Source organism: Neovison vison, chromosome 2, assembly GCF_020171115.1.
Source record: "Neovison vison isolate M4711 chromosome 2, ASM_NN_V1, whole genome shotgun sequence".
NCBI classification, from domain to species: domain Eukaryota; kingdom Metazoa; phylum Chordata; class Mammalia; order Carnivora; family Mustelidae; genus Neogale; species Neogale vison.
Window position 1 is genome coordinate 17,122,865 of NC_058092.1, and position 60,948 is coordinate 17,183,812.

The 60,948-nt window shown below is 38.0% G+C and overlaps 1 protein-coding gene across 5 annotated transcripts; it reads right to left on the minus strand.

The window, feature by feature from the left end:
• Positions 1 to 25,739: 25,739 nt before the first annotated feature.
• Positions 25,740 to 59,651, minus strand: HNRNPR (heterogeneous nuclear ribonucleoprotein R). 5 transcript variants are annotated; one of them, XM_044237409.1, is made up of 11 exons: positions 59,509 to 59,651; positions 56,130 to 56,295; positions 53,738 to 53,856; positions 52,983 to 53,090; positions 50,266 to 50,379; positions 38,830 to 39,006; positions 37,097 to 37,232; positions 34,212 to 34,426; positions 29,343 to 29,492; positions 27,160 to 27,281; positions 25,740 to 27,021 (listed from the first exon to the last, which is right to left on the minus strand). In XM_044237409.1, the coding sequence occupies exons 2-11, from the start codon at positions 56,284 to 56,286 to the stop codon at positions 26,409 to 26,411; spliced, it is 1,911 nt and encodes a 636-aa protein (XP_044093344.1). In that variant the 5' UTR covers positions 56,287 to 56,295; positions 59,509 to 59,651; the 3' UTR covers positions 25,740 to 26,408. The 5 variants fall into 5 exon arrangements, with proteins under 5 accessions (XP_044093344.1, XP_044093343.1, XP_044093345.1 ...); XM_044237408.1 differs by having other exon boundaries at positions 56,130 to 56,298; XM_044237410.1 differs by having other exon boundaries at positions 34,212 to 34,417; positions 56,130 to 56,298; positions 59,509 to 59,650.
• Positions 59,652 to 60,948: the final 1,297 nt, after the last annotated feature.

Here is a 60,948-nt window from a genome sequence, read left to right on the forward strand (position 1 = left end):
AAATGAAGAGAGTTAGGAGCGCCCGGGTGGTTCAGTGGGTTGAGCCTCCGCCCTTGGCTCATGTCATGATCCCAGGGTCCTGGGATGGAGCTCTGCATTGGGCTCTCTGCTCGGCGGGGAGTCTGCTTCCTCCTCTCTCTCTCTGCCTGCCTCTCTGCCTACTTGTGATCTCTCTGTCAAATAAATAAATAAATAAAATCTTAAAAAAAAAAAAATGAGCTGGAACACCTGGCTGGCTGGGTCAGTAAAGTATGCGACTCTTGATCTCAGGGTTGTGAGTTCAAGCCCCACACTGGGTGTAGAGATTACTTAAAAAAAAAAAAAAGGTCAAAAAAATTCCAGAGAGTGAATCTCATAAATGTCCTTACCACAATACTTTTTTAAGTTATATGACCCAACAATTCCACTCCTAAAGGTCTAGTCCTTAGAGAAACAAAAACACATGTCCACACAAAATCTTGTACACAAATGTTCACAGCAGCAGGGTTCATGGGAGCCAAAAGGAACAACCCAAATGTCCATCCACTGACAAATACACAAAAATGTGGTAGGCTATGTCCATGCAATGGAAAATTATTCGGCCGTAAAAAGAACAAAGGACCTGATACACCTTTCCGGGAGGGACCCTGAACACATACTCAATGAAAGAAGCCAGTTACAGAAGTCCATGTAACATATGATTCCATTTATGTGACACGTAAACAGAGACAGAAAGTAGATCAGTGGTTGCCAGAAATTTGGCAGATGTGGTGGTAAATGGGGACAGCAGCTAAAGGGTACAGGATCTCTATTCTGGCAGGAAGAAATGTCCTGAAATTAAGACAGTGGTGATGGTTCGCATAACTACATGCTTAAAAAAAAAACACACAAAAAACAAAAAACCCTCCAAATTGTACATTTTTAAGGAGCGAATTTTATATCAATTTTATTTCAATAAAACTTACTTTTGTTGAGAAAAGAAATCTAGATTCTCAGGCTGACCCCAGACCTAGCGAATCAAAATCTGTATTTTAACAACCTACAGGTGATTCACACACAAGCTGGTTTGAGAAACACTGATCTAGAATAAGATCAAATTCGTTTCTCCAGTTAATCAATCATGGAATAGTTAACTTGATTTCACCAGGCCAGATGTTTCTTGATGAAATTGCTTCAGATACTCAACCACTGTTCACATTCATTTTATAACATCTGGTTTCTCTATAAATCTGTCCGTTTTAGTACTGGGTGGCACTTGCACTGAGCTAAGAGCAAAACCTTGGCATACAGATTTCTTAACTCTCGACAGTCCTGGGTATACAGCAGCTCTGCCTAATGAAACCACCGATTTTGAAACGGGTGGCAGTAACATACAGCAGGTGACCAAAGGAGATACAAAGCCAAATGGGAAATGAGACCAAAAAAGCACTCACTTCAGAAAACACTTTATTAAAGGTCAAATCAGATTTACAGGAGTATAAAAACAACAGGGGGTAGAGGTGCAGAAGCTTCAGATAAACTGTGCAAACAACAGGACGTAAATGACCTACCTGGGGTTCTCACAGCAGTTTTCTACTTTCGCACTGGAGCCTAATCTACTTTTTAAAGAAACCTAGGAAAAGTCTTGGCAGTTGTATTTTCTCATGATTTAGCAGCTAGAGATAACGTCCACATTCCAAAAAGAAAGGAGTAAACTCGAGGGACAACAGGTATCGGACATAAAATAAAACTGAGGCAAGCTCTGCTTCTCGGTTTCAGGTCTTTCAATTTTGCGTGTGCACATACCGTTGGGGGTGGGAGAATTGCTATTAGAACTTTCCTTTTCAAAAATTTCATGAAGAATTTGGAATGTTTTGGGGGTACCAGGCTGGCTCAGTTGATACAGCATTGACTTCTCATCTCAGGGTCATTAGCCTGAGCCCCATGTTGGGTGTAGAGATTAAATAAAAAACAAAAACAAAAACAAAAAAACTGGAATGTTCCATGGGTACTCACCCAGGTATGGCAATCTACAGAGCACGAGTTCTGCAATCTGCCTGTTTGGGTTCAAATACCGGATCCTAGATCACAGTTGTGCCAACTTAGGCAAGTTAATTAACTTCTCTGCCTTAATGATTTAGAAAATGGGCTTTAGTAGCATTTATCTCATAGGAGAGTTGTGAGAATTTAAAAAAATATATGTGAAGAGCTTAGAGGAGTATTTAACACATATGAAGTGCTTTTGCAAATCTCTCTCTCTCACACACACACACACACTCTCTCTCTCTCTCAAGTGCACACATACACGGGATCTTTCAAATATAATCTGTCATATCCAGACTCACAAGCTAGAGTGGACTGTTTGATGGAGGAATGTTAACTAGCCTCAGTTTGTTAGATTTTTATTTCCTAAACTAGAATTCCATCTCTATCATTATCAGTAAAAAATGAGCTTCTCAAGACAGGAACTGTGTGCTAGTCCGTTTTGTTTTCCAGGGTCTGGCACAATGCCAGAAACATAGAGGAGTGTAATGAATGTGAAATACTAGCAATTTAAAAAATCATTTACAAAACTAACAGAGGTGGAGGTGAATGGAGACCTACAAAAACCCGTAATTTCACTCTTACTTCACTGCATACAACGCAAATGTAGTTCTCATAGTAACTTCTGAAGCACTTAAAAAGTTTTCTATTAAAAAAAAAAAATAGTTTTCCCATAAGTGATTCTTAATCTCACAAAACAAACTGAGGGTTGCTGGGGGGAGGGGGGTTGGGAGAAGGGGGGTGGGGTTATGGACCTTGGGGAGGGTATGTGCTATGGTGAGTGCTGTGAAGTGTGTAAGCCTGACAATTCACAGACCTGTACCCCTGGGGATAAAAATATATTATATGTTTATAAAAAATTAAAAATTAAAAAAAACAGTTTTCTGTAGATACAGTGAGGGATAAAATTAAAACTACGATACAGTTCAAGAAAGAATGTGAGCACAAAATAACAAAAATCAGCACTCTGTACATTTCAATGCAAGTTTCAGCTTCACTGCTGAGAAGCAGAGGAAAAGCTCCATGTTGGCCGAACCTCTCCTTCTCCACAATACTGGGAACCAGACCAAACGGGAGCAAGACTTTCTGAAGCTGGGAATTAAGCAGCTGTCTGTCTTTACTAATATGAAACAATTAGTTTAAAAATACCTAATAGAGTCTTTCTTCAAAACAGATATTTCACTTACCTTTGCAGAATATTTCCTAAAAACATTAAAGAAGATGTAAGGCTTAGCTGGTAATTTCCATGAACTCAGTTCTTTTCCTCTGACTGCAGTGGCGTTGACATGACAAAGCAGGTTTGGGAATGCTAGAAATGAATTCCTACTTCCCTTTGCATTCTTCAGGTTCATTTTCCCCCAAATGTCTGCACTGGTTGGCTTCCATTTCAGCAGCAGCCACGAAATCTTGAAGGTCAGACACAGTAAACAGGGAAGGACATAAAATTAAATGATTCGGGCGTAGTTTTGAGTCTCACAACTTCAATAGGGATGAGTCATACCTTAAAGTATGTGGAAATGAAATACATGTTCTACCCTTTGATGAAAATCAGCTTAGTCAAGCTAAAGGGAATTAGTTCACAACAGCCTAAAATTTTGTTTGCTCCTTTAATAAATGCTGAGTGAAAAAAGACGACTTCCAAGAAGGGGCACCTGGATGGCTCAGTCAATAGACCATGCAAGTCTTATCTGGGGGTCATGGGTCCAAGCTCCACACTGGGCACAGAGCTTACTTGAAAAACAAACAAAAAAGACCTAATTCCTACGAACACCAAATACAAGTTGATCATTTTAGCATGAGTCCATGTCCTTGATTTATTTTGCAGTATAAATGTAAAGGAGAAACAGTTCTAACAATCGGAATAAAAAATGCCAAATTGTTCTAAGTGATTTTCTAATTTGCCAGTCAAATGTGAAATTGATATTTACATACCACTTAAATCAGAAAAAAGGTGAACTTTCTCCATCATTAGTACAAGCTTTAAATTAAAAGGTTGTTCAACTGCTTTCTTAGTTATAGGGAATTAGCATTAAAATTAACTAGGTAAGAGGAGAAAAGTATTGAATAATTCATGTAGAATTAACAACCAAGAAATGTCTTTATTTGCAAAATCATGAACTGAAAATTAAAACTTTCTACGCTTAGTAGTTCCCAATTTTTTTCTGCTTTCTATAAATCATTAAATATGTTTGCTTTACTCACACAATGACACTTCAACCTCAAAATGACAGAACTAGGTCACTACTCCGGAAATGGAAATGAGGATAGCTAGATTACGGGAACTCAGGCCAAGAAAACTTGCTTTTAGGGGAATGGAAGAGAAAGCCATTGATACGCCATAAGAGTTTGAGCATTCTGACCATGTATCAGGCAGTTACTCTTGCTGAATGGTCCTGGATTCCAAATGACACATTCTTCCTCAATGTACTCATTCCATCACTGGCTCAGCAGTCGACACTGGAGACCATTTAAAAACGTGCACTTTGCAATAACCATTATCTATCTTAGCAGCTAGAAAGGCAAAACAGAAGTTAGCATAAAAAACTACCTTTAGGGACAAGGGCAGAATACTAATTCACAAATGATAAATAAACATAATAAGCAATTTTAAAAAACCTATAATGAACACATCTGGTCCTGAAGAGTTAGATTTTTAAAGAAAACCAACCAACCAACCTAAAAATGTCTGTTTATCGGACATGATCAAAGTGCCCTCCTTTCCTGCCCACAACGTCCACCTTTGGACTGGCATTCCAGAAGTGTAGGGAATATAACATGGTTAGGTGTTCGCTAGCAGCAAGGAAAGCCAGTGAATTTGTTCAAGCTGTCCTATTAAACACTGGATTTGATAGGCTTCCCATCCCAGAAAAACCCATGCATGAAAATCAGACATGGCAACAGCTGCTCCTGATGTCAGATTCTGGTGGCAAAGCACAGAAGGGACTCATGTTTTCACTTATAAAGAGAGACAAAAAAGCAAAATTCAGTTTCGATGGGGGGCGGGGGGAGAAAAAGAAAAAAAGGAATCCTCATTTCAAATGACCTGAGAAATTAAGTAAAAACCGTTTGAGAACAAGTTACATGAGTGCTGGGCCATTTTTAATGTTTCTTAGTCTGCAGTTAAAAAAACATTCAAAGGGAAGACAAATCCACAGGTTAATCGTTCTGAAGCAAGACACTGTTCAAAGCTGTTTAACAGTGGCAAAAGCACCAGGTTAAACTCCTATCTGGAAATAAGGGAAAAATAAAACACTGCTGTCTGCTATAGGGCTAAAGCAGCATCCGGATTAGATCTGCTCAAGTTACCAACAGACGGGAGTCAGCAATAGACCTCTGCTCTTAGATACCCTGGTCTCTAATATTTTATTACTATTGTAACAGCCAACAATTCTTAAATTTCAAGGTCTGTATTTTGAAACTGATCATTTGTCCATCTTTCATTATGAATCTTCATGGTAAATCTTACCTTAAAGGTCAGTCGTAAACCTTGTCCTCCTAAATACTTCCGTATTCAAAATCCTCGACTATAACCCAATACACTTATTCAGAGCCTGACCGACCTCTCAACTATCCCTGTAGACTCAAAAGGTGGTTGGGGGGTAAGGAGGGAAGACTCTAAGAAATGTTAATTAGGGGCGCCGGGGTGGCTCAGTGGATTAAAGCCTCTGCCTTTGGCCCCTCATCAGGCTCTCTGCTCAGCGGGGAGCCTGCTTCCTCCTCTCTCTCTACCTGCCTCTCTGCCTACTTGTGCTGTCAAATAAATAAATAAATAAATGAATAAATAAATAAAAGAAATTTTAATTATACCTGTTCCATTCTACTGGTTTTACAGAATAAACCTCGTGATCTGCAAAATTATTTTTTGTTTCTCTTCATGCCTGCTTTATAGAAGTGGACACTGGAGATGAGAAAAAACGTAAGTCCTCGTGCCAAGTTTTCACAGATACTACCATTCATTCGAAGTAAAGTCCAAAAGTATCAGCTAGCCCACATAAAAAAGGGCCCTTCAAATTACCTTGAGCTGTATTTGTATTTGTGTTGTCCTCTATGATGTAAGTAATCAAGAATCACATGATAATAGCCTTATTTCTCTGGCCTGCAACAAATCTAGCGACATTTTTAAGTGTTTGCTTACTTCTTTGAAATACTACTTTCAAAATGTAAAATGAGTAACATTATTTATTTAAACCCAAAATTCAGTGTCCCTAACTGAGGTGGGCTCAATAACCTATCTCTAAAAACAAACAAACAAAACAACAACAAAAAAAAACCCACAACACTTGACTTAAACGTATCTTAAGTATAGCTGCTGGCTTTGTGCCAATACTTCCACTCATTTCTCTTGACTTGGTTCTAAATTCAGGTTCATGGCCAAAGAGAAAAATCGAACGCTGTGCAGGCTAGGTTTTGTTGACACTGAGGCAAAACAGTCATCAAGTCTAAAAGAGCCGTCGTCTCCAAGGTTGGGGATGCTCTGTCCTAAGAGTAAACAAGTGTCACGTGTAGATTGTGCCCACATCAGCTCATGAAAATGCATTTTAAGAGATTATGCTCAAGTGTTAAGATTATTTTAGTTGTGAAATGCTAACTATTATCAGAATAGGGAGCCAGAAAAAAAACAAGTCTTCTGTATATACTTTCCTGACAATCTAAAAACCATCAGAATATCCTTCATGAAGCCTTATCTGATCTGTTAGCAGATGATGGTGAAGGTGATCAGACTTGTGATTACTTATAGATTTTTTCCTTTAGAGAGGCTGTTGCTCTTGGACTGAATGCCACGAGAAGCATTTCTGCCACGTGGATACAGATTATCTGCTGCCAATGTGTGCCTCCAGGCTGGCTTCCCATTCTTCCCCAACTGCACACTTAGGGAAGGAAACACTCATTTCATGTTAGCTATAAGTAAACCATACAGAAAGCAAATTACTTAATACTGATTTTTATTACCTCCCTAATACTGATCTCACTCCATTCCCTGCAACCTCTTTATTATTTTTTTGAGAAAAACATTTTTCCTGCATAATTCTCCTCTAACATTTGTGGGCCTTCCCCCTCCACTTTCTTTAAGACACTATGCTCCTGGAAATTTCAGGGGGTAAAAAAAAAATCAGTGCTGAAACTAGAGGCAGATCTATAGTCAAAGCAAATGGTTTTAATATATATTATATCACCCAAAGGGTTAAACTAGAGGCTGCAAACAGTTTATAGGATTAACACTCTCTTCTTGCCTTTGGTTCTGAGAACCTTAGAAATCAAGGTCACAGCAGATTGTAAGGGACAAGGTGAATGGAGGCTACTTTCGGGACTGACTCTTCCCCCTTAGGTGAAGATACAGGAGCAGGGACAGAAGCTGCTGCAGTTTCATGAGCCAAAGGCTACTAACTTCTAGCCCAAACTTCCAAGGAAAAGAAATCCTAAATGTAGGACTATCTTTTAACTGCTGGCAAGTCAGTTACTGCAGTCTTTTTCATGAAAACACGAAAATACTAAACACACAGCTCCATTTCTCAAGCCCTCGCTTTCCAACTAAACTGAATCTTCAGGTAACTTTACAGAACGGTGCTAAAGCAAAGAAGCAAAGTTGGAATATCTGAATTTAAATGAATTTTACCAGCAACTGTTACACAAACTGGAATGTCACCTTCAGAAATAAATGGACATAGTATTTCCGAGTGTCAGCAATCACACTTGCATTATTAACAGTTTCTCCTTGCTTTATGAAATAGGTTAATTCCTAAAAATCCACTGAACATAAAATTTTTACAGACCAGGTGGATTTCCTACTGATGACAAACTACTTTCAATCAAAGATGCCTTAATAATCTCTGATTGCTCTCCACTAGTTTTTGTTTTGAAGTAAATTCTTCAGTGGACTCGTGATTCTACCACATACTCGGATATCTAGCTAAATTAGATTACTATAAATGAGATGTAGAATGTGGCTTGTTCTCAATTTTTTCTAGAGTGCCATCAGCCTTGTTCCTAAAAGATTTGATTATCAAGACAAAGTAGGAAAAGAGAGAATATATATTACAAAAATGTGGAAACTCATGTTCTGATTTTGCAGAACTTAGTCCTTTTCAGTCATTCACTACAAAGTTCTTCTTCTACAAATAAATGACTTTAAGTCAACTTCAGGTAATTCCAAGTGAAAAACAAAAACAAAAACAAAAACCACCATAGGCATCTAGTTTTCAAGGAACACTTGACGGAAAAATTAATGTGTTAAAATTTTTGGTGTCACTAACTTTATAATTTTTAAATGTGTGGTGTATCTTGATTTTAAAACAAAGGATGTTTTAAACAACTTTATGAACCCATTCCCAAGTTTTTTGGTCTTCTACAACCTCTAGTCTTAGGGAAGAACTTAAAGGGATATGAAGGGTTCGTCTTGGCATAGCTGGCTCAGAACTGAGACACTGATAGGGGATTTATAACCCAATGAGGGTTCTGGGGATCTAAGAAAGCATTTGGGACAAAGCAGCAGTAAGGCGTGATTCTGATAAATCTAAAATGTGTTTTAATGTTTGCTCTTCATTTTGTTAAGTACCTGAAGTCCTGCATAAAATTTCACACAAAGGGGAAATACTTCAAAGTGGTAACCATTTCCTAATGTAACATGAAACCACCTTTTTTGATCTTAAGGATTAAGAAAACTGATGTTACATTTATAAAATAAAAGAGAATCAAAATACCCACAATCATTTTGGAAAAATCTATACCATTTAAATTGTTTTATAAATATTTTCACAATGAATATGGCATGTACGCAACTAAAGGAGATTTCATAACCCTAATTTGTAGAAAATGTTCCGTATGATACTTTTTACCTATGTCCTTCTTCAAGTGTGAGTGCTCCAATACATGCTAGTGAAAAAAAAGATCAAAATTAGCATCAGCACAAGGATTTTCAGTTAATACTGCAAATAGAGTCACCAGGGAAAAGAAGGCCAGAATAAAGGAAATTCAAATATGTGACTAAATGAGAAACCCTTGAGACATACAAAATCAAACTGTGTTACTTACCAAACCTCTACACCATCTCCTGATAAATATCCAGGGAAAAATGTGGGAGATCTAAAATGTATCATACACGGGCAAAGAGAACACTTTAATAGCCCTCCTCCTAAATAACAATTCAAAATGAAAAATTTTTAGATACAAGTCAATGAAAGTATAATTATTCTGAAGTCTTTTATAAAATCTCTAAACTTGTGAATAAATTCCCAGTTTTCTACTTCTGAGGATGCTAAAATCCTTTGAAAAAGAATAAAAGCAAAACAAAACAAAACAAACATCACTGAAATAAAGGTGGGGGGGACCCAACACAGAACATGGGGACGAGGGAGATGGAGGTGAAGAGAGAGAAACACTAAACTTAAAACAGAAACAAAACAGCAACGCTCTACAACACTCTGGCATTCTAGTTTTGAACAAACCAGTTACTGGGTGTCTGAATCATGGCTCTACTACAAAATGTTCCGGCATGTCAGTGTCCCCATCTGTGAAGCTGTGAAAATTAAAACAGACCGCCCAAAAACACTTGGCACAAATACTTGACATGCACTAGGCACTTAACAAATGGTAGTGCTACGCACAACACACGTAATTCACCGAAGAAGTTTTTTTTAGTTGGCTGTTATTTTTAATTTTGCAAGAGCAAAAGCAGGGATCTCCCTGACTGGCTGCAACTGAGTCCAGATTTTAAGAATGTATCTAATGATACCTAACTTTCACAACTGCTTTAGATAGATTCTTTAAGCTGTTGTCTGGACACAGAAGTCGCGGGCCTACAGAGAAGGTAGCTCTCTTCTCCTTGCCTGGGACCAATTACTGCTGTTGGTGGCAGGAGATGGTAGGCAGCATGCCCTTGTACATACAGTGTGTCCGTGTGCTAAATGCAGGGTGAACTTCAACGTTCGAGATTGCTCTAGGGATAATCAAAGCGACCAGATTACACTTGCAAGTACAAAATCAACTTCTTTCCCTGAAGCTTCTGTAAATATACAGAAGTAAACATGAATCAATCACAAAATACAGAAAAGGAAGTAGTCTGTGATGCTGAGGGCAGGGCAAGAGAAGCACACAAGAGCAAATTTCTCCAAACTTAAACCTTATATTCTAGAATAAACCTTTGGCTCTTTTAAGCTTGTCATTCAAACACTTCCCACAATATATCTAACATAAGAAAAGATGTCTCTTACTCTATAAAGCTACATACTTGCAGAGAAAGATAAAAATGAGAGAAGTCTTAATTCTCCTACTTGCTTTGTCACACACTAGCTGCTAAGTAGTGTGTGACACTACTTAGTGGCTAAGCCTGTTTTCCCACTGGTAAAACTGGGATACACTAACACTACTACCTAACTCAGGAGTTACTGCGAATACTCAAGAAATGGAAAGCACCGAGGTTTGTGTGTCTGGTACACAGGAACTCCATGAATGGAGCTATTCCTTGACTAGTGTGAGGGGTGTTGGATTAGGTATCAAGTCAAAGGTCAGAATATCAAGAAGCCTTTCTTCTGCACTTTCCCCAGGAAGAGACAGCTGGAGCGCAGATGTCATAAGGAGGCAAGTCTAATGGACTTCATCTAAAGTAGTTTATCACCATGACTAGTGAAAAAAAAACTCTCTAAAACAATCTCACGTGTAGTAGAGATGACTACTGCACTAACACCACCGTACATTTGCTTTTAGAAAACACAGAAGCATGTGAAAATCTATGTAGTCACCTGTGCAATTTTTAGGCCAGGACTGGCCAACTAGGCTGTTTGCTACTGTTTGGTCTACATTCTCTGCCAGAGCAGGAAACCCCTCTGAGTCACGAGGTTCACCTCAAAACCTGACAGCAAACTCTCATAACCGATAATTAATTCCGACCCTTCAGCATTTTCTTACATATCGTTACCCACGGCACCTAGATAACATGGTACAATACAATCTTGTCGAACTGCTGTTTAATGAATTCTAAGTACTTCTGGGAGTTCTGGCTGGAGTCTAAAGTCATTCAGTACACGGCGTTTATGATAGTTCTGCCATGTATTCTGGTTACTTCAAGAACGAACCCACCACAATCCAAGTCTCTTAAGAAAATAGAATGATCTCCAAAATAATTGCTAGGGAGGAATCGAGTAACCTGGACAAGGGCATGTAACTTTCCTCAAGCTAACCGTAAAGGTTTAAGTAGAATCACAGTCAGATTAGGAAAGGAATAAAAGGTCTGAAAGGAGAGACAAGTAGTATATAAAAGTCCTCAAATTTTAAGAACTTAGACTTGTGACCATGATGTAACAGGAAAGCTGGCATTTGTCAGAATTCCGGCAGCTGTACAGGACCAAGAGGGCAGTAGAAGCGATTGAGTAGGACAATTAGGAAGAGGTGAAACAATCTAGGAACAGACTTGTAAATCACAGAGCAATGCCTTTCTCACCTTTAAGGCTTGGCCTTGGGGGTCAAGAAGACTAAATGTGAATTTTTCCCCCCTTAATAGATCACCAGCTCCAAAAGGGGAAAAAACTGTCTTACTCCCACTGCTGTATTTTTAGTACCCAGAATATTATCTAAAGGTGGCGTTCCCAAATTACTATCTAGATCTGAATGTAAACGCTGCTGTAATGAGTAAAATGTAATTCACCTAGGAGATATTGCTGAATTCCTAGAATGTTTTAATGTATGTTTAAATGTTTTACATTTAATTTTTTTCATTTATGTTTAAATCTAAACATTAAAATGTTTTAACCCAAGTTTTCCAATGAACTCCAGTATTCCAGTGTAACTGTAACTGGTCTGATACCTTTTCCTAACATTGGTTCCAAGTCATTCTCTTAGAAGATAAAGAACTGCCACCGTAGGATAGTAGATTAATGACTAAAGAAATTAAGGGAAAAATCCATAGATGAATAAGCATAGCTTGATTAACAGAAAATAATAGAAGGAAACTGTAAGATCAAGAGGGGCTGCCCAAACACATGAATTCTTCTACGGCTGGTCTACAAAGCTTTGTTCCTCATGCCAGATGCTCCGCCTTGTATCCCCAGTTGCCAGTACAGGGCAGGAACATATGTATTCATTAAGCGTCTATTAAATGAACAGAAACTGCTAACTATTTTTCAACCTTATCAAGTTTCATGTGATCTGGAGGTACATATGAGAGTGAAAGATTGGGGTGAGAGATAGAAAATCCAGTAGTCCTAACAGTGCTTGAAGTTCCTAAAGAGAGACAAAAGACACAGGGAGGGGACATTATAGGGGACAAGGAAATCCACAGAAGTGTGGATCAGACCAAGGCAGCAAAAGCCAAAGAAGTTTTGAGGTCTGCCTCAAAAATAACAAGATCAAGGACAGTGATGGCAAGAAAAAAGGTAATTGAAATGATAGGAAGGTCACTGATGCCATTAGCACCCTGGTTTGCCTGAAAAGCAATGAAAATATCTGTGATTACAAATCTTGTAGGCAGAACATAGAGGGATGGAGCCCCAGAGCAACCAAAAGTGCTTTAGTTTATCAGATGTCTATCTGGAACAGAAGCTGGTCTTGGTGCTAAGTTTAACTAGAGCCAGTCTGACTTTGATGACTACCTTCCAGGTCGTTAAATAAATCCCAGTTCTGATATTGCTGAATTATTTATCCACCAGCTGTGTGCATGTATGTGTGTATATACATACACATACATACAAACATACACACAGAGGCTATTACTATTACAGAACAGATTTTTCCAAAGTTAACAGGCAATCAGTCAGAATGCCACTCAACTCTGCTTGGGTCAACTCACAGGCTTCTTGCTCCAGGAATCAAAGTGAGAGGAAAACTACCGGGACCTAAGTTCTGGTTCTGCTCTAGCTTTATTCTGTAACCCTAGTGTAGGCAAATCCTGTGAGTTATGTAGTGAAATGGAAACAATTATACCCCACTTCTAAAATGCACACACACAAATGGAAAGAGAACTGCCAAGTAATCAGAAAAGTGTTAAAAAAAAAAAAAAAAGGATAATCAGCACTACACGAAGCCATGGTTATGTATGCGCCCAGCATACTTCATGACCTTCAGGTAGCCACTTCAAAGACATAAAAGAAAGCCAGGGAAGGTACAAAACAGGGCAACTAAGAAGTGTTTACAAAAATAAAGTGGCTTTTACCTTCAAAGAGTAAGAACTCCAATCTGGAAAGAAAGACAATAAAATTGAATTCCATGTAAAATCATAATGATTGCAGATAAAATACCAACAAGCCTGGCTCCATTTTATTACAAGTAATTTAAAACAAATCCTGAACACTCTAACTAGGAGAGGTTTTAAGACTCATAAAAGGAAATTGCGAATCAAAGATGTTTGTGGCTTTTTTGTTACAAGTACAAAAAAAAGAGCAGTTTGAAAAATCATACACAGGTTTAAGAAGCATCGTTCGATTACTGGAGGCTGCTTGTTAGCGTTTCTTTCCAAACGGAAGTTGCACAGCTATTCAGAGGCCACCAGTAGTTTTACTATCATAATACAACATAGTTCTTAAGCTCTTACTCCTAGAACTAGTTTTTGGCCCCATCTTTAGTTCTGAGCTGGGAAGACCACCAGTCTAACATAGTAGATAGCAGGATCCAATTTATTCTATTATTTCAAAGAAGCGCAATGACATTTACCTGGTAAGACAGCAAAGAGCAAGTAAAATCCAGAAGGCAGTACAGGATGGTGATTAAAATGTAAACTGGGCTATCAGCCCCCTGCTAGGTCCAATACCAGATTGGCTACTTGTGCTCTGGAGGTCTCAGACCACACTATCTCTGGACCTCCGTTTCCACACTTAAATACTTAAGTTCAAGTAACTTTAAAACAATGACAACCCATTGGAGATATTCAGTATTAGCCCTTCTGTCAATGTATTTTTGACTGAAACTGTCAACATGTTAACTTCAGTTTTTTCTTGCTGACAGCCACAGGTCTTAGAGAACTTTGGAAAAAGGAGAAGGTTCATGAGTGAAAAGTAAGAAGCTGCAAGCTGTGAAGGAGGGTAAGTTGGTGGGTTAAACCATAGTCTTGTGACAACGTAGTCCGGAGTCTTTTTGGAAAAGGGGCCATCGTATCTTTTCTTTCTCAAGCACCTCAGCAGTGGCTCCTGTCACGTGTATTAAAATCCTGTAATACCGTGACAAGAAATGTATTATCAGACACTAGACTCATCAGCTTCGAAAAGACAATAGTGAAGTACGAAAACAGCATGATCACATAAGGAACTTTACGAGTTAAGGAAATGGAGGAGAGAGTTGTTTTTAGTAAATCTATCCCCTTCGCACGAAGCAGCATCTGTATGTCTGTTTATCCTCAGGGAGGGAAGAAATGTTTCAGAGAACTGTTTATTAGTTCAAAGACAACCAGAGATTTTGCACTGAAAGGTTTCAAGTTTTCAGTAATAGAAAAATAAAAATGTAAGGAAACCTACCTTCACACTTGTTCTTTCAGATTCAATCACCTCTTTATATTATTTATAAAATTGAACTGTTCTTAAAAATTGAACTGTATAGGTTAAAATTCTTAGGATCAACTTACTTTGATCATATCCAGTGGGCACTATATTTTTAGTTAGCTAAACAAAAAAAAAAATCATGACACAATTTACAAACTTTTCTGCTCACCAGGATAACTGAAATCATACACATTATTCATGTGTTCCAGTTATGAGCTGAAACAGGAGCACAAAATAGCTTTTAAGTTTCCAGTGGTATTTCTGGAGGATTTGGTTTGATGACTGTCACTACGATTTATAAATCTATTACTGCCTCCCAGAATCTAATCTGAATTCTTTGAAGATAATGGTCACAGATTACTACGGATTACTAATATAGTCCTAACTCTGAACACACAGAACACTCAATGGTTGTGAAATGAATGGATCACGAATCAACCATCAATGTTAGGTATAAACTACACTTTTTAATAAATAGCTGACTTTTAGCCAATTATCTAGATCTGGTCGATGATGTACTAAGATTGATCCACTTAATATCCCTTCTTAAGCATTAATGCCTTGATGGAGATGTTTACTGCACTTTCTGAAAAGAAAAACAAGTTAATTACTTTCATAATACCTTTCAAAGGTAAAATCCAGAATGGGAATTTTTGGTAGTTTCTACTACTATTGAGAGCTCACACTATAGAGAAATAAACTAGCAGCTACTACCCATATTTTTGCCATCTTCCTTTTAAGGTGAAAAACATGTTGCATTAATAAAATAAGATTAAGAATTTTCAACACCAGAAGACATGAAGATGTCTTAATTTGAGTTTATTATCTCATTAGAATTATTTAAATGTTTTTTCATATGTTTATGGATTAAACAAGATGACAAATTATATACTGAGACTTTGAGTGTTCAGCTGGTAGACTACAGTTACTCAACCTTCTTTCTTCAAGGCTACTACATCCATCTACAGACACTTAAATATATCCTGCCCTAGACAAAAATCTCTGGGTAAATTTCAAGAGCACTTATCATTGCTTTGACCTATTGTTCAGATTAAGATAAAAGCAACACTAAAATTAATGCATAAATGTTATTTTTTAAAAAGAAATTAACACTGACTTTTCAGGTGACATTGGCCAGATTATTAATGTAACATTTCACATTATTAATAACCTTCCTCTGGCAGACATTTCGTCTACACCAAAACAAAACTAACCTTGTGAAAATTTTGTTAAAAACTAGTTTTCTTAGAACCAGGCCAACTGATCAGTTACAAACTCAAAGAAATGACTTGAGAACTTAGGCACAGTAAATGAGCTTTTAGGCTCCTCCCCAATATGGTGTCACATTACTATCATGGTGACCTTAAATTCAGGACTGATGAATAAAGAATCCCTGATTCTATTCTGAAATACCCATTACTTTGAGCAATGGCTCAAATTACACAGAATTCTACAAGCAAGATATTAACAGTTCTTAAGAATTAACAGGCTTTTAACAAAACTACCAATTGCTACTGAGACCTGTATATTTTCTTTATGGCTCAGATTTTCATGAAATGGAACAGTAGTAAAGAAAATACCTGGAATAATCTAAAGCCATTATTAATTTATCTAGAAAAGTATTATAAGGCCTTTTCTCCTCCTGTATCGGGGAGAGCATCTTTGTTAAGAGTGTGTAAGCAGGTCTTACACACCACCATCCTGGCTACTTTTATGCATAATTTTGTGTTCTTGTGCATGTGCACACACACGCACACACTCAGGTCAGATATAAGTGAAGTTGTTTAACAACCTCTTTCACTAAGTCCTTGAGAAATGGAGAAGGGGGGCACCTGGGTGGCTCAGGTGGTTAAGCGACTGCCTTCGGCTCAGGTCATGATCCTGGAGTCCTGCATCAGGGTTCCCTGCTCAGCAGGGAGTCTGCTTCTCCCTCTGACCCTCCCCCTTCTCATGCTCTCTCTGTCATACATACATAAATAAATCTTTAAAAAATTTTTAAAACAGAAGAACGGAGAAGGGCTGAAATTAAATATTAGATGATGGAAATGGCTTAATATACCAATAGTTTAAAAATGCTTAAATGCTACTTCAGATGGGGGGGGTGCCTGGTAATAGAGCATGTGACTCTTGATCTCAGGGTCCTGAGTTCAAGCCCCACATTGGGCGTGGCGTGTATGAAAGAAAGGAGAAAAAGGAAAAAGAAAAAGGAAAGGAAGGAAGGAGGAAAGAAATAGTACAGACAGAACTCAAGAATAAAAGTAAGTTTGGATTTTGTGAGTAAAATATGCTAAAGTGAAATTTTAAAAATAAAAGTCATTTGAAAAGTGGCACCCCTTTCTGAATCAAATATATACTCTTGCCTAGGTGAAAACTAGCTTTCTCAGATATTTTGGCCTAAATTTTTATAGATGAATGATGGATGAGAAAACAAATGACTGAACTATTAATGTAACATATACATAAAAGGACACTTTAGCAATCCACTTTAATCTAAGAGAAAATTGTTTTAAATTCAAACTAGGTTGGCTTTACTTTAGGCTCACAGGGCTTTAAGGTAAACAAATTTTCTTCTAAAAGTAAAAATTTTAAAGTAAACATAAAATTTAACATTTAGTTCTAACCTCACATTATTAGGCCTATTTCTAACCCGGCAGTTAAGAGTGTACACTTGGAGTCAGGAAGAAAAGGGTTTGGATCCTGGCTTTGCCACTTCACAGACAGGTGAACCACCAGCTGTATGTAACAAATTACATAACCTCGATCTCTGAATTCCTCACATGTAAAGTAAGGACAATACCACCTACCTGAAAGGGTTGTTGATTACATAATATACAATGTGAGGCCATTCTTCAGCACAGTGGCTGGTACATAATACACCACAGTATGACTAACCTACCATTAAAAAAGCTTGGCTAAAGAAAGGAAACAGCAGAGTATTTGTTTTCCATACTTCATCTGTTTTTATTTTTCAAAATAAAGTTTTAGAGTTGAAAATCAGATATTTTGCCACATTTATCAGGGACTACCTATCTTCTAGTCCCTCTATATAAAAATGGATACAAACACCTGCCATTTCTACTCTTCATGGAGGATTTCCCATCTGTTGCTCTTAATCCATATGAACTGTTTCTAAAGTCACCTTTAGTGATTTTCTTCCTTAATCTGCTTTGGCCACCACCCACTCAAGGTTTACTTTGCTCTAATTAGTGAACGTCAACCATGGTTTTTCTTTCAGAGTTCCAACATTTCAAGAAAAAGAAAACCACACAGGTATTCTGTAGTACCTATCAACTTTCCCCTTTCTGAGGTTTCAGTACTTATTTTATCTTCCATGACTCTTATAACCTGCTTTCTGGTCTAATTCCTAAATAAATATCTCAGAACATTTCCTCAGTGACCTGGTCTTTTTTGCTTTTCCCTTCCTGTTGCTGTTTTCCACCAATTCCCTCAAACTTTAATATTAAAGCCTGTTTTTCTAAACTCATTTCATTTTCTTGAAGATGGTCTCCTAACATCTCCTTTCAATCCTGAACACTCTTAATATTTGTGGTGGCCTTTGCCAAAGTTTTTAATCTCCAACTAGATCCAACTAGACCAACCAGATCCTGCAAACCACTGCACACATCTACTGCTGATACCTTTTCTACTAAGGTCTACTCTGAATCCCCAGGGAGTGTGAGATAATCTATTGCTCAAAGTGTCCTCAGCGACACCCGGTATCACCTAGAAGGCATGTTAGAAATGCAAATTCTTGCCCCATCTCAAACCCACTGAATTATAATCTGTATTTTTTTTTAAATCCCCCGGGGATATCCACCCACACTGAAGTTTCGAATGATGAATTGTGACCTAAACAGTTTTTAACTAGAAAATTAAAATCCTCATCATAAGTTCTTTCAAAATTATTTTGACAGATGCAACAAATGGTCTCATTTACCTTTTTTCTCACATTTTGGAAAGTCAAACAGAAATGACATTACAACTAACACATTACTCTTCATTATTTAAAAAAAAATTGTGATAACAATATTATTGGTTGTATTTAGACAGATCAAATTTCTCCACACCAACTCTACATAAATATGGATTAATCTGGTAAGGTTCTGCTTCTTAACAGGAAGCATGAAAAGTTTCAGTATGACCAGTCAATGCTAAACACAGATCATCTAACCACAAATTCTGTTACAGCATAACCTGCCAGAAGTATACACAAGTTGCTCTGACCACATCAATTAAGCAAAAAATATAAACCCCTTTATAATTAAAAGGTTCAAATGAAAACAGTTTGTTTTAAAAATATCTTGATCAATATAAAAATACAAAAATTGCAAAATAGTGATTTCGCTGATAAAAATAGTAAGGGCTTCTTAAAACATATCAACTGCTGTTTGATCTACTTAAAAACCTAGACAACTGAAATTTGCAGTTTTAAAGGATTCTTGGCTTTAGTATTCAAAATATAGGCATGGCTTTGTCTCCGAATTCTATTAAAAAAGTGCTTGATACAGTGTATGAGATCTTCAACAATGGAATATTTTCAAAGTTAAGGAAATATTTTCCCTTTTATCTATCTGAAAACTGAGGTTGAGCTCCTGCCCCGACTCCCAATATTATCATCCTTGACAATATGATCCTCACCATTTACCTTTGTGGAAAATAATTTTAAAGTGATCAAACCTCATGTTATTTTAAAGGCATGACTTGAGTTTTACAATTATATGACTAATTTAACCTCCTACTCTCTTAAATAAATGGATAGCTGGGCCCAAAACTCACCCTTTGGGAATTCTAAGTAAATAGTTGAATAAAACACTACTCATTAGTGGTTTTTTGGGGGTATTAGTTTTTGAGGAAATGCTTATATATTATCCACAAATTTCAAGTTTCAGTAAACAGAAATGTGATTTTCATAGCTACAGGCAGAAAATACTCCCTTATGTAAATATAATACACCCCACTGAAAATATCTAATAAAATCTAATTATTTCTAAAATTAAACTAAATATATTCAGGGCTTCGGGTAGCGCCAAAAGATACCAATAGAGCCTAAGCTTAAAATGATCGGCAAAAGCAACCTCTTATTTTTGGAAAAAACACCATAAATCAGTAAACTGCCCCACCCCATCCCCAGCTCTGTCAACACCAAGTTTAGATATATTTTTTTGGTTAGAACATTCCTTCTTGTCTCTGTGAATGATCTGTTGATTTTGGAAAAAGAAAAACAACAAAATCTTTCTGGAAAATACTAACCTAGAAAAGTTATTTTGTCTATTCCTTATCTTAACAGTAGGAAAAAAAAAAACCCAAAACAGTAGGGTAATCACTTTTTCTTCCCTACAAGCTCACATTTATTTAACAATCTTCATTCAAAAGAGACAAAGCAGAATATATTGCTATTCCTTCTGAAGTTTCCTACTCAATTTGTTTATAGATCACTATGTCCCTAGCACTTTCCTCCTAGATCTTTTGGCTATTAATGGCATAGTTGGCAGAAAAATGAGCACATTTCTTCAGGTAAATTTCCATTTGGTGTTGCAGAACTTCTACCTCTTTGACTGATAAAGAACTAAGTACACCCTCAAGGGAAAGAACTCACAAGAAAAATTACTACTGTATTAGGGCTCTCCTCAAGAGTATGGGATCAATATGAGAACAGAAACCTTATCAAGTTTGAAGAACTCACTCCCAACATGGTGCGTCTTGTATACTGGAGACATTTCCCAATGATGCGCCTAAACCCTTCAACACAGCCTTCCTCAAATATTCCCTCACCACTTCTTCACTTGCTGGCAGGTTACGTCAAGGGGCCAAGAACACGGGGAATAAAATGCCTTCTGAAAGCACTGTACAGGTGTTTCCCTTTGCCCGCCTCTGTATGTTTTCTAGATCATTTCCAAATGGACATGCCACAATTTCATCAGAAAAACTTTACTGGCAAACTTTTATGCCAAAAGCCAACATTCCCATCTTAAACCTGAAGACCCAGCTCTAACCACCAGTAAAGCTACTTCCTGACATTTTAACAGACCCCTCAAGTTCAGCTCTTTTGTTTTTACTCCTTCCCACTCCCTCACTGTTGTCTTTCAAGCCGGTACCCAATACCTAGTACTAAGTGTGAAGACAGAACTCCATTTGACCACAAAAGTCTCAATTACAGAACTACTGAATCTGTTTTACACAATCAAAACCATCACACCCCACCCAAAATCACCAACACAACATTTTGAACATGTTCAATTTTATTAAAAATATTTAACATTGTACAAATATTCCAATACAGTTATGGTACCTGAACACTGTACCAAAAGCATGATTTTTATTAAACTGCTGATTAAGTGGTCTTGCAAATGTTCCTACTGTAATATTCTCATATTACTCTATGCATATAGCAATGTCATGGTCACAGGAGCTTTCAGCTCAATTATAGAAATAGTCTTATAACATAGTATTAAACATCTTAGTAGGATTTGTTAAAAGTACAATTCTACCTATGTTACCGAACAGGCTAGAGAAGTTCCTTTTGTCCAGCCGTTATAAACGAGAAATCAAGAAAAGCAATGTTCATGGGATCCTACAAAGTTACTACATAAAATGAAAGCCCCCGTTTGTATTTGAAGAATTGAAGCTTCCCCCCACTCTGCAATGTCTCTCTTCCTGATCCCATGAAATGCGTTTTGTTGTTAGTATATCAAAGCCAGTAACTAACTAGACTTTGTGCTGCAAAGATGAACTCCTCAGAATTACTTGCGTGTTCCTGCTGCTTACTATCAAGCTTTCCAAAGAGCACATTATTAGTGCAATCTTTATAATCTTTTCTATCAATGGTACAGCATGAAATGTGTCAGAAGAGAAACAAGCACCTCAACAAAATGTAATCACTGCAATTCTTAAAGTATAATTTCATTATAGCAATTTATAAGTAGTCTACGACAAGCTTACAGACAAGATTTCAGAATACTGACTAGCACGTTTAACACCCAAGTTTCATCCTAGACATACGTTCAACCAACAAAGGAGGCTTAAGAATATTAGGGAGGTTCTTCATGTATGAATATTCATAATTACTTTTAATCAGTGATTGCGTCATATTATAATTTTTTTTATATGTTATGGTCAGAAATGCTTGGTTATTAAATTTAATTTCCTTGCTTTATACTTTACTCTCATGGAATCCTCTACTGTGAGATTTTAATCTTTACTATCATCTAAAAACTGACAAATTCTACCAATACCTACTAATCGCAACAGCTGTCCTGGATTTCAGACAAAACACAAGTTGTTGACAGATTAATGGTTTTGCTATGTTCAAGGTTCTAATATTTAGCTAAGTAATATCCTCTTGACTCAAAGTCATATGTCAAATGTATGTTTAAAACAAGCCCTCTCCTGTTTGTGAAACTGCTAGAATTTTCAAGTTTCATTTTATAATGTTAAAATTTTTTGGAAGATTTAAAAAATAATTTTTCCTAGTGCTTATTTAAATCCTCCATCCTATCAACAACTTCTACTTTTGCTAGTATCAGCGTGCAATAAACACCTCTTAAGATGCATTATGTACTCATCTTCCCAATAAAAATGCAAACATAATGAAGATACTAGAGGGATTGAAACCACAGTAAAATAAAGCAAATTTATTGTCTAAAAGTCTTGAGAATTTATCTTGTAAAGTGTCTATTTTCATCACCTAAAATATACCCTGAGTATTTTGTTACTTCATACTTGCAGACCTTTCCTGCTAAACTGTACTTTGAGAATAAAAAGTATGAAGTAGTTATTATATGTTCCTATTAAGAACTAAATTATTTAATATTAAAGTCTTACTTGTCTACAAGGCCAACATAAATGCCCACTTATAAAATATGGGCATTCTCCCACACTTAATGTCCCACTACTGATAAAAAAAAAAATAGGAAAAAAAAATTTCTTACCAACAATTCCACTGGTTATCGTCCCCAGCGAACCCCACCTAGCAAGTCGACATCATGACATGTCAGGTCAGGGCAGCCTCAACCTCGCTTCCCTGATAGTCAGGTGATAAAAGGAAGGAGTTAAAACAGGAAAAGTACACTTGCAGATTTCTGGATAACATCTGAAAATGGTTAAAAAACAAAACAAAACAAAACAAAAAACCCAGAGCTTCTGGTAACCTCTAAATAAAAATTACATAAGTATATATATTTAAAAAGAAAAAAAAAACTATTCTAGAAAGATTAATAGTAACTACTTCAAATTAAATATTTATATTCATTACTGACCAAATACATTAAATATGCAGTATTTTTAAGGCTTGGTGTTTGCATTTCAAAATTCAGAACTAATTCCCAAACTACTAGCACAAAAGTAAGCATGCTTGGTTAGTGGATTTGTCATTCTGAATTCTCTAGTCAGTCACCCAATCCACAGGCTTACTGAGAACTAAGTTAACAGAAGCTCCCATTCTTAGAGAAACATAAACACACTTATAAATCCAGTACACTCTTTCTATAAGGCTTTTTCTTAGCTGCTCACTTAAGAGATGCCACACAAAAAGGGACAACACTAACATTTCTTTACATACTTCAGCTGGTTTTCTTTAAGAATACTGGATAGCTCAGTAAACAAAATTCTCTTTGAAAAATCAAAACTGCAAATTTTAACAAATGTAGAACTCTTTACAATTGACAAGTAATAGCCTTATAGCAAGCATTTACTGGAAGGGTTTTGGATTTTACAAATAATACACAATTAATAAAACATAGGTATGATTATCCAAATGGGCAGGAGGCAAATGATGTAATGAGTTTCCAGAATATTATGTGGCTTTATGCTAGGAATGGAATTTTATGTCCCTTCTCTTTTGGAATTTAAAATAGAATTTATTTTGATGCATGCTAATCTTTTTAAAAAGAGGGTTCACCTCCTAAGTCAGATTTCAAATGAGAGAAAAATGGTCTTTTAACAGAAAGCATTGGGCTTTCTTATGCAGAATAACCCCAGTAACTAAGAAAACAAAAACAATTATGCTGAACTCTTTGCTTAAAAAAACTAACTACAGAACCGTAGCAACTCAATTTCCGTATCAATTGATCAAATAAACTTGGATTTATGAGAAATCTGGCAACTTATTAAAACTTTTTTGCTTTAAAAAAATTAAAACACTGTCATTTAAATACATACATTTAAGCAACTGCTATAAATGAGTGATCAAATAAAAATTAGCATTCCATTAGGGGGAAGGGGTATGTTTAGGTCAGTCTTAGGAAGGTACCTACAAAGAAGAGGTTGGCCTCAATATGAAGTAAATATATTTCCCAACACACATTACTGTAGCAGGCTCGTAAGTAAAGCAAATGAATTAGGTTGGGGAACAAAAAAGATGGCATAAGAGCAGGGAATGAAATTTCCCAGAACTCGTTAAAAAAATTCATTAAGATAAAGCACCTAATGAAAATCTAAAATAAAGACCTCCTGAATGGACATTTTTCAGGCTTATGTATTAGATTGTTAGGTTTATTTCTGTGAAAAGTTAAGCTCCAAATCTATTTTCTCTGCATGCTGCTACAGCAAGAGTTTACAAGATTCAACAAGGGAAAAAGCTCTGAAGTGAGACTTAATGTTCAAAAAGTTGTGTTTTTCTGAGAAATAAAATAGCTACAAAAACCCTAGAAAGCAATTATTAGGGGACATCTCTTAGACATATTTTAATAGGTGAGAGTAAAATATTATCTGCAGCTAGAGGAAAGGATTTTTTCATGGAACCCAAGTTTTAGTCTTATGTTTTTGCTAGGGTTTATATTTTAGGATGGGTAGGGGAAGCACAATCAATTACTTTTTCAGAATCACTTCTTTACCCATTCCTAATTTGCCTCATGATTAACTTTGTATCTGGTAACATCTAATTTTAAAGAAATACAAACAAATCAAATTTTACTTGTAGATGCTTTCTTCTTCCCAAGAAAAATCAGGATTTAAGTCTAATTTAGACTTGTAATAACTACAAATTGTATTTTCAAAGTTTAAAAGCAGCATTTAAAGAATGTTTGGTGTCTTTACTTACATACATGGGCATAAGAAAAACTACTGTATCTAAGCTTTACCAAGTAAATACCCATGTTAATTTGGGACAGACTACATAATTCCTTTATGAATTTCCAAAAACACAAAAGGAATATTAATAAGGTCTTTCAACTTACTGAACTACATAGTAAGTGTACTTTTAAAGAGAGATAAATATAGACTTTAATCAGTAAATACTAATTTTCTTGCTTGAAATCAAGAGAGAAGCCATGAAACTCAAAACACAATCTAAGCACGCTCCTAAGGAACTAAGTGGCTTACGGTCCTGAGATCTACCACTGCTGTCATAAAAGACACCAAACAGGAACAAAACACAAAATAAAGGTGTGATCATTTTAATTGCTCCCTAAATGGCTTATTTTTACAATTTAAAGCATTTTAGACCCACCTAGGAGTAAAACGGAAGAGAAAATTTTATGGTAATTTGAATGTGATCCAGACATTTCTGCACTGTCAAGTTTGGATTCTTTTGTTCCTCTTACTCTGGAGCAAAACTGTCATTATAATAGTTCAGAATTTCTAAAGGAAACAGGGAAATAGATGTTATAACTTGGCCAACAAAAATTTAGCCAGGAGGGTAGTAAAAAAATAAAAGAGATATTAACAGAAAGTCAGAAGTATGACTAGTGGATATTTTTATGCCTCTCTTATAAGGCATGAGTGCTTCTCAAAGCAAATTTATGTAGCAATAGGAAATTATATTCCTAAACCAGTAACTGAAGTGGTAGTCACGATTATGTACACTACAATTTAAGTTTAGTCCGCAGTGCAATTGACGCCACAGTACTAGCATTTTTTCCTGTTATACATTCACTTATCCAGCAAATAAGGTCTTCAGACAACAAATTATCCTTTATAGAAATAATGTGGGTCAAAAATAAATTGCAGTCTGCTTCCCCAACCCCATTCTACTTAACGCAGATTATCCAATGCCTGCAAGAATGTTCAAAAGCCTCTGAACCCGTTTTTATAAAAATAAAGGATAAAATTTCAAAATTAGAAGAGACTATGAGAGAACACCAATCAATAAAGTGCGATTTGGAATAAATACTAGAATTTAGACTAATCCTCAGTCTGATAGCCACGATACATATTGGAATAGACAAGAAAATTTGCATGAATTTGATCACTCACATAGGCAGTTATAATTTGAAAACAATATTCCTTGCAAAGGATTACGAATAAAATAATGTTTTAGGACACAATTGAATTTGAAATAGGTAATGTTTTGAATAGATTTTTTAGTTTTATTGAAATCTTACATGAACAAGAAATTGGAAATACAATCACATCAAAGAACAAATTGTCACGGCTTTGACGTTTAAGCCAAACAAATTTTGTAGGGCAGATTTCAAAAAGGTGTGAAGTTATAACAATTTAAAAACACAGTTAACCTACTTCTAGGAATGCAAAACATACAATCATAGGTTATTTTCAATACAAGAAAACTTAAATTTGTTTGCTTTAATTTCTTAAAACTACTAAGACAAAGCACTAGCTTGGATTTTTATTTACAGCATACTCCATACTCCTATGTAATCTATCCCAAATCCAAAAAAATGAAACTGTCCAAAACCAAAGGTTCTGCAAAATCATGATTTAACAGTGTGCTCAGCTTGTTTTTGAAGCTAAAATGAAGCCTGAAACGATAAAAGCATTGTAACCCCCAGAATAAGGGAACTCTGCAAGCCCAATAATGTCCAAGAGCATTTATGAAAAGAGGAAAAAAAATAAAAAGACTTGAGTATATACACAATAGTGATTTCTTCAGCCCAATACAAATGGCAGCAAACTGCTACTTAAAGATGAAACAGTTAAGCCAATTTTTTTTTGAAGAATGTAGATCTAGAGCCAATCGGATCTTGCCAATATCATTTTCAAGCCCTCACTTGTCTATTTCCACTGTTGCCCATAAGTATCCTGATAAAATTCCTGGTTGTCATTATTGTAACCATAGTTACCAGAATAGTCACCACCTTGCTGAAGCGGCTGCTGAGCGATGGGTTGGGAACCCCAGTTCTGTTGGTTGTTGGTCTGACGGCGCTTGGAATCAGGTTGGTTGTACCCATCTGCCTTTCTCTTGCCTCCTACATTGCCCCCACGATTGCCCCGAGATCCACGGGAACCACGGCCTCTCTGCTGTTGTGCAGGACCCCCTCTGCCACCCCTTGAGCCTCTTGGTGGTCCCAAAGGTGCCCCCCTCTGTGAATAGCCAGCTCTACCTCTTGGAGGTGGTGCTCCCCGCCCCCTTGGTGGTGGTGGAGCACCTCGCCCTCCCCTTCCTCCTCCTCTTCCTCTTACTGCATAGCCATCATCATAGCCGTAGTAGGGATCTTCATAGCCTCCACGATAGTCGTGATAATCATAACCATAGTAATCATCATAGTAATCTTCGTAGCCATAGTAATCTGGAGGGTAGCCATATCCACCTCTCCCCCCACCACGACCCCGACCTCTAATTGGAGGTGGCATACGAGGAGGAGGGTGATAGTAATAATCTTCATACCTAGCAATGGAGGGAAGGGAGAAAAGAAAAAAAAAAATTAGCTTGCTTCAAGTCTATTCCTGAATTTTTTTATTAAGTTGATCTCTATTACCAATTTATTCTTTGTTCAGAGATCTATTTACTAAAATGTAGACTCACGCAGTGCTTCTGGAAGCCTGTCTAGCAGCTTGGCGCTCTTTCCTTTTCTTGTCTGGTGGCTTGGCTAAGACTATTTCAATTTCTTCCCCTTCTATCTCCTTGCCATTCATTTCATCCATGGCCTACACAAAATTACAAAAACAAATTTATTTTACCTGTAAAAATAGAACTTTAAGACATAATTATATAGACATACCCTGCCATTTAATACAATTAATAAACAATTTATTTCACAACTATTTTAACTGGCAAAAGGACCTAGCCACAAAGCAAAAAATACAAAGTATTTATTTCCTTCAATCTTACCTTCTTATGTGTAAATTATATTGAAAACAAAACTAATGTCCTACTCTTATATTTAAAAAGCTGGAAGGACTTCCAGAGCCACCTATCACTGCTCCTTAATTCCAAATAACTAACCCCTCAAGGTTGAGCCATAACAAAAAAGCAAATCCACATCTGGGAAATGCCATAATTAACACAAACTTTTCAAGACTCAAATTTTAAAATAAAAACATGGCATTTGACATGTAAATCTGAAACTGCTCTTCCATAAAAATCTTAAAGATCTGAAAGACAAATGGGTTACTGAATGAGGTGATCAGTGAAAATGAACAAGATACTGACCAAAAAATGCCTAGGTTTCCCCCACAACACTTCACCTAGAACGGGCACGGACTAATGAAGCCTTGAGTATTCACCGGCAGAGCAGTAATCGAAAGCATCCTACCCTCTAGTCCTTTATCTGTGTTGTTCCACCTAATTTAAGCCTCTGCCATACATCCAAGTTCAAGTAACTCAGTAACAAAATGTCACACCTCCTTGCCACAGCCTTTCTGCTTCCCTACACAATCTTTTCCGCTTTGGACAAACAGAATAAAATGCTCTATCCATAAAGAACATTCAGAGATTTACAAGCAACTAGACAAAGATGACCTCAGTCCTCCTCTACCTGCCTAAGTGCTCCCCATGACCACACACTTCACCTAAAGCAACTAAGTCCACAGAAGCTTCCCAGTTGCTGACACATTTTGAAATTTCAGACCTCTCTGGCAAACCCCCCTACCAGTTTTTATACTTCTTTTCAATTAGAGACGAGTTATTTAGTGACAACTGAATGAGAAGCAATACTCAGAAGGTATAAATTAGTTATCCGTGTTTCATACCACTGGCAATTTCAGAAACCAAGCATTAAATTCTGCACTAAGCTGTGAATTTTATAAGCAAATGCTGTCTCACTAATTAGCTTTCATCAAAAAGCAAACCAATAAATTCTAACTAATACAAAGATTCTATAAGGCATACTTTAAAGCAAATATCCTGGGCAGGAAACAGAAACTGCTCAAATTAGAGGGGGCCCCACTCCAACAGACCACGCCGAAGGAGGACCAGGCCTGAGTGAGTCACTGAGGATTCTCGACCTACCTTCCCAAATAAAAAACTTCTGTTAGTGTTTTGTCCTCTCTCCCCAATTGGGGAAGGTGAGAGGAACAAGAAACTACCAATTCACATGGAAGATACTGCTGATCCACTATTAGCAGAAAACAGCGCAGGTATTCAGGTTTTACTCTCTAGCCACCACACAAAATGCTTTCACACTTTTCATTACTATCATCAAATTGACTATTATATGCAAGAAGTATCTCTAACAACTCCTGAAACCAGCAACACAGCTAATACAACTAGAATTCCACAATGACTGAGGAAAGGCAAATCTATGAAGGACTAACAACTATCTCAGAAAAAATCTGGTGAATTCAGTAGGTCAGTGGTGCTGTGTGAGAAGTCTCACACACTGCTCTGGTCCTTCACAGATCTACAAAGTAAGGTAAACAAAGCAGTTGTAATACAATTCATTACCTGTTTACCATTTACAGCAGCTAATTCCTACACCTTATAATATTTCCAGGGCATCATGCTATCAAATATCAGGCTTACAAAAACAATATAGAGATTAAAAATACCTTGCCTGAAGTCACAATCCCAGTTAGTAATAATCAGGCTTTGAAACACGAAATCTTACCTGTTACACTACTACCACTTCACAGATTATTAAAAGTAAGTTCCAGAGTTCGGCAAAAGCTGAAAACCAATTTTATTTCAGTTTTTAAAGTCATTTTATGTGTTTAGCAAGTCTCAACAACAAAATTCAAATATCAAGAAGCAAAACTTCAAATTTCTACCTTAACAGCTGCTCCTCTGTCTTCAAAATGAACAAATGCATAATCTTTCAACTTCTTCACTCGTTCGAGTTTTCCAAATTCAGAAAATGACTTTTCCAGTATTTCTTCGGTCACTGTAGTAGCCAAGTTTCTCACAAATAAAACTTTCACCTAATACAACAAATATAAAAAAATTGGCATTGGCTACTAATTTTTTGCTGAAGTCTTACATTAAAGTATTTCTTCCTAACTTCACCGCAGGCTTTCCTTCTCAAAAACATTAAATAATAAAGGTGCATCACAGAAGGTATAAAAATGGCCAAGAAAATTATTGTCAGTTACCAATTTATATAGATTATTGGTTCCTTTTCCTGCCCTGTAACTAGCACTGGGGCACTGGGTGGCTCAGTCGGTTAAGTGCCTGCCTTTGGCTCAGGTCATGATCCCGGGGTCCTGGGATTGAGCCCCACATCGGGCTCTCCACTCAGTAGGGAGCCTGCTTCTCCCTCTTCCTCTGCTGCCCCTACCTTGTGCTCACTCTCTCTCTCTGTGTCAAATAAATAAAATCTTTAAAAATAAATTCTAAAAAAATAAATAAACATAAAGTATTAACACTGTGAACAGAACCTTCAAGGAACCAAGAGATAATTACGAAGTTAATTCACAAATTTAATAGGTCCCTGAGTACCAACTGAAACAACATGTTTTGGGGTTTTGCTCCCTGCAGAACTGAGTAATTAAGCTAATTCTAAAGTTCATATGAAAAAATAAACAAGAAGAGTCAGAAAAAAAAAAAAAAATTGGGAGACTAGCCCTACCACATATAACAAACTATAATGCTTAAATCACTGAAACAGCATAGTGTTCACCTGGATAAAACTAAAAGTTGGGGGTGCCTGGCTGGCTCAGTCAGAGGGGCATGTGACTCTTGATCTCAGGGTTGTGAGCTCGAGCCCCACGCTGGGTATAAGGATTACTTAAAAAAAAAAAAAAAATCTTAAAAAAAAAAATTGGATTCATACCTCAGACTACATACCAGGGTAAACTCCAAATAGATCAAAAATTTTAAAAGGGGTGGAGATGGAGATGGGGAGAGTCTGAAAAATATTAAAAGAAAATAAAGGTGGGGCGCCTGGATGGCTTAGATGGCTAACCGTCTGCCTTCCACACAGACCCTGATCCAAGGGTCCTGGGATTGAGCCCCCCTCTTCCTCTCCCTCTGCCTGCCACTCCCCGGCCTGTGCTTGCCCACGTGCTCTCTCTCCCTCTGTCAAATAAATAAATACAATACTGAAGGAAAGAAAGAAAGATAAAAGTAATTCCTTTACATAACATTGCTCCAAGGAAGGCTTTATAATTTAGAAGCTATTATAGGGGTGCCTGAGTGGCTCAGTGGGTTAAGCGGCTGCCTTCTGCTCAGATCATGATTCCAAGGGTCCTGGGATTGAGGCCCGCATTGGGCTCTCTGCTCAGCGGGGGAACCATGCTTCCCCCTCTTTCTCTGTCTGCCTCTCTGCCTACTTGTGATCTCTCTCTGTCAAATAAATAAATACAATCTTAAAATAAAATAAAAGCTATTATATAAAGGAGTGGCAGAATTCACTACTAGAAATAAATGGCTTTCACATGGCAAAAATGCCAGAAGTGGAGCCAAAAGACAAATGACTTCTATCACAAAGAGTTAACCTCTATTTTTCAAATATCAGAGCTCCAGAAAATAAGAAAAAGCTCAATGGAAAACTGAATAAAAGACATGCAAAATTCATGAATACAAGGTTCATACAAAGAAACACAAATGGCCCTTCAACATATTAAAAACTTAAATCCATGCATAGTGAGAGAAGTAAATCATAACGGCTTTGAGATACACCATTTACCAGACTGGCAAAATCCAAAAATATTACAATTTTAACAAGGATGAGGAAAGTGGGCCTCTTATATTTTGCTGGTGGGAGGATAAAACAGTACAGGGAAATATGGCAATATTTTACAATAATATAAAAATATTTTATAATAATTGCAGATGCATGTACTCTGTGGCCCACAATTCTACCTCTGAGAATCTACCCTATAGATATATCTGCACTTTTATCAACTGACAAGATACAAGCTCATTCACTATAATATTGTTACAGTAAAAGATTAGAAACTCTGCCCAACCAGCTGAATACACTATAGCATACCCACACAATGGAACATTATGTAGCCATAAAAAATGAGGACATGCTCCAAGAGCAGATATGAAGAAACCACCAAGATACATTGTTGCTAAGCCATTTTTTTCCTTTTTTACATCTCTGAAAAATGGGAATCCAACTTACAGTTAATGTGACATGCAAGTACTGTTTCAAAATTTAATTGGCAACATTTAATAACTTCTTACTGGTACACACAATAGTGATATACCACCTTAGAGCTCATGAACTAGGATACTGAATAAAGCAAATATAGATCAGTGAATGCAGGTTACCTGTATCCATCAAGTAAAAAGTCAGGAAAGAAAACTCGTATTTGCCTGTATCTGTCTAAGGAAATACTACAAGAATAAACCAGAGACTACGAAAACTGGGTGTGTACTGGGAACGAGGGAATACAGTAGATGCAGCTAGGTAGAGGTTGGACTTTTTTTTTTTTTTAAGATTTTATTTATTTATTTGACAGAGAGATACAGAGAAAGCACAAGTAGAGCAGCGAGCAGAGGGAGAGGGAGAAGCAAACTCTCCGCGGAGCCGGGAGCCCGATGCGGGGCTGGATCCCAGGACCCTGGGATCATGACCCGAGTTGAAGGCAGCCGCTTAACCGACTGAGTCACCCAAGCATGGCAAGGTAGGACTCCTTTAATCTACACCTTTCTGTGTAATTTTGATTTTTGAACTAAGGAATTCTATTACCTATTCAAAGAAGAAAATTAACACACCCGGTGAATAAACTGTTTCCTCAGATAAAGGATATATGAATAAAAATTATTTGGGGGAAGGTATTACTTCAAGGGGGGGGGGACTCTAACACTGTCCACCTCCATCTCTACCCTCTTTATTTTCACAGTGTTGTCACAGAGGTCAAACTCAACATTATGCAGGCCTCAGTTGGTTCTTTTTTTTTTTTTTTAACTCAACACAGATCTTTTTTTCTTTTTCAAGATGAAACCAAAACATACAATATAAAAATTACTCGTTGAAAGTTTGTTTAAAACATTCAACAGAAAAAAGTCCCTTTAAGAAATATAGGCTCTTAGGTTTCGGTTGATTATAAAACTGACCCAACTTGGCAAAAAAATCTTAAATGAATTAGAACACTGACAATGTTAACAGTAGAAGGGTAGAGCACCCACCCTCCACTTTAGAAAACAATAAAGGAATCAGTATTAGTCAATCAAATTTACTCAGTCGGTGTTACTCAAGTTTATAGAGGCCTCTTTTTCATTCTGAATGTTGTTTATGATCTAGGAAGAATAGTTCCTAGAATAAAATGTTGAGGTTTTCTAACCCTATAAAGTTTAGGATGCACTTCAATCTAAAAGGTTATTAAGAGGTATGTGAAAAGTGTTGAACAAATCACCAGACAAACTACTTTCAGATTCTCTGTGAATTTTATTCACCTCTTATAATGTGTAATATATCTATACTGCTATTTTAAACATGTTTTTATAGAAAAAGCAATACAAACTCTACTGTTTCTACAAGGCAGTTCCAAAGTGTAAGGGTGCTTAGGAGATTTATTCAACTCCAATAAAATAGAGGACATCCAAGTTCAATAGGTTTGCCCAAAGTCACAATTAATTGTATTAGAAGAAACAAATGGAATTAAAATCAAGTTAGTAAAAAATAAAAATTAAAAAAAAATCAGAGCTATTTAAATTCCTAGTCCCTTTCCTTAACACAAATCCATTCAAGGAATACAAGAAAAGGACACTGAGCAGCACATCTGAGAGCCTCTCTGGTTCATTCTCTGTGGTTCTTCTCTAACCCAAAGACGACTTTGCCTATAAAACTTGTTCACGCGAGTATAAACTGGGGCTCTCCTCCAAAGTAATTAGAGTGAAGATGACCTGCTCAAAACCTGGAATAAAAAGCTTTAGAGGAAGATTTCCCAGTCTAGGAGAATTCAACTACCAATTTATGGTCATTACAGAGTTGCTGCCTCACCAAGAAGGGAAGAGACACACCAAAATACTCAGAAATTCACTAAGATCAGCAGAGATGCAACTCTGATGAGTCCCTTCAATTCCAGCAGTCACCCGAAGGGAAAGCCTAACAATCGAGCCTCATGGCACCATTATTTACCAGGCAGGGATCATGGCAACAGAAGTATAAGGCTTAGGAGGAAAGTGAGGGCCTACAAAGGATCTGCCATGCATATTTTGCCACCACCACACAAGAGCAAACACGATAATCCTCTGCCTTTCTTCATGGAGACAACAGTCTTAAGGGAACTTAATCATTAAATTAAAAAAAAAGAAATAGAAAAATCAGCTATAAATCTAAATAAATTATCAACAGCCATGTAATAAAAGTCTTACTATGGTCAATGAAGACTGCAATTCATAATCTCCAAAAAACATTACTTCTGTCTATATTCAATAAGACCTCTTTTTTTAAAACTCTGTATCCTTCCTAGCTCCTAGCACTGAACAAATTCTCAAGGCTGATGGCCATACTTAAACCAATTTCACTTCAGTTCCTTTAGCACACTTAATCTCCAGGAAAAGGGATGATTAACAGAAATTTCTAGATACCAAGATAGACTGTTAAGTTTAGTATTAAAGCAGATTCTAGAATTAAGATCAAGAGCTATAAACTGTATTTATCATATAACTTTTAAAAGTTGAGCTTTATCGGAGTACAAAATTTAAATAATCATCTCACCCCCATCCCAAGCAACTGCATTTACCTTAGCCATGACTTCTGGATCTGGTTCTTCCACAGGGTCAGCCCATTCAACTGTAACTACATTTCCCCATACTTTTACTTTTCCACTCATCAGCCGGCGTCTGGCTTGTGCTGCTGACTTGTGATCCTCATATTCAAGGAAGCAGAACCCCCGATTCTTCTTTTTGTCATCGGGTTGATGATAGAGAATAACGTCCACCAAACCCTCTGTTAAACCAACAGCCAGATATATAAGCCAAAAGCATCCACCACACATCTAGCGGTCAGGCAGACCTAAATCCACTTGCCGAAGAGCAAAAAATATTGAAGAAGCCTCAAAATGATTCCCTAATTACCTAGTAGACAATTAAATCAGCATTGTTAGATATGGATTGTGAAACAGTATTTTTTATGTTCCTTTTTAAATTTTTCAGGGTCCTGAGGGTACAGCCATAAGCAACAGGTCCAGTTACTGTATTCTGATATAGAACATGATATCATGGTTTAGAGTGTTTGCTGTAACAAGACCTTACAATTTATGAAACCAAGGAATTTAAAAACCAAATTATTGATATAAATTCAAAGGAATTTACATTCAACCAAGTAATCATGACCAAAAATCATCCTTGGCTCTAACTTAAAAGTTACTGCTTTTACCAAGAATGAAAATGATTGCTGGGGCACCTGGGTGGCTCTGTTAAGCATCTGCCTTCAGCTCAGGCCGTGGTCCCGAGGTCCTGGGATCATGCCCCACGTTGAGCTCCCTACTCGGCGGGGAGTCTGCTTCTCTCTCCCTCTTCCTCTGCCCCTCACCCCCAGCTCATGCTGAATCTCTCATGCTCTCTCTCAAACAAATAAATAAAATCTTAAAAAAAAAAAAAAAAAAAGGAAAAGAAAATGATCGCTAAATATTGGTGTCCCTCCGGTCTTAGTCCTGTGTTCTCATCTTTCCACATATGTTGTTTCTAGGTAGTATCAGCTAGTCTGTACTTTTAGAAGCTATCTATATCCTTAAGAATGCTTACATTTTATTTCTAACCCAGACTTAAAGACATTTCAAATTTAGCATGTCCAAAATCACAGTTACCACTCCCCAAATGTGTCTTCTCTACTTCCCTATCTAATAAATAGGACCATCTCCTGGTTCTCAAGCCAGAAATTGAAGACTCTTTCTTGATTTCCTTCCTTTACTTTCTTTCCTTTACTCCCCTACTCAATTCAGAGCCCATCTACTTCTTTCCACCTTCACAGCTATTACCCTCGTCCAATCTTCTATCCAAACTACTGTAATAGCCTCAACTAACTGATTAACTTCTACTCTTAAGCCCCTCTAAACCATTACCCATATGGCAGTAGAGATAATATTCCGTAAACACGAAACAGATGTTACTCCCTGCTTGAGATCTTTAAACACCTTCTCATTCTACAAAAATTAAATCTAAACTTCTTATAAGGTCCACAAAAGCTTTGCCTACTTCATCTAATTCTACTCTTAATTCTACAGTAATTTTAACAACACTGGCCTTCTCTCAGTTCCTATAATACACCAAGATCTTTCTTGCTTCGGAGACTTGGCATGTGTTGCTCTGCTGGAATGCACAGTCCTCTGTTCTTTGTCTGCTACATCCTCCTCATTCTTCAGGTCTTGCCTGAAACGTCATGTTATCAGAAAAGCCTTCCATAAACATCAAAACGGGGATAATAGCTATTCTCTAGCTAAGTATCTCTTATTTTGCTCTTCTCAGTGCTTACCACAATGTGTAAATATTTCTTTAGTTTTTTGTGTTACTCCTTTCCCAGAATGTAAGCTCTACAAGGGCAGAAAACAGATCTTATTCACCACTGTATCCCAGCGCATAACACAATGCCACCGCTTTAACAGGCACTGGACAAACACCTGCTGAAGGAATGAATACACGGGTAAGAAGCCAGAAAGGAGCCAAAAGGTAATAAAGTGATGAGGGCAAAGAACTGCGCCATTTGGAGCATGTGACCAAACCAAGTGTGATGGAGAGTGGCAGTGGTTACAAAGTAGAACGCTAGAAAATCAAGACTTTGGAGTGGGCAGAATTTCTGGCAGCAAGATCCAGAACATGATCAGGATGTGGGGGGAGCGGAAATAGAGAACTGGAAATGAGGTGGTCATGAAACTAGGAGGCTAGGGGCCTGGAAAGTCATCCGTGTACATGTTAAAGGTACTACAAATAAGTCAATTTAGGGCAGAAGAGAAAGACTCTGAGCCAAAAGCAATCTTCAATTAATGAAAGACTGAATCGAGACGAACAACGGATGACAGCATCAAGGGAGGAGATATCCGGAGGACAAAAAACCATGGCTTTTATGGGGGGAAGTAATGGTCTAAATCAGTGTTTTTTAAACCATAGCTAGACTGAGTTAATCTTTACCCATGTTTAAGACAAATGAAATTGAACAGGAAAGATAACACTAAATCATGTAAAATAAGTGAAATTACAAGTTTTGTTGAACTTTGTTTCAGTTATAAATGTATACAGACCTGTGATGTAAAATGTACTTCTCAATCAATTCTATGGATTTAGAATCGGAAATTTCTAGACAAGGCAACAGGGAGGAGGAGGAGGAAGAGGAGAAAAACTCCCAGCCTCTTGGCCCTAAAGTACGCTGAATGCTGGGAAGCCTTTACTGAAGGGCTACCAGGCAAAGACTCTGGCAAAAGCTAAGGAGCAATGAAGGCACAGAAGTAAGGGGACATTCCAAGAAATTAAGGATATAAGGGAACATGCTTAGACCAAACCACTGTAAAGCAGAAAGGAGGCAAACTGAAGATTTGCAATTTTAGATTAATATACACTTCTCTTTCTTGGTACTTATAAATAGCACCACAGATTTCCCAAAACTAACTTCTACTAAATACATTTTTTGTTTTACCTGTGACTTTACTGAATTCTTCCAGAATGTTTTCTTTAGTCTTATTCTTCGGAATTGATCCAACAAAAAGCCTGTTGTTTGCCACAGAAATGCACACTCCAAGGTGTTTACCGGGGCGAATTTCATAGCTGTCACACTGCAAGGAAGAAAAGAACCAGATACCCCACAACCATCCCAAACTCAGGACAATTGTCTCACTCTAAAAAACTCAACAATATAAGGTCAAACACTTCCTGCTTCACAAACTCACCGAGTTCCCTCACGCTTACCATTATAAAAATGTGTATTTTAAAACTTGTTAGTCTCTCATCTTAGTTTGGTTTTGTTAATTTTCACTGCTCTTCTGGATATAAAGAACCGAGTTATTCACTATTTTTAAAAATACCTTATGTCATATTTCAATGTTATCTATCTGAAAAATTTTCCAGAGAATTTCAGAAAAAGTACCCAAGACTGATCATTCAGGATCCTTGGAGATAAAATTAGATACAGATAAGCCAAAAGCAAAACAATAGTTAACAAATAAGTATAATCAATAAGAAGAAATTCAGAAGAATTTCATATTCTACACAAAACACAGTATTCTAAATCGAAACATGAAAAGTTTTAAACTGCACAGCAAATATAATACCTTCAAAATTATATGAAATGATAGGAAATTTTTAAAGGCTTTACTTAAATCACTATGAAGATAGTTTCTTTGATAAACTTCAGATTCCTTGACTTTAACATTACTTACCCATTAGCCTACTAAAAGATACATGATTATTAAAAAATAAAAATCACCTATAGGTTGCCAAAAATTAGGAAATGAAGCTTTGAAATTTTCTCAATAAAAACATGTTGGAAGGAAAAGTTCTTAATAAAAACTAAAATCTGGGTCAAGCTAGAATGGAACTAATTTAGAAGCGATTAATAGAACAAAAAGCCCTGGTGAAAGAGGTACCCATTCCAGAAGGCCTGGAACTAGACTAAGTGAGGCTTTTAAATGTCTGGAAAGAGCATGCAGAAACAATGACATGGTTATTTTAAGTTCCTGAGATGGGTGTACCAACACAGGTAAGAAGATATTTCTCATATGCAGAACTGTTACAACTACTACTACTACAGCTGTACTATTGATTACTATGTACCAAGGGTAAAAGAAAATTACTAGATTACAGAAGATGGGCTACAAAATAGTAAAAAAGAAGAAAGACTGAAGACAGAGAAGACTGGAGGGTCTGAAAACAAAATACAGAGAAGAACAGGCATATACTCAGACAATAAATTGTATGGTTAGGTTGTGATAAAAATAAAAGTCTCAGATCATTTCCTGAATTGTGTCCTAAAAGTCACTGTCACCCAGTTATGTCCCCCAGAATCCATCACAGCCTTCATTACATTTTTAAGAATCTTGTCCTGAAGTTTAATAGTAACAATTCACATCTTTTTTTGCCTAAAATCCAAAGAGAGAACGGCAGAAGCCAAATATTCAAATGAAACTTTAGATACTAACCAATCTAATAAGTAACAGAATTACGGGAGACTTTCTCGAACACATTATTTCTTGGGTATTTTCAGTCTTTTTTACTTTTATCATCAGAAAAAAATAGAGCAAAGGTCACATACCAACTTTATCAACATCTAACCATGCAGAGCAAAAACTAAAGAAAACAAAACAAAGTTAACTGCAAACGTTTTTAATTGAGGCGGTCCGATCCGCCGCTAGACAGTGGGTGTTTATCACATACCAGCTTAACGGCCTCCTGTGCAGCCTCCTTCCCGCAGAAGGTGATAAACGCATACCCTCTGTTCTGACCAGACAGCGGATCCATCATAAGACGTAGATCCCAAATGGGACCAGCCTTTTCAAAAAGGGGTACCAACTCATCCTCATATAAATCTCTTGGTATTTTACCTACAAAAACCTGGGGGAAAAAACCCAAATCTCTGTATTAGAACCCCAATATAAGCATTTTAGAGCCACAAAGCCCAACAACTCTTCTTCTAAGAAGCTAGGGGCACAAAGATGGTTAAAGAGGAATGAAGACAATTTGAATCATTAGGAGTTAACCCTAATGTTTACTATAATGACCGATGGTCATTAACACAGAATAATATTCTATACTGAAAAACGAAAATTATTAGTAAGTGTGTGCAAAATACCTCTGAATTGTTTATTTCTATAGTTTCTCTTTTTCTCACAAAAACACAGAATAAAGGATATATGTATGTATCTTTGGGAAATACGATATCAGCATTTTTGTAAAAATAGTAATTTAATAAATACTAAAGTGGTCTTTCTCAAGTTTTCTCAACTCTCAGTGCCTAGGTGGCACAGTCAATGACCGTCTGCCTCTTGACTTCCCCTCAGGTCATGATCTTAGGGTCGTGAGACTGAGCCCTGTGATGGGCTCCACGAGCGTGGAGCCTGCTTAAGTTTCTCTTGCCCTCTGCCCCTCCACCCCTCATGCGCTCGCTCTCTTTCTCAAACATATAAATCCTAAGGGGGGGGCGCCTGGGTGGCTCAGTGGGTTAAGCCTCTGCCTTCAGCTCAGGTCATGATCCCAGTGTCCTGGGATCAAGCCCCGCATTAGGCTCCCGCTTGTCAGGAATACTGCTTCTCCCTCTCCCACTGCTTGTATTCCTCTCTCGCTAGGTCTCTCTCTTTCAAATAAACAAAATCTTAAAAAATATATATACGTATATATAAAATCTTAAAATAATTACTACAAAAATTATGTAATAAGGATCAAATTATTATAAATATGTTAAATAATAAAAAACTTTCTCAATGTTTAATACTATACCACAATCTCTTCAAGCTTCTACCACATAGGCAACAATAAAGACAATCTTGTACATTAAAACATTTGCAATCCACATGCAATCCTTATTTAGATGCATTTATTTATTTGAGAGAGAAGGAGAGAATTTCAAGCAGACTCTCCACTGAGTAGGGAGCCAGACACAGGGCTCGATCTCATGACCCTCAGAGATCATTACCTGAGCCAAAACCCAAGAGTCAGATACTTAACTGACCGAGCCAACCAGACGCCTTCACATGCAGCCTTAAAGAGTAAGTCAGCATCTGCATTTGAGATGAATTTTCTTTCTTTTTCTTTAAAGGTTTTATTGGTCAGAGACAGAGAGAGCACATAACCTGGACGAGCAGCAGGCAGAGGCAGAAGCAGGCTCCCTGCTGAGCAAGGATCCCAGAATCCTGGGATCATGACCTAAGCCAAAGGCAAACGCTTAACCCACTGAGCCACCCAGGCGTTCCTAGAGATGAGTTTTCTAGTGAAACTCATCTACATCAACATTTTACATTCTGAAAAATGACTTGAATAATGAAACAGCAATCCAAAAGATGCCCAAATTATTACTGGATATTGTTTCTGAAGTTAAGCTCTATAACTGTGCTAAGACAATCGTTTTCAAAATACCTTCACGGCTGTCTAATGAAACTTCTTTTGAATCCCTAGCATAATTCTCTCACACAAGAGCTATTCAGTTCTTCTGTTTCCTTAAAATCTCCAACCCTCATTCACCAAGTCATCCAAGGAGGGCATGTGGGAAGGTCAGTGGTTTTCTCATAGTCTTTCCTAAATTCTTTCCTTCTTCATACCTCAGATAAAGAGATTTTATTTCCTTTCCAAGGTTAACTTCCTAACCATAACAGAGCCCATTTCTTCACACCACCTTCTCCTGGAAATACTGCAAACTTTTCTTTGACTCTCCTATTTTGCTAAGTACATCCTTCCAAGCATGCCTAATCTTCCGTAACAAAACAATATGTAAACAAGGAATATTTACCCATTTATCTTTCAAGTACTTTCAAATGCTTTGAACACATGGCCATGTCTACTTTATTTCACTCACGCAGTTATTCAACCTGTCTACCATATCCTTAGTACTGTGCAGCTACGAAGTGTTAACACATCTAAGGCATTATCTGTGCAACATCCCTACAGAACTATATTTCTAACAAAAACTCACTCTGGAGAGCCCTTGGCATCTACGCTCTCTCTTTAACTACAACACTGACTTCTTCCTCTAACACTAAGCTGCATCCCCAAATGGAATTCACTAATGGATTTCAAACAACTAAATTCAAGTCTTTTTTTCCTCACTCTCATCTTGCCTTCCTGGTAAGCGGTAACACTGGTGTTGCTGCCTCCTAAAAATTCTCTTCCCTTCAATTTTTAGAATCCTCCACTAGCCTGGTCTTTTTACCTTTTTTTTCTCTATCCTTTCCATGGTGATTCTTCTATTCACCTAATAACAGTCTGCATGTTCCCAAAGTTATGGCTCTATCTCATCTTCCCTGTACTTCCTTCACTTCCAAAGATCATATCCATTCCCCAGCCTATATCTATACAGTCATCTCTCACATCTACATCCTAAGACCTAATTTTATACTTCCAACTGCATTTGGAAGCATATCCTATTGGTTGTCCTAATTTTACCTCAAATTATCAATAAACAGTAATGTGTTTTCTTATTTTTTGAATATAGATGTATCTATAGATATGAATGACTGTGGATGTGAATAGTACTAATAGTGATTTATCAATGCGTGAGAAAACGGTTCTAATTTTATTCTTTTCCTTTAATTATATTTTCTAAATATTCTGTCACAGATATAATATATTTTTTTAAGATTTTATTTATTTGACAGACAGAGATCACAAATAGGCAGAGGGGCAGGCAGAGAGAGAGGAAGGGAAGTAGGCTCCCCGCCGAGCAGAGAGCCTGACGTGGGGCTCGATCCCAGGACCCTGGCTGGGATCATGACCCGAGCTGAAGGCAGAGGCCTTAACCCACTGAGCCCCCCAAGCGCCCCAAGATTTGTAACAAATGTTTTTTTTCCAAAAATCAAAATGAATAAAACTCACCCCTGTCAACCACTTCCTTTGATTTTCCTCATTTTTCTTGAGTAACATAATTTCTGCTGCTCCCTCCAGCCCCCAAGATGACCAAGGAAATAATACTTTCAATAAACAAAAATCTCAGCTATTTTGAATCCCTTCCATTCCTATCCATACCCAACTAAACTTCTACGTTATCAGCCTGGAGTTGTTCCAATAAATAATACCTAGCCTACAGAACTGACTTCCAACCTATTCATAGAACATCTCCAAACTCTTCATGAGACAGGGAATTCAATATACCTTCAACTCATATGCCATGTATTTTTCTAAGTTCTAGAGATACAGTGAATACCACAAATAAGGTCTAAGCATTCACGAGGTTTACACACTATTGATAGAGACAAAGGTTAAAAAATATATATATGAGGGGCACCTGGGTGACTCAGTGGGTTAAAGCCTCTGCGTTCGGCTCAGGCCGTGATCCCAGAGTCCTGGGATCAAGACCTGCAACAGGCTTTCTGCTTGGCGGGGAGCCTGCTTCTGCCTACCTCTCTGCCTACTTATTATCTCTCTCTCTCTGTCAAAATAAATAAATAAAATCTTACCTGCTTTCAAGAAGTATTAAGGGCTAAAGAAAATAAAAGCAAGCAAAGGGAATAAATGAGGATGAGGCTGTGTTTTAATTGGAAGAGTCTCCCTAAAAAGGTTAAGTTTGAACTGAGACCTAAGGTAGAAAATTAAGTAAAAATCTGAGGCGGGGGGTAAATCTGAGGAAAGAGCAATCCAAGGTAAAGAACACTACAGAAAGATGGGAGCACAATTAACATATATGATGAAGAGCAAACATGACAGCAACTGGAAGAAAAGTTGGGAAAGAGAGAACAGGGGCCAGATTAAGTTAAACCATGTTAGTAGTTTGCATTTTATTCCAGTTCTGTTGGGAAGATAGTAGAGGGTTTTGAGCAGACAAGTGACTAGATATGACATGTTCCAAGGGACTGGCAGCCAGGTAGCAGATGAACTGTATGGAGAAACAGGCTGCCCAGTCAGGTTCACAAGGCAATCCAGGCTAGGGATGATGGCAGCATGGAGTAATAGGTTGATAGCTCAAAGGCAGGGAGAATGTGAGAAACAGTTAAGTTTTAAGTTACGCTGGGTTCATGGGGTGCCTGGGTAGCGCAGTGGTTAAAACCTCTGCCTTCGGCTCAGGTCACCATCCCAGGGTCGTGGGATCAAGCCCCGCATCAGGCTCTCTGCTCAGCAGGGAGCCTGTCTCTCTGCCTATTTGTGATCTCTGTCAAATAAACAAATAAAATCTTTAAAAAATAAAAGTTATACTGAGTTCAGATCTACCTTTTAGTTACTTTGAGCAAGTTTCTTTCTTTATTTTGAGCAAGTTTCTTAATCAGCGAGTCTCAGTATCTTCATCTGGAAATAACATCATCCAGAGGGTTCAATTTCCATGTGAGCAGAGAGCCCAAATCTCGTTCCTCATTTTATTCCCAGCTTGAACACAGTGCCTGGAACATATTAGCTGCTCATCTTTTTTTTTTTTTTTAAGATTTTTATTTATTTGACAGAGATCACAAGAAGGCAGAGAGAGAGGAGGAAGCAGGAAGCAGGCTCCCTGCTGAGCAGAGAGGCCGATGCAGGGCTCGATCTCATGACCCTGGGATCATGACCTCAGCCAAAGGCAGAGGCTTTAACCCACTGAGCCACTCAGGTGCGCCACTAGCTGTTCATCTTTGATGAATGTTCAAATGAACGTCGACTTCATGCTATTAACTTATACACTAGGTCCCACACCTTCTCTTCCACTCAAAGACAACAATTTGATCATCAGCACACTAATGATTGTAATTTGTCACTTAAAAAAATTTTTTTTTCAGGGGCCCCTGGATGGCTCTGTCAGTTGGGCATCACACTTAAAATTTAAATGAAAAAAGGATGTATCTTGACTACGACACACCTTCCAGTTACTGTCCCATTTCTCTGCTACCCTTTCCAGCAAAATTGCTCAAAAGAGCTGTAGGTACTTGCTATCTCAAATCCCTTGCCTCCCACTCTCTTTAATCCTCTCCAAATAGGGCTTTCACCACTATTCCTGACAAAGTTACTGATGACATCCCTGTTGCCAAGATCAAATGTCAATTCACGGTCCTTGTCTCACCTGGAACGTTTGTTGTAACTGACCACCTTCCTGCTATGAAAACACTCTTCACTGGACTTCTAGGATACGACATCCCTGATTTTTTTCTTACCTCATTGGTTCTTTCTGCTCAGATCCCTTTACTAGTTCCTTCTCATCTCCCCAAGCTCTAAATGTAGAGGGCTGCAGGGATCAGATTTTAGACCTTTAGTGTGGCTACACACACTTCCTTGGTGATCACATCCAAACTCATGGTTTTTAAATACCAAGTAGATGCTTAAGCTTCCAACGTTTATCAGCTCCAGCCAAAACCCTTCCCAGAATTCCAGGCTTACAGAAGCAACCGCTCATTCAACACAGCTCCACTCAGAGGTCTAAGAGACCTCTAACTCTTAACATGTCCAGAACTGAATTACGATCTTTCAATCTGCTAATCTGCCCTTCTCTACAGCAGTCCTCATTTTAATCCATGGCAAACTCCATCCTTCTAGCTGCTCAGGTCATAAGCCTTGAAGTCATCCTTGGCTCCTTTCTCTCATACTCCCATATCCCACTCATCAATAAACCCTGTTAGATGTGCCTTCAAGATATCCGGAGAATCTGCCGGCTTCTTATCAGCCTCAGTTTATCAATCCTATAAATGACCATTCATTAACGGGGCACAGCACTAAAAAAAACTGTGGATAAAAGATGTCCTGAGCCAGGCGCCTGGGTGGCTCAGTGGGTTAAAGCCTCTGCCTTTGGCTCAGGTCATGATCTCAGGGTCATCGATCCAGCCCCACATCGGGCTCTCTGCTCAGCGGGGAGCCTGTTTCCCCTCTCTCTGCTTGCCTCTCTGCCTACTTGTGATCTCTGTCAATATATAAATAAAATCTTTTTTTTTTTTTTTTAAGATTTTACTTATTTATTTGTCAGAGAGAGAGCGAGCACATGCAGACAGAGTGGCAGGAAGAGAGAGAGAGAAGCAGGCTCCCTGCTGAGCAAGGAGCCCAATGTGGGACTTGATCCCAGGACGCTGGGATCATGACCTGAGCTGAAGGGAGCTGCTTAACCAACTGAGCCACCCAGGCGTCCCAATAAATAAAATCTTAAAAAAAAAAAAAAAATGTCCTGAGACAAAAAAATATATAGAAGGATAATTGGTATTCATTTTGAAATATATTTTTTGGTGCGGCTGAGGTCTCTGGCCCAGTCAGACAGTGTTTATGTATTTGAAGGTATTTGTATTTGAACATTTAAAATGTGTTCTGGGAAGCAAATTCTGGTTCCTATTATTTCCATTAACATAATGCAATGGTGCTTCATAATTAGATTGTTCACTACCCCTATTTCTTCCATACCCGTTACAAAAACACATAAAGCAAGGAGCACAGAAAGTGGCACTGTGAAAATACACCAACACACAGCTCAGTGAGGAAGCGAAGTGCCAGTTATTACATTACTTATGTAACACTTGTGCCTGTATTTTTAGAACAGACAGGTTTGCCTCATTAAGCAAGTGAAAAGTGAAAAACCTATATTTTCAGAATTTAATGACTGATTGATCACTTTACATACAAGATTCATAAGAGCCAAGTTCCTCATACTCTGAAGTATCATTTGAATGTCAGAAGTCCAACTTACAGATTTTTCCATAAGAATTCTATTTACTTTAGAAGAAATATCAACAAATCTGTGATCAACAAAGTTCCCAATATGATAATCAATGGGATCCAAAAAAAACCAGGCTAAAAATACTGATTTACTGAGAAGCAAGAGCTGGCTTCACTTCAAGATCAGTTTAACATAGGACATTTAAGTAACTTAAAAAGGCTAAAAATAAACAATATTTAAAACTAGGCATCATTCCTTTATAAGTTTCTAAGCTCAATTTTTAATTAACTAAAATGAAATAGAAATGTTTTCCTTTCATTAACTTGTTAGTCCCTGAGCCGTTATGGGCCCATAGAACTGTTCAGAGTAAGCACTCAGGCATATGCAGGTTAGCGTCCCCTGCCCCCTGCCCCTAACAGAACCAACAGAATGGGGGAGCCTGGGTGGCTCAGTGGGTTAAGCCTCTGCCTTCAGCTCAGGTCATCATCTCATGATCTTAGGGTCCTGGGATCGAGCCCCATATCAGGCTCTCTGCTCAGTGGGGAACCAGCTTCCCCCTCTTCCTCTGCCTGCCTCTCTGCCTACTTGTGATCTCTGTCAAATAAATAAATAAATCTAAAAAACAAAAACAAAACCAAAACAAACAAACAAACAAACAAACAAACAGAATGTATTGAATATCGTTAACAACCAGTTCTTTCTTTACTCACTAAGCATCAAGACTTGAAAAATGTTTTGGCTGTCTACTACCCATGGTTAGTGTATTGGTTAGTGTTTAATGGAAACCATCAAATACTTCAACAGTAACAGAGAAAAAGTCCTTTGAGGCTCTGGAAGGAACAGAGTTAACAGGCAGTGCAACACAGTCTTTTGAGTATCTACTAGGGCTCTTCCATTATCCTGCTCCTATTTGCTGTTTTGCAAACACAGCAGCTTTTCCTTATACAAAATTCAATTCAGGTACTACTAAGTCATATACTTTTACATCTCTGTTAAATACACTGGTTCTCTAACACCTCCATTAGTTAAAATACCAAAGAATTAAAATTTCAATCTACCATTTCCTTTGAATTCCTCTACAAAACACCATTGCTATGCTCTTTAAAAAGGTTAAGTCCTTATCATGGAAACTAATGAAAACAGAGGCGGTTTCCCTAAACAGTTTTACAACGCCAGCTGAGGAACACAAAGATACTACAACCAGACTGCATCTGAGGGCCCAGACACACTAAAAAACACCCTTCAAAATTAATACCTATCTTTCTTATCTCAGGACAACGCTTAGAAACAATGCAAAGGAGTGCTCCTTTATAGGGTTAATTTACAATAGATTTTACCAAGACAAAAACCTCACTCTTCTCATAACTTAATTTTAATACTGTCAGACTCAGGCACTGATCCTAACTTCAACTTCCTCAATCAAGAGCTAAAATTTTTAATGACTATAGTGAAACATAAAAGAACAAAAACTTAAACCTCACAGCATCAAAAATGACACCAACTAAAACCAATTTATTTATTAAATCAGTAACCCAATATGTTAAAAACCTATTTTTCTGATTTTTTAAAAAACTTTAATTTTAGGGGAGCATAGACAGCTCAGTTGGTCAAGTGTCCCACTCTTGGTTTTGGCTCACGTCATGATCTCATGGGTCGTGGAGCTGGCCTGAAGATTCTCTCCCTCTGCCCCTCCCCAACAATACTCTCTAAAATAAGTAAATCTTTAAAAGAAAACAAAACAATACTTTAATTTTCAACAGGTATAGGCCAAACCTCTTGGAATTTAACTTTATGGGAAGAACCCAAACCTTTATCCTAAGATTTTGTTGTAACAAACTGCTTGATAGGGGTGGCTTAGGCTCATACAGGGATTTCACTGCAAAGGTATCTGCTGTATGCGATATCTAATATATAGGAAAATGCATCTTTCCCCTAAAGACACAATACAATATAAAAGAATACCATATTTTACAATTAGGATGCCAACTTTGTTTCTAATTGGATACTCAAAATAGTTTATCCTATTAAGTTGTTTAAATGCTTTCAGCAAAATGGTACGAATACTAACAAACTCCTTTCTTATAAAACAAAGATAAAACAAGTCTCCATTAATGAGCTCATTAACAGAACAAATCTAACAGGCTAAAAAAGTTCATTTTTGTAATTATGAAATAGATACAACCAACTAATTTTATATGAGGCTATACTGGACATTGGAAAGAACATTAACGATATTATATAGATTTAATTTTTATTCCTAAGGTTTTTGTAACTAAAGAAACAAGACTAAGACAAATGTAATAATTGATAAATACTAATAAGGATATCACATGCTGGATGGTATACTATAAATATCTTTTTCAAACTGTACCTCCCTCTTGGAGGTGGTTTTAGGCTGCCTCTAAATAAGGAAGAAGCAAAAGAGCAATTACATTTTTTATTTATTTTATATGAGGGTTTAAGGTAAGAAATCAAAACTTAAAGTCATTTGGAAAAAAAATACCTATGACAATAGCTGTTCAAGTAAGAAAACTGAACTACATTTGTATATTGTTCAAAAGTTAATAAAATGTAGGGCTGCCTGGGTGGCTCAGTCATTAAGTATCTGCCTTCGGCCCAGGTCATGGTCCCAGGATCCCGGGATGGAGCCCTGCATCAGGCTCTCTGCTAGGCAGGAAGCCCACCTCTCCCACTCCCTCTCCCTCTCCACTTGTGTTCCCTTTCTCGCTGTGTCTCTCAAATAAATAAAATCTTAAAAAAAAAAAAAGTTAATAAAATGTAAATGTAGATTTGAAAGCATTCACAATCTAAACAGAACATTAAAAATGAAGGATGGCTTGAGGTACCCAGCTGGCTCAGTCAGTAGACTGTGACTCCTGATCTCAGGGTTCTGAGCTGGAGTGTCATGTTGGTATGGAGATTACTTAAAAATAAGAAAATCTTTTTTTTTTTTTAAATATTGTATTTATTCATTTGACAGAGAGAGAGGGTGCACAAGGAGGGTTAGCAGGAGGCAGAGAGGGAGAGGGAGAAGCAGGCTCCCCACTGAGGGGACCTAAGCTGAATGCAGATGCTTAACCAACTAAGCCACCCAGGCACTCCATTAATAAATTATCTTTAAAAAAAATATACTATTCACTCATATTCTGTATTTCATGACATTTGCTCCTAGAACAAACTTAGATGGCTCACAGTCCAATTCCAACTCTACAGTAATTATGGACATTGGAATAGTTTTTTTTTTTAAAGAGACACAAAACAATAATATATAGCTGATTTAGGTATCATGAAAAATAAAGATGCTTAGAGTCCTCCTTAATACTGCTAAATATTAAGAAATAGAATATTAACTGTCATAATGCTTGAAGGCAGTTCAGGGAACAAAGACCAGTGAACGTAAACTCTATTTTATATACAGAGACTACACTGGAATTACTTCTGATATAAATCTAAAAAGTTAACTGGTAATGTCTTTATTCACAAACTATTCTTTTGACTACCTGAAAAGACACCAGAAAGACCCTGCTGTAAATTTATATTTTGGCACACAGTTTTTACCATTCAAAGGATCAGAATTGGTGGGGCGCCTGGGTGGCACAGGGGGTTAAGAGACCAACTCTTGGTTTTGGCTCAGGTCATAATCTCAGGGCTGTGACATCAAGCCCTGCATCAGGCTCCACACTAGCATGGGAGTCTACTTGGGGCTCTCCCTCTCTATACCTCCCCCGACCCCCAAGCCCCCCTGCGTGCACTCTCTCTCTAAAATAAACAAATCTTTAAAAAAAAAAAGGGGAGGGGCTAGAGTTATCTAACATAGAGGTATATAAAAAAAACCTCTATGAAGATACAGATGGAGCTGCAGAAATTGCTTTGTTCAATGACAGACCAATGTGTTCGACCTTTTATCTGATTCTATACCCTTCTCTTGTGTGACCCACTCCCATCAATAAATCTCTCAGCAGGGGCGCCTGGTGGCTCAGTGGGTTAAAGCCTCTGCCTTCGGCTCAGGTCATGATCCCAGGGTCTTGCGATTGAGCCCCACATCAGACTCTCTGCTCAGCAGGGAGCCTGCTTCCTCCTGCCTGCCTCTCTGCCTGCCAACCTGTGATCGCTATCTGTCAAATAAATAAATCTAAAAAAAAAAAAAAATTTTTTTTAAATAATAAATAAATAAATAAATCTCTCAGCAAAAACTGAGTACCCTTTATGTGGTGGGGGTAGGGCCAAGTAGGGAGGACAAGCGCTATTCAGAATTACTGACCTAAAACAAAACAGAATAAAGCAAATGTTTCTCTTTCATAACTTCAACCCAAGCACCTAAAATGGTGTGTTGCTGGTTGCATGGTTTTAGCAACCAGTTCCAAGAACTCCACATTCCTTTACAGAGTGTTTGGACATCTACTAGTCACATGGTTCTCCTTGCTTATGACTATAGTAAGATGCAAATGGCTAGCCAAAGAAAATAATTACAGCTAAACTTTAAAAAGAATCAACTACTCTTCCCCATCATACAACAGAAAGAATAATTTACAAACTGGAAAGATTTCGGCAAACAGCTGAAGAACACTTACTTCTGTTCCAATGCCAGGTTGTACACCAGAGTACACACTGTCTGGTGGAGGACCACCATACTTCCTCTGTCCTGTGGTTACATCCAGAGTATAGCCAGTCCTTTCAAGCAACGCCTAAAGATAATTATACATCTGTTTATACTTAAATATTATATCACACATCAGTATATTAATCTTTTCCAAAGGATATCCCAACATCATAGGCCATGTAGCTTAGGTAAAATAATGTCAAAACTCACACTGGTATCACTCGCACGTGTTGTTCCCCTTCATTTTACTCCTTTCCATACAATGAATGGAAAGAATTGTACACAAATTAAATCTCTAAGCACACGATGATTTTTTGATATGAAGAAACAGAAAAATGGGGCAAGGATTATTACAAACGTGACATAAGCCGACCCCAGGATACCTATCCATACTTCCATGCTGCAGCAGTCCTCATTTTGCATTTTCCTCTACTTCAATGAGAGCTTTCCTTAACTTGTTCCTTTTACATACCATCTACCTACCTGTGATTCCTTTCAAAAAAAAAAAATGTTCTCTCATCAGAAGTCCTACCTTCTTCATGCAGCTTCTCTCATTCACTATTCCTCACATCTTCCTATTGTGAATTTCTATTATAGTCAAGTATTTAACCTTTATTTTGTTTAATCCTTTTGTATTTCTGCTCTATCATAAGCTCTATAAGAACCAGACCATTTCTCATACAACACAAACTCAAAGTATTTGGCAATTACCAAATGAGTATTCTCAGGTTTCAAAAAACAAAACCTTTTGTTTCCTGATTACCAACCTTCTTCACAACATTAGGTACTAAAGAGGGATTGCAGAAAAGAAGGTAATGCTCTTGCCTTTAAGGGTCTGTATTTATATGAGAGGCAATAGCTCAGACAAAATGGAAAAAAAGAAATGTCATCTACCTAAAAACAGGAGATTTTTACACTTCATGTTTTAAAGTTAGATAGCTCCCAACTCGCAATGATTCAACTTATGATTTTTCGACTTCAGGATGGTATGAAAGTGATATGCATTCAGTAGAAACCACACTTCAAATTTTGATTTTTGATCTTTTCCAGTGCTAGCCATATGCAGGATGATACTCTTGTGATGCTGGGCTGAGGCAGGGAGGCTCAGCTCCCAGCCAACCACTCAATCACAAGAGTAAACAACCAATACATTTAACCACCATTCTGTATCCATAGCAACCACTGTTTTTCTCTCTCAGTACAGAACTCTTACAAATTACCCGAGATAGCCAACACTTCGTTATAAAATGTGCTTTGTGTTAGTGGTGACTTTACCCAACTATAGGCTAGTGTAAGTTTTCTAAGCACATTTAAGGTAGGCTAGACTATGTTTGGCAGGTTAAGTGCCATTGGGTATATTTTTGACTAAGGATAGTTTCATCCATGTCCAGATAAACCCATCCTAAGCTGATGAAGATCTATAAAGGATATCAAAGCAACAAGAAAGTCCAGACATCAAGTTTAGTGGCTTTCAAAAGTATGGTCGGAGGACTCCCGGGATTCCGGAGTTACTTTAGGGTCTTTATTTTTCTACCTTTGACTCAAAAAGAGCTGCTCTAATTTTAAGCACAGAAACACGTGTAACACAATATACACACGATATACATTTTATACATTTAAACTTTACTTGTCTAATATGTAATATACACGTATCACATGTGCAATATATACCTTATCAAAAGCAAATACCCACTTTTGGGGAAATAACATAGGCCATATGTTATATATATAACATATATATTAATATGTTATAATAAATAACATATTAACATATGTTAATAACATAACAAACACCTGTATTGGTGTTCAATACACACCAATATTTTTTTTCTAAAAACAACTATTATGTCAAATGGAATTTTCATGTATTTATTTTAAAAATATTTAAGAATTATGCTATTTTACAGATGAGGGAAAAAGGTACAAAGGAGCTCTGTGTAAACTATTCCATGTCAGAAACTACAAGTTCTATTTTCTGTCTAAAGCAAAACCATACAAACAACTTCATGAAGTAAAATAACTACTTCAATTTGAAAAATCTATCGCTGTGGCAAAACATCAACAGCCCCTTAACTAAGGAATGAGGTTCACTGATCTTTCACCAAAAGCCCTGTATTTATCTCGCAGAGCAGTTTATCTAAACGATAACAGTAACTGGTGCTAGTTACACAGTTCTTGCTACATTCCAGGCATTATTCTAAGCACCTGACATGTCTTAATTCCTTTAATCCTCACAACTCTAGGGCAACAGGTACTATTACTATGCCCAGTTACAAATAATTAAACTGAGGTAAATAAAAATAAAAATTCAGGAGTAAAGCAGTTATAAAATACCTCTTTAAAAAAAGAGAGAGAGAGAGAGAAATAAAGTGCTCAGAAAGAAACCAAAGAGACATGACTGAGTCAACCTCAAAAGCCATTAGTGGAAGCATCAATAAACACGTATCCTTCAGTGCCAGAACAATGAGGCAAGGGTCTGAATTAAGGTTTTTTTTCCACCAAACATACAACTGAATGTTTGCCCCCCGAATTCTTCTTGTGTAATTTTCCTTCAATTATCTCATTTCTAAAACACTAGCTTAAAAAAAAATGTGGAACAATGAAAACTGTTTCTAGGAAACATGAAAAGAAACATTCAATCTCATCATTCAACTTATTACCATTGCAACGACCCGAGTCCAGTTTTACCTTTATCTTCGCTTCATCCGGCCCCTTTGTGGACTCTTGCACCTTGCTCCCCTGTTTCTCCCTTTGCCTGTAGGTCTTCATAACTCCACATAAAAATGCACTTTTGTTCTAGAATAGACAAGTAATTTAATGAAAAAGAATCACCAGGAATCATCGAAGGGTCAAATACATAGTTAATTTACAGTTTCAAAAGACGAGAATTTTAACCAAATATTTACTCATTTATTCGCTCAACAAATATTTGCTGAGTAGTTACCGTGTGCCAGAGACTGGAGTAGACAGCAATAAGACAGCTAAGACCTCAGGGTGCTTACCTTCCACACTGGCAAGTCTTCCATTTGTTGATATTCAAACGCACGTGGACTAACTTTGCCAAACATTCCAAAACTATTCCTCCTACCTACATTATTTTCCTCCAAGATAATAAAACAGGGTCAGATAAACCCACAACTGTTTAAAATTGAAGTATACTAAACCCATAAAAGCTCATTAAACTATCAGCAAATCCTGACTTTGATTTTAAGTTTTTAAAGTAACTTACTGGAAAGAAGTGGGGAGAGATTTTACTTTCTGAGAACTCTCCTGTGAAAGGTCTTTTTTTTGCCCCTTTAAACTTTTTTTTTTTTTTTTTTTTTTAATATAAGCAGAGGTAGTCACAAACAAAAAAGTATCAGTTCTTTTCAGGAAAAAAAGTAATGGTAAAGTAATTTCAAGTCATTAGTTATTCAAAGGCATTTTTTAGTAAGTGGCCTTACCTGAACATGTGATAAGTCACTCTCCTTGAACTGCTGTAGTACAGACAGAGCTCCTTCTTCATTAAATTCCCTGAGAGCATCAATTGCTCTTTCATCAAGATCGACATAAGCTACCAATCCTACAAATTAAATTGAAAAGGGGTAATGTTATTGCAACAAAAGGGATAACTAAACCGTGCTATCAATGTTTCATCAAGAATTGTTATATTCAGTACTATTACTAACAAACTACATTCTCATTTAATATGCATATAGGCAGCTATACAAATACTATACAAAAAGGTCGAGAGTACAAATATGAAAATAGAAGATAAAATGTCAAACATGAATTTCAATTCTTATAAACATGAATTTCAATCCCCACATCCCACAGAAACCCCACAAAAATCCTAGCCCCATTTCCCCTCCCCTTCTTAAGGCTTGGAAGATAAATCTGATATACACAGTGTACTACAGATTAAGTATTAATACAATAAATTCTGATTTATGTTAGAGTGGTAATCATACACTGTATTCCCCAAGGATCAAGCTTCAAATTATATGGACTGTTGTAGTTGTTGCTAACCACACAAGAGGTGGGAGAAAAAAAAGAGAAACCATTTTTACTAAATAATTCTTTCCACTCTCCAAAAGGTATCAAAGGCTTTCCCTCCTTAGCACCAAAGAGAAAATGAAATGCATCTGTTTATCTGAGCGTCTACTTTGCTGCAATCAGAATGTGGAAAGGCATAATTTTAAACTCTTCTACAAATGCAAGTGCAGCTTGATTAATCAATTCTGAAAGTCATATTTTAAGGCATTTTTTCGTTCTTCTGATGTGTCAAGCTGAGGTTTAAAGATGCTGTGGCATTCTCAACACTGTCAATAATGACTGTTTTTCTCAAATGGCATTAAGGACTTTACTATGGACTTACAAGTAAACTATACAGAAAATATTTGCACTGTATTCTATACATGTAGTATATTAACTGCACACAGAACATCTACTCAGTTTGAAATGTAATTTCGTAAGTCTGTTAAGTTTGTGTTGTATTTCTCTCTATAAGGAATATATTTCAGAATTGATCCAACGTAAAATGGATATATTTGGCAGATTAAAACTCCAAGTCCCTATGAACATCAAAAGTGACTCCATTTTGATCAAGTGAAAAAGAACTTTATTCCATACAGTAAATATATTTTAAATAAATGTAATGCCATTTGTAAAGTTACTTTAAGAAAATGTTGCCATGATTTGTTTTAAAAGCTCAAAATGAGCATGTCTAATTATTGGAGTTTCCTTACTTCAAAATTCCATACCACCACCCAAAGCCACAACTCAGAGGACACCCATCCATCCATTCTGTCAATCCAACCCTACACCCGAACCATCAGCCTCTTGTCAATAACAAAGCACTCTACAAGAGAGCATCTCTGAGCAAATCACTGCCAATTCTCTATGGCAGAATGTCACAGAAAGTTCCTGAGGACTGATTTTCAAATGGAACCATCACCCAGGAGTCATTTTTCGGAAGTCATTTTAACGTCTAAAATTATCCGAAGCTTCTCAGATTTGAAAAAAAAAATTTAAGGACAAAAAAACTGATATTTGTTACTACAGTACTTAAGACACATTTGTGAGACCATTCAATTCTCTCTCCCAGAATCTGGATAGGCACACAAAACACAGAGGAAGAAAGTTTCCATCTATGGCCCCAAAGGGGGAGGACACATTTATTAATGAACAACACTCCCTAAGGGTAAATATTTCTCTCCCTCTTTAAAAACTTCAAACCGCTTACAACCGACCATATTAAGATATTCAAATTTGCTTAAGCACTTATCCATGGGACTTCGAGATTTTTTTAAAAAGCAGCTGTTACAAACCAACACTTCCAGATTACGGAGAGATGTGGATTTTTGTCTATTAGAAACGAGACAGGCCACAAACTCTCAAGGAGTCTGACATTTATTATCGTTTCAGACAATACTGTCTAACCAGTCCTCTCATTATGCCACCTAATCAGACCTAAGCTAATTTAACAATCACTTTAAGAAGCTAAAAGTAGAAAAGTAAAAGCAAAATGATGACTGATTTAGATTAAGAAAAAAAAATGTAATATTTGGTATGCTGACACATACATTTTAATTGGTGGTAAATCGAAGACCAATTGATGTACTGTTCTGAAACAACTAAGACTGCATATTCAACACTAAGAAGGCTTCAAAATAATGAAATAAGAATATCAAAGTCAAACCCAATATGCCCTCAATGAAGGGAAAGTAACAAACATTCAGCTCTACATAGATCAGAAACAATATGTATTATTTAACCTTAAAAAAAATCTATAAAATTCAAAGTGGTTTGCCCTCACTTTCATAACCAGTCAGAAACAAGAAATGCATATTATACCTGTCTGAAATATTTCATCAAGTCTTTCTGCCACCTTCTGTGGGAGGCCTGCCTCTATCAGTGTCTTGTAGTGTTCTGTGTGAGTTACACTGGAAGTATCCATTGGTTCTTCCTCTTCTTTTAACTGTACCGCATTACCATTCACCTGATTAGCCATTTTATTATGCTGCTGGAAAAAATTCAGGAGCTATATTACATTAAGCCAGAAATAACTAGTTTGTAGGACAATGCATGATTTATCTAAACTAATTTGTATACATGCTGCTAATAAACTCTATCAAAATAATATTATATGCCTTTTGTGATGTATCTGACCTAAATTTGCAACAATAACCCTGTAAAACCATAGAAAATGTACATGGAAGCATTAGAACTTTAAGGAACTTCATGTACACGGGGTTAAAAAAAAAAAAAAAAGCTTGAATTTACTGAAGGTAAAATTGCTGATTAACAAAAGCAGCTGTTGTGTCCTGACAAGCATATCAACAAATCACCACAAAATCCTAAAAAGCCCATCAGCTCTCAATTCTTACACAGTTTTTAAAAGTTTGATTTAGAAACAGAATGAACACCCACAGACCACTTAATCAAGGTTTAAGGACTTTCAAATTTTCCTAGTTCTGCTTCAAATCTAGGATAGGTGTGAGATCAATGCACTGCTGTCTCTAGTTCAACATGCTGGTGGTTTGGGTTCTCTCCGCCTCACTTAAAAAAAAAAAAACACACAACTTGACATTAATTTTTGTTCTAAAATTAATTTGCTATTCCCATTCACAGATTTAAAAGAAAAAATGACCAAGTTTAAAAGCTAAACGATTGTTTTAAGTCCACGTAAAATAAAACGTGAGCTATAATTGAGGTTGCATCTTTAAAAAAAAAAATCATGAGTACATATTGAATTTTTCGTATCAGTAAAGTCGCAAAAACATATCGAAGAATGGACGGCTAACTTCTTCCAAACAGTTTCAACAAACATTACCTAATGAGGGTAAACTTAGGTCAGATGTCCCAGATTAACCTACCCAAATTATTTTGTATGTTCAACCTGTATATAGTACTGAAATGGACCAGCTCCCTGAAAAGAGAGATTAGATAATAAAACCATACAAGGCCAGTCTCTATACTGCCTCGAAAGACAGGGAATTAAAGTGCACTTGTCTGTGGTTAATGTGATGAAGATAATAAGCAGAATAAAGACATTGCAACAAATACTGAAATAGAGGACATGAAGATGGATCTCAAGAAGAAGCCTCCTTTTCTTGATGAACCTCAAGGTACCTAGTCAGCTACAAAGAAAATACAAGCTTCCTAAAAAGCACTAAACCCCACAAGATAACCACACTTCCAGACGGCTTACAACCACTGTGCAGGTGCACCAGGTGCCGTTTTCTGACCTAAAACAACTTCTTTTCTTTTCAAAGTCCACTGATATTTAGCTGAAGTTAATGAGAAAGGGAGAAAGACCAAGGGGAATGAGGTAATAGTAGGAAGGAAGGAAAATGCAGAAAGGGTTATTCTGAAAATAAGATCAATATCATGACTTCTTAGGATTACAAAACATTAAGACTTGATAGCCCACTAAGGTCTACACAGACGCAGATTCTCGTTAAACTTTGGGTGGAGAAAGGTTTCTCAAGGCAAGCCTCAAATTCTGATGAACTGACAAAAACGAAAACATTCAAACCTGGCACACTTTTCATCAAGAAACTACTTACAGTGTAAGATGAATACGTTTACTGATTAATACAACCTATTTCTATAAAGATGCACCCTGAAGTCCAAAATCTCCTTGTCAACATATAGTTCTATTTTCCCACGCTCCCACACCCCCAAATACAACCATAAGATCATCAGAACTCAAAAGTTCTCAGTATCACAAGACCCTTAACAGTTATTGCCCCTGTGAATACTATTAGTCACAGAAAGAAAGCAAATTTTTAACAGGAAAGTTCAATGAACATCTGCTAAGGTGATTTTTTTTTTAAGTATGTGTAAAGCAAAAAAGACAAGTTGTGTATTAAGCACAAGATAGAAATATTTATGACTACTGTTCCATTGCAAAGGTTCTCCTACAAGTTGATTCTGAAATTGGTTGATATTGTCAAAAAGTTTGTAAACTTTAACCAAAAAATAGTAAAATAATTAGATTGCAGAAAATAAAACCTTTCAGATCAAGGAAAACCTCTCTCTTCAAGCCAAATACAATGTGCTCATTTAAAAACCTCTTTTATGTCGTATGAGACCGTTTAAAACTTGTGTCAATTCAATACAATGCCACACAGCCAAACCATATTTCTGGATGCAGCAAATATACTGTGACTGGAGTCATTTGATCTAAGCATTTTTGCAAAAGGTAGACATTTAAATAAGATTTTAAAGGGCTGCTGGGAGATTTGGGAAGTGAGCACTAGCCCCTCCCTGACTTTTTCTGAACATCTCTGTGCAAATTCTTCATATTAAGAGACGGGCTTTAAAAGAACCAACGAAATGAAAACTAACGGTTATCTCATGGGTTAGGAGTGTCAAGCCCTTATCCTACGACTGACTCATGAGACATAAACTGAGTCTCTTGAGGACAGCAAAAATCTCAAACAGGTCAGCATGAGAGGACTGAAGCTTTCAAGAACCCCCTGGCCTTAAGTTTTACATTTTGGCAACACGACTGCTACCGTTTAAGAAAAAGAATCGCCTTTCCAATTTAGTGCGCCTGAGACATTCTTAGAATTATGCATCTCAGGCGCCGCGTGAAGCCTAAGTTTCACGGCCTCTAGTAGTCATTTTTTCCTTCAAATCTCGGCTCGCAGCATGCAGAATGGGGGAGGGGAGGGAGGCTTCCTACACAAATCGGCCCTCGGGCTCCAGCTCCCACAAAAGTTTTCTCCCGGCTCAGGTAACCCGAGGTTTGCATCCCGCCCTCTGCCCACCCCACCCCCTCATGCCCGTCGCGATCAGCAACACATCCCACTCGTGGCTAGGCCGGCCGAGACGAGCGCGAAGCGGCTCCGGAGGACAGCAGCGAAAGGGCCGCGGGCGTCTGAGGCCGCGGGCCGGGCCGGCCGCGTGGAGCGGCGGGCGGAGGCGGGAAAAACACGGCAGTCCCCGGCAGGCCGCGCGGAGGGTGCCCGGCAGGCCGGACCGCCGGCCGGGGGCTGAAGGGGCGGGGGGAGGATGAGCGAGGGTGAGGAGGCGCCTCGGCCGGGCTAGGCCCTCCGCCGTGCGGCCGGACGAAGCCGAAGCCGCCCCCAGCCCATCCCCACCCCCACCCCGGGGCCTCTGAGCGAAAAGGAAACTGGGGCCAAAGAGCTGAGCCCGGGCTGGGCCCCGTCGGGTCGGATCGGGGCTCCCGGCCCCTCCCCCCACGGGCCGGCGCGAGACTCACCAGGGCAGAGCTGGGGCCGCCGGCCGGGCCCGTGAGAATCAGCGCGAGGCGCTTTGAAAACGACTAGAAATGGCGCGCGCGCCACCCCCTCCCCCCCTCATGGACAGAGACGCGATCCCGGCAGCACGCGGGGTTTCCCGGAACTGCTTCCAGGGACTCCGAGCGGCCGGGCAATCGTCTCGCGCGGCGGCCTGAAAGGCAGCTCGGGCGTCCAATAGTAGCGGAAAGAAGCGGCTCACGCTGGACGACTGGGGAGCCAATCGGTGAAGCCGTCGGCTGAGCCAATGAGGGAAGTCAGCGCCGCCGGCTGGGGCGCCTCCGGGGCGGGGGTAGGAACACAAAGGGGTCTGTGGTAGAGCCCCGGGTAGAGAGGCGAAGCTGCGGGGCACCGGGCCTTGAGTGGGCGAGGCTCTTCGCTCCTCGTCCGCGGGCGATGCGAGACCGAAAAGCTAGGCCTCGCGCCGCGTGGCCGCCTCCGGAACCCCGCCCCCTACTGTCTGCTTCGGCCCCGCTCCTTCGCGGCCCTCCCGCCCCTCCGCCGGCACCGCGGCGTCCCTAACCTCCCTCCAGCCGCGGCCCGCGCCGCTGCCGCGGCAGGCGTTCGCCCCAGACACGCCCACCGCCACGCGGTCGGGCCTCCTTCTGGGTCATCTTTTGGGCTCCCGTTGGAGCACGATTTAATAAGGTTGATTTGGCTAGCCGTCTGGCTGGAGAATTTCACGGACAAAAATCATCTCTTGGAGCAATCGCAAAACTGTCCCCGGACTCCCCGTTGCACATCGTTGGGGCAGCTCGGAACGTGAGAAATCGCTGAAGTTGGCACCATTCGAGAGCAGGTTAACAAATGCTAGAGCAGGGACCTTTTCTCACAGGGTTTGCAGCTAATTGTTAGGAAGAAGTACAGCAGATACATGCATCTGCGAAGCCAAGAGAGCGGTGCAGGGAAAGGGCTAAGTCCCAAGGAGGTGAATTGCTGTTATTCCTAAACCCATTTTTCAACGTAACGCCCTTATGGTTTGTTTTCTGTCCTTGCCTTGGTGCAAACCTCTCTCCTCCCACAATTTTCCCAGCTGACTTCTGTAGGGCCAGCTGTTCCCCACCCCGACATACAATGCCTTAGCCCTCTTAGGGACTGGAGGAAGGTCAAGCAGTGGTCTATAGGATTTCCAGATACACTGAGGATCATTTAAGCTTCCCAGAACCTATCAGCCCCAAATTAATTATTAAAAGCATACTATGGAAGTGCCTGGATGGCGCCTCTGGTTAGGCACTTTGATTTTTGGCTCAGGTGGGGATCTAGGTGGTGGGATGGAGCCCTGCTTTGGGCTCTGCGCTCAGCAGGGAGTCTGCTTGAGATGCTGTCTCTTCCTCTCCCTCTGCCCCTCCTGTTCCTGCTCTCTCTGTCAAATAAATCTTTTTTAAAAAACCTGCTGTGCGCTC

What these genes read in the sequence shown, in the direction of transcription:
- HNRNPR (XM_044237409.1), bottom strand. Translation starts at nt 56,286, where the DNA reads ATGGCTAATCAGGTGAATGGTAATGCGGTACAGTTAAAAGAAGAGGAA. An exon ending in TGATGAAATATTTCAGACAG is followed by an intron (nt 53,857 to 56,129) that starts GTATAATATGCA and finishes TTTAATTTGTAG; the next exon opens with GATTGGTAGCTTATGTCGAT. An exon ending in CAGGCTTCCAGAAGCACTGC is followed by an intron (nt 27,022 to 27,159) that starts GTGAGTCTACAT and finishes CTCCATTGCTAG; the next exon opens with GTATGAAGATTATTACTATC.